The 72,089-nt window shown below is 36.2% G+C and overlaps 3 protein-coding genes across 9 annotated transcripts; 1 reads left to right on the top strand and 2 right to left on the bottom strand.

The window, feature by feature from the left end:
- Window positions 1–993: 993 nt before the first annotated feature.
- LOC18429026 (Glycine cleavage T-protein family) lies at window positions 994–11,332 on the bottom strand. Of its 3 annotated transcripts, none has more exons than XR_016054660.1 (12): window positions 10,623–11,332; window positions 9,946–10,047; window positions 8,124–8,157; window positions 7,056–7,129; window positions 6,882–6,947; window positions 6,651–6,715; window positions 5,957–6,044; window positions 5,762–5,827; window positions 3,275–3,440; window positions 2,407–2,486; window positions 1,601–1,728; window positions 994–1,445 (listed from the first exon to the last, which is right to left on the bottom strand). XR_016054660.1 is itself a non-coding variant. In XM_006838321.4 (12 exons), exons 1-12 carry the CDS (start codon window positions 10,848–10,850, stop codon window positions 1,266–1,268), a joined length of 1,281 nt encoding a protein of 426 aa, XP_006838384.1. In that variant the 5' UTR covers window positions 10,851–11,332; the 3' UTR covers window positions 994–1,265. The 3 variants fall into 3 exon arrangements, 2 of the variants coding, with proteins under 2 accessions (XP_006838384.1, XP_088721599.1); XM_006838321.4 differs by having other exon boundaries at window positions 2,407–2,490; XM_088865473.1 differs by having other exon boundaries at window positions 2,407–2,490; window positions 6,882–6,954; window positions 10,623–10,752.
- A 2,826-nt stretch (window positions 11,333–14,158) lies between these two features.
- LOC18429023 (nucleolar protein) lies at window positions 14,159–52,064 on the bottom strand. Of its 5 annotated transcripts, none has more exons than XR_016054657.1 (26): window positions 51,802–52,064; window positions 51,382–51,549; window positions 51,133–51,298; window positions 48,241–48,357; window positions 47,800–47,933; window positions 47,377–47,536; window positions 41,095–41,162; window positions 36,173–36,265; window positions 35,935–36,050; window positions 27,139–27,316; window positions 26,941–27,051; window positions 26,760–26,838; window positions 26,295–26,438; window positions 26,080–26,193; window positions 25,737–25,858; window positions 25,491–25,573; window positions 25,267–25,391; window positions 25,052–25,172; window positions 24,782–24,974; window positions 18,564–18,660; window positions 18,306–18,431; window positions 17,000–17,092; window positions 16,803–16,912; window positions 16,580–16,718; window positions 16,354–16,440; window positions 14,159–14,529 (listed from the first exon to the last, which is right to left on the bottom strand). XR_016054657.1 is itself a non-coding variant. In XM_088865469.1 (26 exons), the coding sequence occupies exons 1-26, from the start codon at window positions 51,931–51,933 to the stop codon at window positions 14,410–14,412; spliced, it is 3,141 nt and encodes a 1,046-aa protein (XP_088721595.1). In that variant the 5' UTR covers window positions 51,934–52,064; the 3' UTR covers window positions 14,159–14,409. The 5 variants fall into 5 exon arrangements, 2 of the variants coding, with proteins under 2 accessions (XP_088721595.1, XP_088721597.1); XR_016054658.1 differs by having other exon boundaries at window positions 24,837–24,974; window positions 25,267–25,384; XM_088865469.1 differs by having other exon boundaries at window positions 24,837–24,974.
- A 7,458-nt stretch (window positions 52,065–59,522) lies between these two features.
- Window positions 59,523–61,653, top strand: LOC18429022 (uncharacterized). Its single transcript, XM_006838317.4, has one exon. The coding sequence runs from the start codon at window positions 59,833–59,835 to the stop codon at window positions 61,159–61,161; it is 1,329 nt and encodes a 442-aa protein (XP_006838380.1). The 5' UTR covers window positions 59,523–59,832; the 3' UTR covers window positions 61,162–61,653.
- The last annotated feature ends 10,436 nt before the right edge of the window (window positions 61,654–72,089 follow it).

Here is a 72,089-nt window from a genome sequence, read left to right as displayed (position 1 = left end):
TATTCTTTTCATACATTTTTTAAGGGAACTTATTGGTAAAATTTTTAAAGAATTTTTTGTTGAATAAAGATTCTTAATTTTATCCCACTATTAATGTACTCTTTTTAAACTAAAATTCAATAATATTAAGTTAATGAAAAAATAAAATTATAAAGGAGTTTTTTTGAAAAGAAAAAAATACGGATTTACATCAGTTTTATTAAAAAAATATGATTTTTTGAAGATCTTTCGAAAAACTTGGACTTCTCAACTGATTTCAAAAAATCTAAGATTTTTTCAAAAAAATTGTGTTGTAAACGAAAACTTGCTAACTATGTTCATAAGTAATACACAAAAGCATAAAACTTTTCCGTTAAGCCCTAGTTACCAGTGCCATGACTCTGACCTTTACTAATTCAGACAGTAAAACTAGTTATACCTTTACCAGTGTGCATTATGGTGGACGCACTAATTCAAGATCGGACTGGAACCGATGGTTTGGCCAGTCTACCAACTGGCCAGTCTGATTAAAATAAATATCACATTTAGTAATAAATTAATCAATCAGTGTTTGACCGATTTTAACAGGTCCAACCTGTTAGTTTCAATCGGTTCAACAAAAGTATTACATAATTTTTAAACTATTGTTTATATTTTTTTTTATATTTTTAAAATCCGATCAAATTGTCAGCAGTTGCATCAATTTTAATTGGACCAGACCCATTACCATTTCGTTAAGTAATCTAATATTGAAAAAATAAAAATATTGACAAAAAACGTTGTTCTTACTATATGTCAACATTGCATACTCGTATGCTTACAGGGCACACATAAAACAATATAGAAAAGGCATAATATGCTTGTTCTTGTGAAAGTGCATATCACACAGACATTCTCATGCATGAGCCCCCACACACACTCGATAGATTGCTGCATTTACTACAACACATACACGCACTGCTGGATATTATAGATATTATTGGCTCACTTATCAACTTAATTGTTGGGCATCACTTAAGCAGCATAGTTAAGTCGTGCTATTTTTTATCTCGGGTAAACAAACATATGTTTTGTACATGGTAAACGCGAAAGTAATTGCAGTATATACAATTATGCCACTATAATCGGTTGAGAATAGCAGAGGATCTGTATGCTCTCATACCTAGTCAACACGTTTAAAATTGGTGCTCTTAAAAAATGATTGGGAGCTAGTTTTAAAAAAATTGTTACATCATTTTAAAGGTAAGGGAATCTATAAACATTATAAAACCATGGTTTATCAATGCTCAGGAAATATGCTGGTTCACATGGGAAGACTGACGCAAGAAAGGTGCATCGACTAGGACACCTCGAACATCCCCAACAAGCACTTCCCTCCCTTCTGAACCTGCATGCCTCTTCACGTAGCCAAGACCCACATGCTCCACATTTTGGTTTCCAACCACATAACTAGTAAGCTTTCCAACCTGTTCAATATCAGTAACATTTTGAAGCATTCAAGAGAAAATAAACTGAAAACTATACGCGAGAGCCATAGCGTAGAGGTCTGGATCTCTTGGGATTTAGTTAGAATTTTCAGCTTTCCCATCTAGAAATTAAGCAGAAAAGGTACAGAAGGTACCTTCTTGCCCTCTACAATAATGGCACTTCCTGGTTCAACTGGGCCATCCAGACGAATCCCCCACAACCTTTGTTTTACTCCATCATAGGTGACAAGCCTTGCGATGGTCTCCTGTCCTTTATAGCATCCTGACAAAATACAACCAAATTAGTTCAACCCAGAATTGAAACATTCTTGGCCAGTCCTTTGAATGCAGCCTAACCTCTCAGATAACAGTGAGGAACCCAGAATCTTACACCAACTCATCTCCCAACACGAGACAAATTGTCATTTTCCTCAAATTTGGTTGAACCTAGGGATAGTATTGGATTATGCAATCTTTTGCTGCCATTGAGTTTTCCTCATCAAAGATATCTTTTGTAGATTATTTTTCTTTCAGTTCTATCAAAAAAGGACAAAAGCATGAAACACAAGGTAACTGCAAAAACATGATGAAGACAGGCTGACAGGCTTCCACATGAAGACATGTTTCTCAAGTCATTATATGGTTTTGAGAGTGACTCTAATGACATTCTTTCAAGGTCATTAGATGGTGTTGGGGTAAGTTAGATGTTCCATGATGTCATCAGCAAGGAACAGTTGAGGGAATTAGGAGGCATAGCTCTGAATATATAAATATTACCAAGTTCATCCATTTACCTAGAAAGGCCAACCCCCCAACAGATAGTTTCATGATTACAGAATTAGGGGATTGTTTGTTTTTGTTGTTTTTTTTTGTCTTCTAGACTTTTGCTCTTTACTACCTTGTCAGTTTTTATATAATATTAACGAAGAATTTGTCATTCATCAGAAAGGAAAAATGGTACCTTTATTTAGAGATACAGCTTTCCTGAGGCAGGCTTCGAGGACATTAAATTCATTTGTGAGCTCTTTTCCAGGAGAAGGCCTTCCTGTATAATTAGCATTAGTACACTAAATATGCTGTACCAGAATGAATTCTTCGAAGATCAGTTCATAACTTTTTTCATTTGATGGTAAGATCGGTGTACATCTCGGAGAAACTAAACAAAAAATAACAAAAAAATTTAAGCAGTTTATTACATCATTGATTATTATCTCTTTGGGTGGTGGTCATATCACAATTTATTTGAGAAATTGGAACATATTGCAACTCCGACATAATTGCTCGAGCTTTCTACAAGAGAGATGTAAATGAAGAAAAATAAGATGGAAAATAAAGTCCATAAGATCTTCAAGGAAAGTGTCATATTCCGAAATTAAATGTAAAATAAATTGAAGAATCAAATTCAGAAGTGAGATAAAAAATAGCTGCACAAATCCAGATATATGGATGCCTACAGTCCCATGATATTGTCATTTCCCAATAAGTTGCATCTTAGACTCCCCACTTTGACTTCTAAAAGGTTATTAAACTTCCTGGCTTGGCACTCAATGGCACGATTCTTGTATCTTTTTCCCACTTTTTCTCTAAATTACAGTGGGTCAAATTTTCTCTAATTTTTAATTTAAATTTTAAATCATGTACAATTTTCAGAAACATATCAAAAGAATTTAGGGGGCAGGCAAAAAGTGTACTTCCACATCTGAACAGATCCATGGAAATTATAAATCCATGGATCATCAGTTCAATCTTACAAATCAAGCAGATATTCAAGCACTCAAAAGAATTATTGTAAAAATAAAACCAAGTTACACAATTAAAAGATAGCTGACCTTGTATGACTCTTAATCTCTCCCACACATTAGCCCCCATGGGAACTGCACCAAGACTCAAAAGAACCTTCCACACGGATCCAGCAGAGGCCGGTGACAGCATCAGGGAGAAACTATCTTCTGATAAAACATTGCCCACTCCAGCAGTTATTGGCATCCCATTAACCTGTAGACAATGAAGAAAATGAAAAGTTCTTCTATACGGAAGGAAAATATGCAAAAAAGAAAACATATAATCCTCTTTTTTATTTAATTTGATACACTCCAGAACAAAGTAGGTCTCAACCATTTATTCAATAAGACAAGTTTTTATTCAGGATGTGGAGGAAATCCAATTCAACCATCTTTTGACTGATGAGCAATGTTCATTTGTTTGATCATCCTAAGCTATAACAGGGATAGAGTTATGAGCCATAAGAGTTCCTAACAAAGGTGTAACTGGAATAAGGTTATGGAGATTAGTGGAGAAAGATGATGATATGGATGATTTTTTATGGTGTACAATAACTTCAGAGATGTGCAACATCACCGTGTTGTAGAAAAGTTCACCCATTGCTTCGTGGAGCCAATTCACGTCAAAAGGCACAATAGCGAGGATAGATATGAATTTGAAGTAATAAAGATGAAGTGGAGCAGATTAAATAGAACGATCATTGAAAAACGATGGTCCATAAAGAAAGTAAATATTTTATCATTTACTTACTTTTTTCTTGAAAGTTAATGTAGTATCCAATGTTCGAAAATTCGGCCGCTTGGCAGCCTAGGCGGCCAATCGCCTAGGCAGAACCTAGGTGGCTTGAGTCTGGGCACCACCTAGGCGGGCAAGGCGCTACAGTCAAGGTGGCTGCCTAGGTGCCGCCTCGATGCAGGTTGCAGAGGGTGGAAAAATGCCCTTTGCTATGATCAAAATAGACATTTCCCCCCCCCCCCCTAAAAAGGGGGGAAAACGGTTTTGGGGGACACTCTAAACCCCCAAATCCAAATCTGTGCAATCTAGTGAGCAAAACTCCCTGAAAACCTCTATTTTGTGATTTTCGGTCAAGTTTTGCCAAATCAGCCAGATTTTACTGTTTTCAGCGAGTTTTTGTTGATTATTTGTCTAGGGTTTGTGATTTCAGTGAACACATAGTAGCAATAAGGGCCCGTGGAAGGGGAGGTTTTGCAGATCCACTTCGAGATCCTAGAGATGAAAAAATTAAGGAACTTAAAAAGCAAATTCGGCAGCTGGCACAACAGTTTACGAGCATCACTCATTAGCAAGACGATGATCTTTCAGCCTAATAAGATGTCGAGTACCACCCTTTCATCTCCATACTCCACATGAAGAGTCAAGTGAAAAGAAAAGTAATAGAAAACCTAAGCATGGGGAACATCACTTGAGGGGTTTTTATTTGAAGGAGATTCTTATTTTTAACGCAGTTTGTATCAAAAATCAGCACAATGTAGATTGGGCTCTGTTAACAATCTTTAATATATATGTAGATAAAGAACAAGATCTTGTAGGAAATCTAATCTAGAATGATGATCAAGATTTTGTGGTTTAACCAATCTTTGACGAAGATAAAAATGTAGATCTCAAGGATATCAAAGAGGTGGAGCATTCAAGAGATTTAGGGCATTGGAATCAAAATAGCACAACAGAAGTGTAGTCGACTCATAAATAGCAAATTGTGGCCTTATTTCGAAAAGTAATGAAATAGATGTCAACATAACCTCTAAAGACCAAAAAATTGGGTTTAAAGTTTCCTATAGGATTTTTTTTAAAAAAAAAATTTCCTACACGATTTTCAATAGCAGTTTATACATATCAGGATCCATTTCTTAAGGAATTCCTTTTACCACCAATAATATTTGAGCCAGCAAAGAAAAAGAAGGTTGAAGAAGATGGTTTTGATGCCGAATTCCTCTTAGTACATTTCAACCAGGGGAGAATGATGGAGGGCAAAATTATTCTTATTTTTAATTTTTATTCAATTTCAAATGATGAATACTATAGGTTTAGATTTAGGATATATTTCTAGGGTTTTTTAGTTTTTTAGGGATTCTGGAGTTTTTTATAGTTTTTATTTACTAATACTGATTACTATATATAGGTACTTTTCACAGGTGATCTTCATGTTGTTGTTCATGAGTACTACTCACGTGCTTAGGGGTATTTTAGAGTATTAAATGTTTACTTGGGTCTCAAGTTAATTTTAGAGTTTCATAGGTTTATAAACTGCTGGATGTCAAATTTTGGAGGCTTATGTTATTTGGAATGAATTTTATTTTATGAAAGACGAAAGTTATCCTCTTGGCTTGATTTACAACCATGTTTTCCTCCATTATTGCTGATTTTACTTATTTAAGGTTCAGGAAAATGGTGGATTTAATTTCGCACATCTCCTTCCTGCATCACAATCAACATTTGACCTCACAGATACAATAATTTTACAACACCATCATCTAATAAAGTTAAATAATAGGTTCTTATCAATTAAAACTTACGTTATAGTGAAGATGTGTGCCGTATGGCTTTCCAACAAGGTCACCAAGATTCAGATCCTCCATTACCTTCATTCATGTACAATAGAAGAGCTCAGAAAGCTTGTTCAGTACAAAAACAAAGAAAAAAGAACACCCCAACCCAAATAATCAATTAACTAGATCCAACAGCTCGGATATGCAAATCAAAGAGCTTACTTGGATGCTTTTAGGTCCAATCAGAGTAAAAAAACATGTCTTTTTGGTGATGTCTTGAAGTTCCACCTTGTCAGTAAAAAAAATGTACCTAAACCAGAGGACATGGGAAAAAGCCATAAAAAATGTTACTTCTCATCAACTCCCTCCACTCTTTAGTTACTTAATAAGCATCTCAGCACAAAATAATCAAAATAAGAGAGAATTTAGCTACTCATGTCAAACTAGACCATGTAGAAACAAAAATCTCAAGGTCAGCTCATCTCTTAGATAATCAGGTTCAATTTAACAGTTGAAAATCTGAACATTCCAAAAAGAGAAACAGTTATTGTAGCGATGTACCTAACATTGTCTGAATGATGGATGCACCCAGTAGGAGAGAGAATGGGACCAACTGCTTTGGTCAGGTCATGTTCTGATAGGCCTTATTTTCTCTCCAATACCATTCATCCATCAATCAGACAGGGTTTGGATGGCGTTGGGCTGGTCCAAGTCAGTAGAAACAGTTCTACCTAATCATTCCTCATCCAGAGATCTCTTCTAATATAGTTAAGCATAACAGCCAGCATTTCATAAAGGCCACATATGGACAACCCATAAACATCTTCATAAAATAATTATGATGGATAAATGAAGAAAAAGGTATCTTAAGGATCATTTAATCTGAAATATGAAAAGCAAAGAAGATCGAACTTACTTTTCAAGCATTCCAAGAATGCTGCTGCAAGTTGTTGGTGAGACTAGCAATGTTATCGCATTTTTCTGCAACCAAATGGACTACAACATTTAACAAAGTACGAGCCAAGGAACAATATGGTAGTAAATTAAATGTTCAAGGTGAAAGAAGAGTTATAAGCTATAACTCATCAATATTCTATAAAGGAAGTGAAAAGGAAAAAGATGAACCAAAATCCCTGCACAAATTTACCATCACCCAAGCGTTAGCAATGTCAATTGTACGAGCTGTTGGTGTTACAAAAACCGTCTCACATCCCTGCATGCTAAATTTGAAATCTCTAATATCAGTAATAAATGCCAATCCACAGCAAAAGATATTACAATAATAGAGTGAAATGAGGGAAGTTGCATAGTTCCTTTTCACCTGTCCTTCAGTTAGAACCTGAAAATCTGCCGTGCTTTGGTTATGCAGAAACTGAATTCTATCTTCCCCAGTAACTATGTTAGATGCAACGTCATGCATGGCAGAAAAGCAGAAAAAATGCAAATAAGAATATTATAGCACATCTAAATTCTAATGCATTAGAGCTTCACTGCTTCAGAATGCCTTTGGGATCCAAAGAAGAAAGATCTCAGTCTGATGAAGCTTTCTTTTCTTTGCGATAAATAAATAAATAGCAAAGAGAAAATCCAGAGAAAAAAAATATACTAAGGATGAGAGAGTGTGTTTTGGATTAAAAAACATGTATTCACAGTTCTAAAATTGATGCACATTAAGCGTCTTATCCAGGCAAAAACGTACAAATGAAATGGATCAATGCAGTTCTCTTCCTAGGATGGACAAATGTAGCAATTTGATTACGCAACATATTAACACGAGTAGCATCCATATCAACAGAAAGATATTTTAGGTGAACATGTCCGTGAGTATTGAAGTGCATTATAGATCAAAGATGACTTGACATTTAAACAACTAGTGAGAAGGAGCCTCAATTTCTTTTCTTTTCTTTTCTTTCTTTTTTTTTCTGGGTGGGTAAGCAAAAGTTTTGAACTGCAAAACATAAAATTGGGATTAGGGCTGGCAAAGTGCCAAGTTGGGCCAGGCCAGCCCTGGACCTAGCACAAACCTGGTCCCCTGAGGGCCCCCGCCGAGACCGGACCCGCCGCAAAGGCCTTGGCTGAGGCCGGCACTGACGGGCTAAATAAAATTAAAGAAATCAAACCAAAAAAGCTAAAGAAATAAGGGATGGGCCAAACAGGGCCGGCCCTGTCTTGGACCTGGGCCCAGGGCAGGCCTGGCCGTCAAGCCACATTTTTTGGCCAATGCCCTAGTTTTTTGGGCCAGTAAAGCCGGGCAAGGCCACCTAGCCCATTGCCACTCCCAATTGGGACAAAATGCAAATATAACTACTCTACAAGCTACTCCACGAGCTAAAACCAATTTGCAGTTTCTCTACAATCTAATAACTAGTGAATAATAGGAACAACATACCTCTAATCCGACCAAAATGGGAAAGGTCCACAACCTACAAAAGAACAACACAAGAATAAAAAACAGAAGAAAACCCACTTGTCAAGGAAATACTTTTCTGTCTTTCATAACTTTATATAGCATGAAAAGGCCATGAAAAGGCCAAGGAATGAAAGGAGACATCTCATTTGTTGCAACAAACAAAGAGAATTTTTTTCAGAGAGCATGTAATCCACTTAAACATTGTCTATTTTGAAAGTAATATCACTTTCATGTAAACATCCTATCAGTATTCCCAATTATAAATGGAAGTAAGTCCATCAAATATTACTACGAGAATATTCCTCAAAGCAAAGACGAAGGTACATATAAGTTGAGCAAGTCACCCTATGTGCTCCATCGGATAACGTTTATCCCTCATGAAGGACAGCACTGGAATAACATCGTAGTCAACAATGTGGCAAAGGCCAAGGACGAGATCTTTCAACTGCAAGGTGTTCTATTCAAACTAGAGCCAAACACATAACTTAGGAGGGGTAGACCAGGACCTCAAGGAGATGGTAGGGAATCAATAGGGTTGAATGTATATTGCTACTCCTACATGAAAGAGAATTTCTTCAAGAAATAGTGCTCCAACTTTTATGGTGATAGTCTTTTGCTGTCCAAAAAATTATTTGTTTGCACACCTACCTTTCTGAATAATAAGCATATTTTCTTCAGCAACAAACGAGACAGTCACATAAAGCAAGACATGACTTGCAAATCATGTGTGGCAATTTTCCAAGTCACATAACCTGACAATATAGTGTTTGCAAATCACAACGAGCATATCCACATCACAGCTGCGGTGGTAAACTGTTCATGCAGAGGAATGGGTAGCATACACCATGAGGTTACAAATGGTGGCTTATCTGCTCTTTTAGTAGAAAGAGCCACAAATGCCAAATGAACAGATAGTGATGCCGCTTTTATGTGCAGGTAAACCAAGCACATGTGCAGGCCCAAAGCAATCATGTAGTGTGTGTATTTTATAGCAGGAAAATCACAAGCATTGCAAACTCATTTAATATTTTGAAAACATGTGTAGCTACCCCAAGGAAAGAAAAGCAAAAGATGTTTTGAACTTTCCATTAGTTTCTAGTAAACAACATTTGAAAGATGTAAACTTTTAACCCTTGATGGAAAACAGAAATTAACAGGAAACAATACTAAATTTATGAATGTTCCATAGTCGATCAAGGGAAAAAGAACAGATGGAATGCATTGTCAAAGTACTGAGCGGAAAACATTTAAACGTCAATGTATGTTTCTTTTTCTTTTTTCTTTTTTTCTTTTTTTTTTGTGGTAAGTATACAGTACACAGTACACACCAACACATCAAGAAGTTTCTGCACCCTATGGAACAATATTTAAGCACCATTAACTCAGGAATTAAAACATCAACTACCTGGGTCTACAAAGTTTCTGCCTCAGCAAAAAAGTAATTTGTAGTACCCATAGTAAGCATTGTGCTCAACCGAAAAATATTCCAAGGTTAGTGGGATTTGCCGACTCCCACCATTTATTGGAACATGAAAAAGAAGGGTTTGATCATCAGTGGCTACTAATAGGGCTAATTAACAGACTGTTACAAACAAAAAATTTGAAACGTTGTCAGATTGATATCAATCAATCTATAACTCAAATTCTCCAACATTGACCAATTATTCTTCTCCTTTGAACTAACAAAAACAACAATAGAACAATTCAACGTCAAGAAGATACACGAAAGCAATGCCCCACAAACTATGCATTGATAAGTCCACATAAGAGGAGGGGTTCCAAAACCATGAAAGAAACTTACCGCAACACCATCCTCAACCGCTTTCATCGCCACCTCGTCATTTCCAAAAGTTTCCACAATGCCATCCTCTAACAGTTTTGCGCCCTCAGCAACCATTACATCCTATAAAAAAACAGGATTGCATCGAATTAATTTTGGGAATACAGATCGCAAATCGTGATTCTGATGTTAAAAGAATGACTCCAATCGAACTTGTCAAAATTTTGCATTTGCATATTTCTTACTTAATCAAACACTAATTTCAAAAACAAAAAAAAGGAATAGAAATAACACAGATATCACAATAGTATTAAGAAGTTGCCAAATTTCAAGCTCATGTTGAACTCTCTTAAACTCAACCTCATTATCGTGATTGCAAAAATTCAGCCCCAGACAAGATTTAATTGAAGAATAACATTATCATCTTTACATGTAATAATAACCTGCAATCCATACTCGGATTGGAAGTGAGAAGCAGAAGTAATAAAAAAAATGAAACACACCAACTACTAAATTCACAGAATAATCTGGAAATTCAAGCTCATCATGATAACCAAGAGAGAGAAACTCAAGCTGAAAAGGATAAAAAAAAGATACCTAAGCCTTATAGAAATCGAAACAATGACAAATGTGAGATAACAAGCCTCCAAATCCAAACAAGGCCTGATGAATTACACAGACAAAGTGAGAGAGAGTACATGTAAGTCGTCGTCGATGGGCGGGGGAACAATGTCGAAAGATGACGAAGCCCGGAGAGAGACTGGCCTTGGACGATTATGGGCGTTGTAGAGAGAGAGTGAGCGAACATTTGGAGCAAAGCTTAATTGACAGTGGTGGAAGGAGTGGGTGAAGGAATAAAACCAGCCCTTAATCTTGGCGGCAGGAATATGGAACCCTCCAGCAATTGAACAAGAAATAACAGCCATGGATATCCGTTTCAAGGTTAGTGAGAGAAGAAAACGAGCTCTCTCTCTCTAGAATTGCAAGAGAAGCTAAAGCACAGTACCACTCACTCTCTCATCTCTCACCGGAGAACACAGGCGACTGAGGCTCTCCAAGTCTCCACCAGTACTAGACGAGCATGTACACTATGGTCCCGAGGGAGCATATTTATTCCTACTACCTCTTAAGTTTACATTTTCAATATGAAATCTTGGTAACCATATTGTAATCACCTTATAATCACTACATGATTATTCTAAAAATGAATAAAATTTGAGCTTTTTAGCACTTATATCTCACCCTCTAAACATTCAGATAGTTTTTATTCAATCTTGAAACTTTTTTTTTTTTTTTCAAATGCTTGAAGGATGCAATTAGAAAAAAAAAAAAAAAGTATTAAGGTTAATCTATGTATTAAAGATCTCATACCCCCAAAATTTGGGATCCTCAAACTAATTCTAAGTGAGTTTTTACCCAAGGGAATAAACGGATAATATACTCCCAAAGGTGCAGAATATCTTTTCGCTAGACCGAAATACTATTGAGGGACTTAATTTCCAACTCACATCGGGCTTTAGAGGTAAGAGCAGAGAAATGCGCAAAATTTTGGATGACCACGAATGTATTTCTCAATAAAACGATTAGTGCATGTCTGGATAGGATTTGTGAAATTGAATAAAAAAATTAGAAAGATTTTAGTTGTTTACAGAAATTATCAGAACTATCTTTATTTTTCAAAACCATACAAATATTTTTTAAACTACATGTTCCCAATATTTCAAATTATTTTATTAAAATATATGTTCATACTCAGCTTTTCAAATTCTTTTCTGTAATTTTTCCTTTGACTGCTTTGTTAACTCTTTTTTGTATTTTTTCCTTTTAACTTCTTTGGCCGTGGAGCCATATGTCCGCTTGGGACATCAAGGGAAGCACCTAAAGGACCAAGGAACCCCTTGAGCATCACAGCCCTATTGGAGCTACGATGAACCACCACGGCTCTAATAAGGCTTTGATGTCATTGGCTATTCAATGGGGGTGCCTTGGGCGCCTTTATTACCATTTTAATAGGCTTGTGCCTATGTCGGGCATTTCATGCTAGAAAAAAACTAAAAAAGACCCCAATAAACTAAACATGGACATAATTTTTTTTAAAAAAAATGGTACTGTGAATTTAAAAAAATAATAAAAATATTTTTTATAATTTCCCAATGGCCAACTGTTCAATTGGCTTTGCTTTGGTAGCGAGGCAAAACTACCTAATGGGACCTGTGTTGATTGCCCATTTTAATTTACGATATCTATTGCAATCTTTTATATTTTTTTCGGTGTTCAAAACAACGGATCGGACCAACTAGTCGGTCCTGGCCCGATCCAAATAGTCCAACCGATTTCGACTAGATTGGCCAATTAAAGCTCTGATTTTTTCTAAAAAATGTAATTTTGGTAAAAAAATCTCAAAAAACTCAAAAAAAAAACCAAAAAATTAGGCTTAAAATTTGCATTATTATTTTTTTATAGTCACATAATAAAAGCAAAAAAATAAATATTATAAGCATAATTAGGTTTCGAAAAAAATAATCAGGCACTTGAAACAACACTTTTTCAGTGATCAATATATAATAAATATATATATTAATATTATATACTATACAATATAAATTACATTAATAAAATAAATATAAATATATAATATATAATATGATATGATATAATATTATAAAATATTATAATATTTCAACTTAAGACCATGTTTGTTTTTTTTTTTAATATTTTGAAATTCAATTAAAAATATAGGTAAAATATAAAATTGTTAGTCTCTTTTGTGACAACTTTGATAAAATTTCATCTCTCTCATATCTATGTTTATGTGCCCCTCTGGGGGTTGGTAGTGTAGGTATTAGATTGAATATCAAATCAGATGAATAAGGAATAAATTTTACATCCCCTGTGAGGGACTTACAAGCTTGGCACCCTGCTGCGCCCAACCAACTCTAGTGCGTCTGTGTCTACTTGCCCAAGGCGACAAACCCTACAATTTACAAATAAAAAATTTATAATAATATATAAAATCTTAAATAAAAAAATTAAAAGATAAGGACAAGAAAAATAAAGAGAAATATATAAAAAAATGTTATAAAGACAACTTTGTAAACAATGCAATGTAACCGTGTACTTAGCGGCCGATTTTTAGAACAAATCGCGGATTAGTGCCAATTAATGCCGATTAGTCGGATTAGTGTACTGAAAAAAATATATATACATGATCGTTGGAATCGGGCCAGATCGAGATCGGCCAATGATCGATCCCGAGTTAGTCGGCCGATTTTTTAAAAATCGGCCGCTTTTAAACAACGATAATTCTCAAAAAATTATTTTGCTTTATTTTAATCTAATTCATGATATGTAAATCACACGATTTTTCAACTATTCTTACAAATGCTCTTATTATATGACAATTTTTACAACCATTCCTTTAAATATAGTTAATGCCCATTTCGAATAAGATAATCTGAAATAAAATAGGGGAAAATTATGTAAACCCCTTCACTAAATTTGCACACAACCCCCGACTTTCCACCACAAAAATGTATATTTTATCGTTCGCATCGGAAACCTGCAACTACTTTGTTTTACAATGACCCAAGTGAATTTTTTAAAGTCATTTTGGACGAAATACTCCCCTCAATCAAATACAGAAAACTTATCTTATACCCCGTGCAACGCCTGGGGTGCTGGACCGACCTTAGTTCCAAGAACTTCACAAGGTCAAACCGACATTAAACTTAAATTTTTTTTCTCTATCGAAAATGACCTAAAAATTTCATCATGGATGGTCAATGTAAAAAACAATAAAAATTAAAAAAATAAGAACAAAACAACATAAAACATTCTTCAACATTCTTTAATTACGCTTTTTTCCATTTTTATTAAAAAAAATCCTACCATAATAAAATAACTGGATTTTCAGTTTTTTCTTAAAAATACCTATTTATTAATTAGGGACAACTACTTACAATAAAAATACTTAAGATCTTAAATTACCAATATTTCTACTTTTAAAATAATTAATGCCAAACTAAAATAAGAGATTGGAAATTTCACGAGAAACACAATATGGATGTACACTTTTACAAATGAATGTCTAGGAATTAATTGGAGTAAGAAATAGAGATACATTTATTGGAAGTGTTCAAAGATATTGATTGAAATACAAGGAGAAATGACCTAGAGGTTTTTCGCTCATTGCACTGTACTGAGATTTTGGAAAATTGGGAGGAAAAAAAAAATGTGAAGGAAAACTCAAATTCTATCCGTTCCCATAGGTAACGTAGGTAAAAATATTACACATCTCTGGGATCCCTTAAAGGATGGGAATCAAAACTTCTATGAGACATGGATCCCTGATAACATAAATTAGGCCAAATTTTAAGAATCCATCACCAAAACTTCCATGATACGTGGATCCCTGATAACATAAATTAGGCCAAATTTTAAGAATGCATCAATGACTCGTATGAATGCATATTGTCCCATTACTGGTTAGGACCTTGGGATTTTAAGAACATGAACGCTCTTAACAAACCCCTTCCCAACCTCACCTATGCACCTTAGCTTGTCAACCATCCTACCCTCTTCATCACCACCTTCTCGCTTCCTTTTCTGCAAAAGAAGAAAAGGAAACCAACTCAACATTCTACCAAACATGATGTATTCGCTTCTAAAAGAAAGGGAAGAAAAGAATCCACAACAGCGTTTCAAAACTCGGCCAAGCCCCAAGTTACTAGGACTCGCCCCATGGGCGAGGCCGAGTTCCCCCAAGTCGGGGTACATCATAAATATTTTAAAAATCTAAAAAATTTATGAAAAACACATAAATGGTATATAAATTGCCCCCTTCCAGGAAGAGCCTCCTCCCCAGCACCAGCAGGGATATCTAGATCAATGTCCCACCAAGGGACAGGTCAGAAGCTCGATGAGCTCGCATAAAATCCTCCTCCATCTGCCCCCAGAACATGGTCTTTAGGGGGGAAATTGAGATTGATCGACTCACCAGTGAGGACATAATCAAAGTGGACAAAGAAAGAATCCCCTTCAGATCCTGCTGTTAGAAGGAGTAGCAGGCAGAAACAAAGCACTCGAAAGGAAAAAAAAAAACAAAACAATTGCAGAGCTTTTGTTGTATATGATTTTGACTTTTGTTGTATATGATTTTGATGTTTTTGGCAAAGTTTGGCGAGTGTTTTTTCCCACAATCCCTATTTTTACTTCTTTTTCTTCTTTTTTTAGATTTTTAAAATATCCTTAACAATCAGTGTTTCTTACATGCATTTTTTTGGTACTTCTTAAAGCTTATTTCGACTATTTAATGTTTTCTTTTGACTTTATTTTACTTTTCTTACCTTTATTTTAATTTCCATTTTTATTTTTTTTATCTTTCCTAGGGCTTTTTGGCCCTGTGCATGACTCGGGTGACTCGCCTCAGCCGAGTTTCTAAACACTGATTCACACATTTTACATCCTAAAAGAATTGCATTACCAAAACTCTCTCTCTCTCTCTCTCTCTCTCTCTCTCTCTCTCTCTCTCTCACACACACACTCACTCACTCACTCACTCACTCACACACAAAACGGGTACCATTTACTCCATAACAGAAAGTTAAGATTGATAAATTAAAAAGAGGGGAATAATCTTGTGTCATCATGTCATTATAATATAATGAAACAGTACTTCTAGATAATCATGTTAATGGCATTTATATAACCCTACATTTTGCCCACACATTCTCTTCATCCCAATAATCAATTTCAAAAAAGATAAAACTCAATTTGCACCCTATATAGGATCAAAATGAGTTCCCTCTAATATTGAATCTAGACCATCCATTTGGTGAAACAATTTTTTCTTTTTAAACATTGTTAATCTAACGATAATAAAGCTATCAAAAAAATTTAGAAAGGAAAAATATCCTTCTAAAACCTAGATGTACACATCCCACTAAGATGGACGGCCTATATTAATTAGGCTAAAAAAGACTTTCTAAAGTGTGTTTCAAATTTTGTTTTCTTATGATTGTTTATTAGAATGAAAAGAATGTATACTTAAAATTTGGAATCAAACAAATAACCCTAACATGGTTTTTCAAGATTGTTTCATTATATTATTATAGAATTGTTGTATGAAATCACTCCCACTAGAAAAAATAAAACCCAGACAAAATAGCAAACATATACGATAGTATTTGTTTATATCCTGCATGGATTTAAACAAGTCCGTAACCATCCAATGTCATTACAGAGGTTGGGTAGCTTCAAGATGGACTTCGAGCAGATAAAGATGCTCGACAGCCATCCATTATTGACATTTGGACGGCCTGGGAAGCTGTTTATATTGTGCAGGATAGGAACAGGTAATATTGTATACCTTCCTGACAAAATATATCCATGAAACTTGAAGGAGAGGAGCAATTCCCCCGGTTAATTTACCTTTGGGCCTAGCTTCTCCAATGTCAAACCAATAAGATTTCCCCCAAGAGAATCATACCACACCTTAAAGTCATCTGGGAATTCTCTCTGCCAATCAAATAACACCTCTTATTCAAAACTCAAACACATATTCACCCAAAAAAAACTCAAACACGTGAATTCACTCACACGCAAAGGCACCTTGATTTAGAGCTGTTTCAATCCCCAAGTAAATTTGTGTACTTACTTTTATGTCCTCTAGAAAACACCAGGTCGGGTCAAAATTGACCATTAATTTTCTCCGAGCTTCTTGAAAACTCCCTTTCAGGTCTTCTTGTGAAATGTAGGGTTGGAAATTCTTGCTAGGCCTCCCACGAATAACAAGCCTCCCTAATAAAGTCCCACTATCAGATCATTGTAAAGGTAAAATAGAAAAAGCACTGCCACAGTATTCTCGTACTGCTCAATACTTGCCTTCTTTCAACTCTGCCAGGAAAAGAACGCGTTGAGGGTAAGGCAATCGATCTCCATGAAGCAAAATTACAGCATCATAGTTTTTCAAAGGAGTTCGAAATAAGGACTGCAACATAACAAAGCACAAGATAGGTAATTGAGCAGTTATGTGATACTAATAAAATGATAAAACATGGTTTTGTGAGGGCTCGACCTCCCATGTGCGAGCACCAGTACCACCCTGTTCAATGAGGCCTGACAATAAGTTCACACTGCTCCTTGCATAAGATGCAATTCTTCGTAAGTCCTGATTGATAGAAAACACAGCTTAATAACAAAGTTATTTCACACTTCATTCAGGCCCATTCCATCTACATTCTCAAAAAAGAAATATGCAAAGCCAATTTGGAAGAGATTTAGCATGCAGCTCACATCTTTCCAAAACAAGCCATGAACAACAAAACAGGTCCACTACCACAAGTCAAATAAATTCTCCAGCTCTATCAACAAAACATTATTGGAGAAAAATAAAATAGATGGAAAGAAACAGTATGACACAGGTAGAGAAGTCTCTTGTGGTGTTCCCATAAAGCATACACTTCAGTGATTGCATTTTTAATGCAAAATACAATCGTAACTCCAGTGTTATGTGTACCTTATTTTGATATTTACAATGAACTAATGAACACAGCCTAAAACAACTTGGATATCATTTTTGTAGAAGAAGATATCACGACATAGGCAGAAGAACCTTACTCCCCAGATTTGCAAGAGTGCCTAGCAGCAAACATTTCCTTATAATTACCCTTGGATGGGCATTGTTATGTTTTGTTCCAGAGCAATGGTTTTGTTTATCTTCATGAATCACTTGTAAACTGCAAATTACACTTGGATGGGCATTCAAGGTTAATTCATCTGATCATTGAGGAGCATCACCTATATATTTAAGTATTCTACAAGATTCAATGAGAAGAACTATGCATTTTCAAGGTGTTATGTTCAAAAGTTACAAAACAACTATGTGAACTGCTGCATAAAATGAAGCAAGGGTGCACATAAACTAGCTATTATTGTATTCATGTCAGGAAAATTATTTGAGCCAATTCTGAGTATTTTAGGGGGAAGTAGCAATATTTAAATCGTTATGATCCCAACACAAACTTGATCGTAGGTTGCTAACAAGGCATCCAGTCTCAAGCCAAGAAATGATTAAATTCACACCTGTAACTCATGAAAAATTAGTGCTTATAGGCACAAAATAAAGCTCTATGAAATAGAAATATCAGATATTAATGTTTTAGATCATCATATCAAAAAATTAGTCCTTGATCCACTACTTTGTCATTTAAAACATGTTCTTCAACATATTACTCCAGTTCTTCAAGAGCTATCAAACATCACAAAATTTTGGACTGTTACACAAAAGGACATCAATAAAATTGCAAGAGCGATTATGTGAGAAGTTCCAGCTTATTGTGGTGCTAGAATTAAAGGGCAAATGACAGAATATTTTGACTCACCTGTGTGGTTGGGGAAAGCTTGGTCCAACTTTCCGATGCTCTATCATAGGACGTAGCCAAGAACATGGCTTGATCCCGAGTTTGCCCATTTTCTTCACAGGGCTTTCTACTTTGGATGAAGTTATTCTATTCCATAGCAAACCCGTTTAGATACCAACTTACCAGCATATAAAAATCCAATCAAACAAATTCAATAAAGTGGGAATTATATTTTTTTTTTCACACTTTGGGATGAAGGATTGCAGCTTAAATGCTTACATTGATCTCTCTAATATCCTTCAAAATTAGTTCACCATTTATGTCAACAATCAAAGGAGAAAGATCCCAATCATACTCAGATAATAACCGCAAAAACCTGCAAGTCATGTGCGAAGAAACAAACAGTGAAACACTAGAATACAACGCAAAAAGGCAAATCAACTATTGGATCCTAGTACAATATGAGAAAACTATTCAAAGACAACTATTTAGAGAGAAAATAAAAAAACATCAAAAGAGAAACAACACAAAAATTATTATCTGAGCAAAAACTGAAAATATTAGGAGAATACTACTGAACATATCTTTTGCTTATTGGTGAGGAACTAAGACTAAAGATAAGAGGGAATCCAAATACAAATATGGAAAGGCTACGTCCATTACAAGCAATAAATTTCAATAAAAGCATGTTTTTTTCGACAGAATCCTCACTCCAGGAGAGTACTTCCCATGAAACTAACCGCCTTCTCATGTTTGTTTTTCATGGGAAAGAACTCTTCTGGAAGATGGCCCAAACAGCGTCACTATGCATCTTTGTGCCATTTCATGGGACAGCGCCTTCATACTTATTTAGGTATGCAAGCACTATCCTATTTGATAGCAAGCTCTCTCCTGGAACAAACTCTTCAGAGAGAGCTTTTTGTCATAAAAAACCTGCTCTAAATGAACATCAACTACAAAGAAAGACACAGCCATAACATCCCAATAGTACATCGAACGACCTAGTAAAACACACCTCCTCAAGAGAAGAGAGAGAGAAATAAAATAAAATAAGCTTTCAGAGTAATTCCAACTTAGTCCCCACCTATGACACCACAGTCCTCGCCTATGACACCACACAAATCACCAGAACATTGATACATAGATGATGCACCCACTAAAGGGATCTACACAAGCAATAATGTTTTCTTACTCCTTGGTGAAGTTTCCTACTATTTCGGACAACTGACACCCACAACTCCAATCTTAGCAACACCCACCAGCATCCAAGCCACGAAAAGAACAAAGCACGGAAATTATAGCCTGCAGGCTCACCAACAACTCAAGCTCCCAATCATTTTTATTTTTTTTTAACTTTGTATCAATTCAATGACACTCTTACAAAACACCTGTAGGTGAATTGCTACGGGAGCCGTGGCGATCCCCGTATATTTTTTACATCAATTTTGCAAGAAAAAATCCAAATGATGGGGACAACAATAATTGTGACCTCCATGTATAAAAGATAAATGATCTCTTTGTAAAAAATCCTTACATATATATATATAGAAAAGTTCTTAAAAACACCTATAGGTGAATTGCTACGGAAGCCGTGGCGATCCCCGTATATTTTTTGCATCAATTTTGCGAGAAAAAATTCACATGATGGACATGATATATCCATGACGGACTGCCACATAATGCTACGTCCGTGACGATCTTTAATTCACGCCGTCCAAAAAAATCGGACGGTGCCGAGCCTATAGGTAAAAATACTGTTCATTTTGGCCCATAGGCATTTTGTAGTCTCTTCCTATATATATATATATATATATATATATACAGCCGATCCTTATCCCAACTATTTGGTTTCAGCTACATGAATCATGTTCCGCCCTTCTGTTCTATCAAAGGCCATCCCATGAGTAAGACCATATGTCACAATATCTTTTCTCACAACTTCCATCTATGTCCTTTTGGGCCTTCCCTTTGCCCATCCGATCCTTATCCCAACTATTTGGTTTCAGCTACATGAATCATGTTCTGCCATTCTTTTCTATCAAAGGCCATACCCTAAGTAAGACCATGTGTCACAATATCTTTTCTCACAACTTTCATCCATGTCTTTTTTGGCTTTCCCCTTGCCCTTTTAGAGCCTTACACTTGAACCAAATCGCATCTACTAATCAGGAATGTATTAGGTCAACGTTGCACATTGCCAGCTCACCTAAGTCGACATCCTTCATCTTATAACCTATTGAATCCACATCCAAATTCCCTCGAATGTATTCACTTGCAAATTCTATCCTTTCTCGTCATGCCACTCATCTATCTCAATATCCTCATCTCAGCTAGACTCAGCCTATTGATATAATGTTTCTTCACTACCCAGTCTCATAAAGCATCGCTGGCCTTATAACTGTCCTATTAAATTTCCACTTTAATTTCATTGGCATACAGCAATCAGATAAAACTACAAATGCACATCTCCATTTTGCCCACCTAGCTCTATTTCTATGCACGTCTTCCTCAATCTCTCCATTCTCCTAGATTATTGGCCCAAGATATCGACAACAATATATTTTAGGTATTTCTGGGCCATCAATCTTAACTACTTCCTCAATTCTACTCCTATATACATATATACATACATACATACATATATATATATATATATATATATATATATATATATATGAAAAAAGCTAACAAACACGTGGCAGCTATAACGTGCAGTAATATAGGTGGAATCCCAGCCATCAGATTTTCATTAAGTGGCTCAAAATCCATATCACTATCTGAATTTTAATTTTTTTCTATAAATCAAATCGTGATGAAATTTTTGGTGTGTGTGTGTGTGTATGTGTATGCATACGTGCGTGCATGCGTGTGTGTGTGTGTATAGGCAGTGATCTAACGCAATGGTTGTATCATAGTACAATGCAACCATACTTCTAAAAAACCATGTTTGTGGTATTTGTATGACCCAAAATTTTGTACACACTCTCTTCATCTCAATAATCAATCCCAAACAAAAAAAGTTCAATTTGAACCCTAGATATGGTCAAAATGAGTCCCCTTCAACAACGAATGTAAGTCATTCATCTGGTGAATTTCAAGATCTTAGCCTTTACAAACTCAAAATCATTTTTTCCTTTTTTAACAATGTTCATGTAATGATAATCTGAAAAAATTGGAAAAGAAAAAATCCCTCTAAGGCCTATATCTAAGCATCTTATCAAAATGGACGGCCTATGTTAATTGGGCTAAAAAAATACTTTCTAGTGGTGTTTTCAAATTTTTCTTTTTGGTGATTGTTCATTAGAATGAAAAGAGTGTATATTCTAATATTTGAATCAAACAAATGGCTCTAACTTTTGAAGATTGTTGCATTACATTACTATATAACTGTTGCATGAAAACAAAAAAAACATAAAAAACGAAAAAAATAAATAAATTAATTAATTAATTAAAAAAAATAAAATAAAAAATATATATATATATATATAGAAAAAGCAGGCATAGGCCGACTAGCCTACAGCTACAAAGGAGCCCAACAGCCCAAATTCAATCTGGGATGATCTGACATTCACAACCTCAATTCGTATTTTAATTTTAATTTTTTTCGATAAATATAAATCTAAATGTCTATTCTTCTCATCAAAGCACATCTAATAAAACTATTAAAAAATATAGCTCGCAAAATATAAATTGATCAAAATACCCCTGAAATGTTTTGGGGGTATTTTGGTCAATATAGTTTTTGCACATTAGTTTTTTGATATTTTTATTAGATTATCCTATTTTTAAAGAACACATGCTCAAAATTTCAAGTGATTTAGATTTATAGAAAAAAATAAAATTCAAATACCAAATGCAATCATGATCATTGAATCGGCCCAGACACATATGTAGCTGTAGGCTAGTGGGCCTATGCCAGTTTTTGCCTATATATATATATGATCCAATGCAACGGTTGTATCATAATATAATGCAACGACATTTCTAGAAAACCATGTTTGTGGCATTTGTATGACCTCAAAATTTGCGCACACTCTCTCATCTCAATAATCAAATCTCCCTAAAAATAAAGTTCAATTTGAACCTTAGATATAGTCAAAATGAGTCCCCCTCCAAAAACGAATCTAGAACATTCATTTTGTGAATTTCAAGATCTTAGCATTTATAAACTCAAAACATTTTTTTCTTTTTTAATATTGTTCATCTAATGATAATAAAGCCATTCCAATGAAAAAATCCTTCTAAGGCCTAATCTAAGCATCTCACCAAAATGAACGGTCTATGTTAATTGGGCTAAAAAAATACTTTTTAGGTTGTGTTTTCAATTTTTTTTTTTTTTTGTGATTGTTCAATAGAATGAAAAGAGTATATATTTCAAATTTTGGATCAAACAAATGGCCATAAGATGGTTTTTTAAGGTTGTTGCATCATATTACTATACAACGGATGCATGAAATCATTGCTCATATATATGTAGATATATATATGTAAAACACTACGTAACGCCTATAGACGAAAATGAACAGTGATTTCGCCTACCCCCATCACCATCCAAAGTTTATAGCGCGGTCACGATTGTTCGGTAGTGTTTCATTTTTTATTTTTTTTCTACAAATCGGAATGACCTGAAATTTGGTCCGTGTATTCATAAAAAATAGGGGAATCTTCCAAAAATATAAAAATATATATTGTACATGAAACAATTTGACCAAAATACCCCCGAAACTTTTTGGGGGTATTTTGATCAAATTCTTTTTCACGGATAATTTTTTTATATTTTTATTAGATGCGCCTCAGTAAGATGTACATACCCTCAAAATTTCAAGTCATTCCGATTTATAAAAAAAATAAAAAATAAAACACTACCGGACAATCGTGAACGTGTGATGAAACTTGGACGGTGATGAGGGTAGGCCAAATCACTATTCATTTTCGCCTATAGGCGTTAGGAAAACTTTTCATATATATATATATATATATATATATATATATATATATATATATATATATATATATATATATATATATATATATATATATATATATATATATATATATATATATATATATATATATATATATATATATATATATATATCATCCGAGCCTTATCCAAACTATTTGGGGGTGGCTACACGAATCCTATTCCGCTATTATGCTCTATCAAGGGCCATACTCTCAGTCAAACCATAAGTCACTATGTCTCTTCTCATTACTTCCATCCATGCCTTTTGGGCCTTCCCATGCCCTTTTAGAGCCTTCCACTTGAACCAAATTGTCTCTCCTAACTAATGCTGTATTAGGTCTACACTGCACATAGCCAGCCCACCTAAGTCTACTTTCCATCATCTTATCACCTATTCATTCTGAATTCATCCATCTCAACATCCTCATCTCAGCTACACTCATTGTATGGACATGTTGTTTCTTGACCGCCCAATAGTCACATACAGCAGACAGCCATCCTATAAAACTTCCTTTTTAGTTTTCATTGATATGCGGTGATCACATAAAACACCAGATTAACATCTCCGCTTCGCCTACCTAGCTCTGATTCTATGCGTGACATCTTCTGCAATCTCTCCATTCTTGTAGATTATCCACCCAAGATATCGAAAATAATCTCTTTTAGGTATTTCTTGGTATTTCTTGGTCAACAAAATTAACTAGTTCCTCGTTTTTACTCCTATTATTACTAAACTTCCATTCTATACATTTTGTCTTATTCAGGCTAATTTTAAAATCTTTAGATTCCAGAGCATTTCTCCAAAGTTCTAACTTCATATATATATACATATGGATATAGGATTTCACCCTCCCAAGAATGGTAGACCAACCTACATCCAACCCTAAAGAAATCATCTTAAAGAGATATGTTTGAGACCAAATAATTTAGAAAGCATACAAATAATCCACAATTAAAAAAAAAATGATTTTGAGTTCTTAAAGGTCAATATATATTTTTCCATCAAATGGATCGCGTATGTTCATTATGTTTTCTCTCTTAAATAGAAACAACTTTTCTGCACGCCTTTTCTTTAAAACGAAAAATAAATAACTAAATAGTTCGATGGTTCACTGAGATGAGGAGAGGATATGTGTAAAATTGGGGGTCAAAGAAATGCCCCCCTTACGTGTTTTTCTAGGCTGGGGGGAACATTGCAGGAGAACAGCATTGGGTCGAACACAATCACTACCCAGATGCAACTACATTTGTAACAAGAGATCATGTAAGTTAATGCCAAATCCCGAATATTGTGCATTGAAGAAAGCAATGCTTAAATATCATATTGACAGTCAAGGAGCACTTCCCATTGGACTCATCCAAAATAGGTAAATACCTATATACCAACAACTGTAACTGGATACTAGACAAACAGATAGGTGTTAAATTATTAATGTAGCAAGCACTCAAAGGTATTCAACAATACCTGCATGTATAAAGAGAAACCTAATTGAACACATTTTCAAAAAAAATAAAGTGGCATTCAACCTACATATGTATAGGAGCTGAAATTACACCATTGCAAAGAAGAGGCACTGCAAGCATACCGCAGAAACCCAGTGACCCGAGAGCATGGAGCGTGAAATGGGAAAGGCTTCAAAAATAAGTATGCTACCAATAACTCGATTGCCTCATCCACTAAATTTGCAGAAAATAGATGTGAAGAAACCCATCGTTTTGCGAGCCTTCACAAAATAAAGCATAGGATTAGTAACAAAACAATAAAACATGGAAGTCAAATAATAGGAAAATGGATCCTCACCGTACAACTGGCCCAAACATAGGATAAAGACCCTGAAAACCGTTAAGCATGCTAGAATGTCGACTGCATAGGAGAAGGTCCTTCTTAACTGGTGAAATGTCTTTCGTTTGAACATTTCCAACTACAGCAAGTAAAATAACCCCAACATTAGTGCAGTACTAAAAAAAAAAAAGCAAATTTCACGCATAAATAGTCATCCAAAAGATCATCCTCACTAGGTTTTTTTAGCAAACTTGGATCCCTCTCATGCAAGATTCTAAGGGAAAATGCATATCCTGCCATGAGTACATTCACTTCATCCTTGCTTGCCACACACATCATACCCCATCGTTTCTGCAAGCTGCCAAAACAACATCACTAATGTTGAAAACACAAGCAGCAACAGCATATCATGAACAAAAGACAAAAAACAGAATTAAAAGCATGCCCTGAGGTTGACCTTTCTGCAATCTTAAGAAGGAAAGCACATTTTGTCTTCTCCACAGCCATGTATGCCATTGGCCAATTTCCTGATCCTTCCAACTACGTCATCATGCAGTAAACATCAGGATACAACAGAAAGGCTTTTCTTTTGCTTTTTTTTTTGTTTTTTTAATCATTACATTAATTACAAATTTATCCCAAAATGCATATACTAACTCACAATGGTAAAAGCATACACATATTGGGAGGCAATATTACTTACTTGGATCATTACTTCCAATGGTTGGATACAACTAGGAACAAACTTATGTGATTTTCCACTGGAGTTTTTCTCTTTAGCTAGGTAATGAGGTTCAGGTGGGAAGACGGATGTTTGCCTAAATGCTGAGCAAAAGTAAACAATCATTAAATCCATAATATTTCCTAATGCAATATCATATCATAGAAAAAGTTATGTGCTAGCACCCAAAAAAAAACTATTTCCAGTAATGGTACACATTAACTTTCAACACATAATAATTTGTACCATATTGAGGAATTGCAAACAATGAAAAAAAAAATCTATTCACCTCGATACTTAGATAAACGATACTTAGATAAACAACCTGAATCTAAGGGCTGCACACTAGACACATGCAGAGGAAGATCCTCCAAACTGCGTAAGCGCTTCGATAGAGAATCAAATGCAGATATCATATCTCCAGTAAATGAAACGGGATCTGGACATAAACACAAAATACAACATTGCATTCAGACACAAATCAGGCTTGAAACTATAGCATTACAGCTAATAATACATGGAAGCTGTACACGTTATTACCTCTTCCACTATGCAAAAGGGAGAAATCAAGTTGATCTGCAGCAATGATCATATCATCCTTGGATAGGGAAAGATGCAGTGAAAATACATACTCACATATCCTCTTTATGATAAGATGTTTCTCCCATTGTCGGCATTCCCATACTGTTTGAAAGGTGAAAGCAATCTTTCAGCATCATAAAAAGCAAAATTTCTTTTCATCATGTGCTAAGAGAAGCAAATGAGGTTGCCAATACACAAGTAAATGAAGTTGAGAAGTTCTAACTAGAAATGCTCTTGTTACTTTGCGAGATTTTTTTGATCACCAAGATGCCCCCATGGCATCTCCACAAGACCAAATTATCTTGTAATTTTCTAGAACTCCAATAAAATTTAGTTAAAGATCAAAGGAAAAACAAAGATACATCTCCAAAAACTCCACAGCAGAAAAGCATTGGTCTTCTATCACTGGAAAGATGACCTTACCGGTGCTTTCCGAAATACGCCCATCTTTAAAACGTCGGAGCTCTGCTTTTTGTCCCCAAAACTTCCGGAATTTGACAGCCTGTTGTATTATATAAATTACTTCCCATCAAGTTCATCAAAAAGCACAAACATGGCTAACAACAGAAAATAATAAGAAAAAAGGGATGCATGAACAAATGACCTCTTCCTTGTTGTCTGCACTTGGACCCACATCAACCATTCGAAACGCTTTCTCCAATGAACTAACCCGAATACCAACTAGAAGGGGATTGTCACCAAACTTTGAAAATCCCTGTAAACCCCAATGGAAGGAATATAACTTTCGTAACATGTACTAAAAACATAACAAAATTATAATTTAATAACATGTTACACAGACATCTTCGATCAACCAATCAGAAGGTGTATTCCCCCATGTTACACGAACTACATTTGCCCTATCAGTCAGTCCTTCAGCAAGAAGAGATTGAACCTTCTCTTCATACACTCTCCAGCATTCCTTATCCAGAAAAAGGCCAGATGTACATACTCTGCCACAGTTCCTTTTACAAGTTATCCTGCAGAAAAATTCAAAGCCCCACGTAAACATCAACCAATCTAATCTGTGTTCTACATATCCAACCCATAAATAATAGGTTAAAATGAAGATTATCAGGCAAATGATACACTTTCAATGCAACGCTTAATATAGGCTCACATCGTTGCAAAATATCTCAAGGGTGTCACAGTGAATATCTATAACAAGGACAAGCATACTGCTGGAATATTTTTCTTTTCTTTTTTTTTCTTTTTTTTTTTTTGAATCTGCTACAGAGCTCCATCCTACTGCTGGATTACTGGAATGTCTTTATTGACAAAAAAGCATCATCACTCCTTATTCTATTCAAAGTACATTCCTTCAGCCACCAGAGATGGAGCCTTCTCTGAATGTACTCTCAAATACTCTTAAGTCATGATCCACGCTAAGGACAAATGTATATTAGCTAAAAATCTCTTTCAAATTCATAATGTGGAAGAGCAGAAGTATCACATCACCCAGAAATTTTACATTATTTGCTCCAAGAATTCGCAGTTAACAAGGCTTCTTTAGACAATAGCAACAAAAATATGATAGATTTTTATGTCAAAAAGGTAATAAACAACAGTAATGAACTGAAAGGAATCAAACATTGACATCGAAGCTCTAATCCCCAACACCCCATGCCAGCAACTCATGAAGCAATGTTTAATAAGTGCAATATGCTTAACTGGCCCCAGTGCCTTAGGAAGGGGACTACATGCACTACAGTGATAGTTTAGAGAAAGGATATATCGTTTGTAGAACAACTAGAGCAGCAGATGTCTCTCAAGTAAAAACAGTATCTTGCCGGATTTGAACAAGTTGCATTGTGTTTTTTCTAAGGTTCACAGAAAAAAATAATTTTGCCCTTTAGCGGATCGAATTTGAGTACCTAATCTACATCGTCACGTATAAGGATATTTGCAGTGTTACATAGATACTGACATGCATGTCGGTGTCCATGTGTATCTAAAGTGTCTAGTACAACGGTTTAAAAAGTGAGTAGGTTCCAAAATGTCCATACATATATTACACATTTAGGATAAACTTATAGTATCTGTTTATGCTAGGGCATTCTCCGAAAGCAACGTGCTGTATCGGAACCCGTGTATAGTGAGAAATGAGCAAGGGGTAGGTAGGGCATTCCCCAAAAGCGACATGCCGCAGCACCGCCCCGTTGCAGTGAAAAATAGGCAAGGGTTCCCGCGACACCCTAGACGAGCGCAGGTAAAGAAGTTAGTCCAAGAGAATAGGATTCGTTTAGTTACATGGAACGTAGGAACGCTTACAGGTAAGAGTATGGAATTAGTGGATACAATGAGACGAAGGAGAGTAAACATAGCTTGTCTACAAGAAACTAAATGGAAAGGAGAAAAAGCTAAAGAAATAGATGGGTATAAACTATGGTATATAGGAAAGGACAATAATAGAAATGACGTACGTATAATAGTAGATAAAGATTTAAAAGATAAAATAGTTAATGTCAAAAGAATAGGTGATAGGCTCTTATTAATTAAACTTGTATAAGGAGAATAGATAATTGATGTAATTATCACTTATGCACCACAAGTAGGATTAGATGATATAATGATAGAATGAACAGATAATTTTGGGAGGACACAGATGGAATAGTCCAAGACATACCAAATGGAGAGAGAACCTTTTAAGTGGGGACCCAAATGGTAATGTAGGGAAGGATAGTAGAGGATGTGAAGGGGTACATGGGGGATATGGGTTTGGGGAAAGAAATGAGATGGGTGAGACTATTCTAGATTTTGCTATGGCCTATGACCTAGCAAAGCAAACACTTACTTTAAAAAGCGAGACGAACATTTAGTAACCTACAAAAGTGGAACATATAAAAGCCAGATAGACATCTTCCTAGTTAAGAAGGTAGATCGACCATCACGTAAAGACTGCAAGGTTATCCAAGGAGAAAGTTTGACTACCCAACATAGGCTTATGGTCATGGAGATCAGCATAAAGACATGGAGAAGGGGTGAAAGTAATGGGCGTCCAAGAACTAGGAGGTAGAATTTAAAAAATGAGAAAATCGACTTATTTAGGGATAAATTAGTTGACAAAGAAAAGTGGAACTTTGAACATGATGTCAATGTAATATGGAATGATGGCTAAATGTATCAAGAAAATGGCCCTTCGACGGATCACTTCGAGCCATACTATCGCTGCATCCTCTGTCTCCAAGAAGAGGAGACAATCCCCCACCTTTTCCTCCACTGCGCAGAGTCTCAATGCCTATGGGCCTCTCTTCTTAAGCTGTTTGGCCTACAATGGGTCATCCCAGCTAACCTAACCCAATTTTTCCAAATTTACTTTGCACAACCTTTTTCCTAAAAGGGTAGGAAGTTATGGCATCTTACTGTAGCCAGCCTCTTTTGGAGTCTATAGTTAGAAAGACCCTCCAGTTCCTTCAGAACCATACAAAAAACTATAGCAGCTGTCTTTGAATCCATAACTGCACTTATAGCCTTCTGGGCCAAGTCCATTCCCATTTTTGCTGCCCTTCCTATTTCTCACTTCCTAAACAACTGGGATAGCCTTTTACATCTTGTGCCGCAAATAAACACATCGAGACCTCACTAGTCTCCTCCTCCCCCTGGCTTTCTCAAACTCAATGCAAATGGTTCCTCTTTAAGCAACCCTGGCCCTTCAGGTATTGGAGGAATTTTGTCTAACCATTCTACTACCATCTGGACCTTCTCAAAATTCATAGGACACCAAGACTCGACCTATGCGGAGGAAGGCCCTCCTAGAGGGCCTCAACAAGGTGCTTTGCTTAGCACCTGCTGTACAAGGCATCCAGGTGGAATCAGACCCTCTCAACATTATCAGTTGGACCACACAGTTGCGACTACCTCCTTGGAGGCTTTCTTCCAATTTTTTATCATATTTTTTACTTATGTAACTCCCTTCCTAAAGTGCCCTTTACCTATTAATACAGAGAGGCTAACTTGGAGGCAGACAGACTAGCCAGGGAGGGAGCAATCCTTGGCCCGTAAGCATACTATATGGATCCATAGGGGGAGGGAAGAGAAATGGGGAAAAAAAAAAAAAGAGAGAGAAAAGAAGGGGGAGGGGATGGTTCTTTTGGTAAGCCTAAAACCGTGGACCCCATTTTAGTGGTTTTCATCGGTGCCCTTTCTATTATACTTTACCCTCACCCTCTTAACCCATCTCTACCATCTCACACTCTAGCACTTCCTTGGAGCAGCCAATACAGAAACAAAGAATTCGAATTCTTCAGGATCATTCCAAATGGACCATTTTATCAGGGTTAACCCATCACCAGTATCTCTCTCTCTCACTTACATCTTCTCCATTTTTCTACTCATATCTCCCCCCCCCCCCCCCATATATTGTTTTCTCTCAATCCTCCTCCCCTCTACACCTTTCCGGCAGATGTCATCGCCCATTACTGTAGTTGTGGCTAGTGAATCATCGAGAAGGAACCTAAACTTCGTTACAGAGTTCCAATTCTGCTCCAACAAACGATGAAGAGCTTAGCTCCACCGCAACAACAAAGGTACGCCATTTTGTGACTCAACTCCCCCATCTATCTCTCCCCCTTCCTCTCCCTCTCTCTCTTCTGCATTCACATCCTCCTTTCCTCTCTCCTGCCCCCCCATCTCACCCAACCTCACTTCTCTCTCTATCTCTCTATCCTGCATTCACATTCCTTTTTCCTCTCTTTCCCCCCATCTTATCTATCTTCACAAACATACATATCTTTTTTCCCCTATTCCTCCCCCCCACCCCCCCATCTTAACTTTGTTCCAGCTTCTCTCTTTTCTCACCTTGATATCTTTCCCCCACCTACTCTATCTCTTTATCTCTTCCCCCTTTACTCTCATAACTTCTATCGTCTACCTGCTCCCCAAAACACAAAAAAAAAGAGAAAAAATAGAGGAAGTTTTCCTCCCCATCATCTCTACTACATCCCTCCTCTCTATGCCCACCCCTACCTCAGCCTGGGTATCTTTTAGCTCAGCTGACCCACTGGTCCATCCACCGAAGACCCGCTGCCCAGTAGCATTCCAATCTTGGCTGACGATCTTCACTGAAGGCCTGGCTTCTCAGGGGAGCCTATTCTAGCCTTTTCATAGTCAGCTAGCCTTTTAAAGTTGCAGTATTCATAAAAGACAGTACTGCCGAAGCCTTTCTTTGTTGAAGGTTGGGCTTGTAGTTGATAGCCCTCCCTGATGGGCCACTTTAAGCTCAGCCGACCCACTCGCCCCTCCACTGAAGACCCTATGCTCAGTTGCAGATCTTTCTTGGCTGCTAACTCCTTCACGGTAGCCCTGGCTCCCCTGGGAAGTCTACTATAGTATCTTCCATATTCAGCCAGCCTTTTGAAGTAGCAATGCTTAGAGAAGATAGTCCTGCCCAAGCATTTCTCTGCTGAAGTTGGGCTTGTAATATATAGTCCTCCCTAGTGCGTCACTTTAAGCTCAGCAGACCCAATGGCCTTTCCACAATAGACCCTATGCCTAGTAAAACATACCGCTGCTGGCTGCCAACCTGCATTCAAGACATGCCTCCTCAAGGGAGCCTACTCTTGTCATTTCCAAAGTCAGCCAGCCTTTTGAAGAAGCAGTGCTCATAGAAGAAAGTGCAACAGGCCAACAGTGGATATCCGCTCGCTCATTGACCATAACCCCACTGAGGATGTCCGCTAGCCTATCGACAGAGTTTTGTTTTATTTCTTGCCCTTCACTGTATTTTATTTGTCTTCCTCTTCTCCCTCCTCTTTTCTTTTTACTTATCTTCTTCTTCCTCCCTCTAGATTGTTCTCTGAGCACCTAACCTATAGGCTGCTGTCTTCTTCTGCTCTATATATATGTAATTTTCTCCTATTTAATACAAGTTAACCTTTATTCAAAAAAAACCGACTAAGGGATGAAACAAATGTATCTGAAAACCAATTTAGTTTTATGCTAGGAGGTCAACAACTGAGGCTATTTTCCTACTTAGACAACTGATTGAGAAGTTTAAGGTGAAGGGAAAAGAGCTCCACATGGTCTTTATTGATTTAGAGAAAGCTTATGATAGAGTATCTCAAGATTTGATTTGGCGAGTGTTGGAAAAGAAAGACGTCTCTAGGCACTACATCGACTTGGTGAGAGATATGTACGATGGAGCGATTACCAGTGTACAAACAACTAGTGTAGAGACGAGTGAGCTTTCAGTGACAATAGGTCTACATCAAGTTCAGTATTGAGTCGTACCTCTTTATCTTAGTTATGGACGATTTAATTAAGGACCTACCACGGTGCATGTTGTTCGCAGATGATATAGTTTGATTGATGAGACCCAAAACAGCATCAACACAAAGCTAGAACTTTGGAGAGATGCCCTAGAATCCAAAGGTTTAAAAATTAGTCAGACTAAGATAAAGCATATGGAGCAAATTTAGTAATAATAAGAATAGAGATGAGGAATAGTTAAGATTGACGACCAAGAAGTACAAAAAAGGCCGCTCTTTCGATATCTTGGATCGATAATCCAAAAAAATGGAAAGATCGAAGAAGATGTCGCACACAGAATTAAAGATGGGTGGGCAAAGTGGAGATGCGCAACTGGAATTTTATGTGATTGCCGCATACCAATGAGGCTGAAGGGAAAGTTATATAGGTCAGCGGTGAGACCAACTTTGCTCTATGGGGCAGAATGTTGGGCGGACAAAAAACAATATACTTATAGAATGAGTGTAGCTGGGATGAGGATGTTGAGATAGATGAGTAGCAAGACAAGAAGGGATAGAATTCGCAATGAATCTATTCGAGAGAATTTAGGCGTGGCACCAATAGGCGATAAAATGAGATGATAGACTTAGGTGAGCTGCCCATGTGTGGTGCCGACCAAGTACGGCACCTATTAGGAGGCGCGAATTAGTTCAAGTGGAATAACTGAAAAGGGCAAGGGATAGGCCCAAAAGGACATAGTTGGAAGTAATCCGAAAAAGATATAAGGACTTATGGCCTCACTAAGGATATGACATTTAATAGAGCAGAATAAAGAACCAGGATTCTTGCAGCCAACCCCAATTAATTGGGTAAAGGCTAAAATGACGATGATGATGATGCAAATTTCTAAAATTTGACATAACACAGTAAGTGGCTTGATCGGTAGCAAATCTTTTATAAGACTCAGAGTGAGAAGTCCAGGATTCAAATACTAGCGCGTTATTGCAGTTGTTTAATATATTTTCTTGCCATCAAAGAATATATATAATAAATTACTTGTAATGTTCACAAAGAGACGCATGGTTCAAGTGGTAGAGGCAATGTACCTTTAAAAATAGGTGCTTTAATCAAATCCACCTTGGGGCTTAAAGTTTTGTTGATTAAATAACTTTAAAAATTAAAATAATTGAATATTCCATACACTACATTTGAAACGGGTGGGGTTAAAACCTCTAATGTCACCACCACATGCATGTCAGCTCCACCACTTAATGGAATGGAAAATAAGACACTTTAACTATGGTGTCCACACGGTACTACGTTTAATGACAGCACTTGACACGTACAGTCATGCATCGGGGCGGTGTCTACCTATGTCGACATGTTTCTACTTGTTGACACATATCGATGTGGCACCAACTCCCATGTGAAGCGTCGGGGTAACACTGGGTAACTGGCTAAATATCTCATCTTACTAATTCGAATCCTATGGCTGAACTACCCAAAAAAAGGATATATTGCTCATTAAAACAAACGAGATTGGTGTACCATCCGTTGCACATGGAAATATTGGGAGAAACTAAATTTGGTCATATCTTTTAAAGGTGAAGAACTTGACTAGGAGTACGAGATAGATTTTGAAGAGACATTTCTGACCAAGTAGATACGCAATCATTATCCAGACTTAGTTGCCACTGTCTTCTCGAAGCAGGGGTTGCTCTCTCATATAAGAAATAAATAAATGTGAATACTTGCCATTAATAACAAAGTCAATGAGGTCTCACCCAAGTGGTTCTCCACGGAGAAGTTCATCTGTGTGATCTAAAGAGCCATGGCCAGTTTATGACAACTCCAGCCCACATGCAACACAAATTCTGATACAGTACTTTGCACTGGGTGTCTGCTTGGTGGATTTCAGGGCATATTTCATAGGTGTACTCAATATCTACAATGTCTACATACTTTGTCAGATTCCATCCCTTAGGCCCCACATGTCAACCCAAACTTTCACATTAGACTCATGAAGAATTTGAATGTGTTAGTCTCCTATGTTTTTAGATATTTGCTAGTCATTAAGATATTTTAGGGTCTAGGTTCATTTGTTAGAGTAATTATTGGTCCTCTTAACTTTGAATATAATTTAGGGGCACTGTAATCGTCAGTTTAGATGGATGGCCAGGATTAGGTTGAATTCAAGGTTATAATTTATGTGTAATTAGGGTTTAGGTTAACTTTTTTAATCGTGAGCTTCTAAGGTGTTTCTTATATAAATGGTTGTGATGGGCGAAGTGTAGAGAAGGCATTTAATTTTACGAGTGCTTGAGCTATTCGACTCCTTTGGTGGCTGTTGTATCCTTGCTGTAAATTTTTCCATCCTATAAAATCCTCACTGAATCACATTTTCAGTAAATTAAGACTTTGATCATCATCTTAAACTTTGTGAAATTGCAGCTCTACAAAATACAGGCTGAGGTTGCAACCCATGATATTTTTAATAGAACCACTAGAAGAACTACCCTAAGATAATTTCTGATTAATGAAGCCACAATTACAAGCAAACACTGTTCTATAGCAAGAATCATTTCATTGGCAATGCAGCAGGCAGCCATTGCAGTCCATTTGCAACCTCACGCACAGCTAAATGCAAATACCCATGAGCAAGGGAATCCTAGGAGGACAAGGCCAAATGGTAAATGATGGCCAGTCTATAATGATGCTGCATATCATATGTCATAATAACCTTCAGTGCTGGATAAGAAAGGAGCCCAATCAAGAGAGCTCTTCTACATTAATAGAAACTCGATGTCCCAAGGATCCCACAAAATTTTTCAGTGCCAAACCTTTGCCCATCTGAGGGACCATGATTGTTGTTGTTGAGCAAGCTTCTATCAAGGTTTAATTCGTATCCTCATTGGCAAATTGCATTGCCGAATTTGTAATCTAGTTGATGTTACTCCATTTGCAAACAGATTCAAACACACTAATGCTACTAGTTCCCTTCTCGATAGGCTCCAAAGAGATGATGATACCCAAATTGTCTCTTTATGAACACCACAATGTTGGGAGACATACTTCATGTGAACCAATGTTGTTCATATTGCAAACTTCACAATATCAAGTGAGACACTCAACATCAAATCACCCACTTATACATGGCACCAATCTGCTAAGGTAATAGTAAACAAAAAAATAGCAAAAATTGATAAATAAGAGATAGTAACATATAAAGCCACTATACATGTCACTTAGATCAATAAACATTTAAGTTGGTGTTGATAAGCTCTGCTCAATCCTTCATTGTTCTTTTAAAGGTTAAATGAACAATAAACAACTATACCCCACGCTTCCTTTTAAGATAACAAAAAAGCAATGAAATAAAAACATTTACTTATTAGGAAGTGCAATAGAGAACCTCATGCAATAGTCAAACTTAGTAGTGAAGTCAATTTTAGTTAGGAAAACGTCCTCGAATCCAGAATCCCTGTACTTATCCATGTAACCAAGTGTCCATGCTGCCTCATCTCTAAGCTGCAAAATTAAGTGCGGTCAGTTTATCTACATCAGTATCAAACAAATCAGAAACCAATATGATTTCTTCTTGAGAAAATATCAATGAGGAAGAAGGCTTAACCATAGAAATGTAGCACAACCTCTAAGAAAGCACTCCTAGTAAACTGAAATGCCAAGTTGTGGTAACCAGATGAATCCCCAAAGAAAACTGCAAAGGGCAGATGTTTCCGTTCCTAAAAAAAATTTAAAATAACAGGAAGACAAATCGACAAAAAAATCATGTTCTGTAGGAGCAAATCCAATAATTACTCAAATAAAGAAGCCGAATAATTATTCAGATAACTAAACAAAACATGAACCAATGAAATCGGACATGAAAGAATCACTACATTCAAAATTCAACAGGTAAAAAGCAAAATACAACCACCATAAAGGAAGAAAGCAAAACATACAAATTTCAAATGCATCAGCAATAGTGCATTCGCAATAACTCCAAAAAAGCATCATGACACATACATATCTGACGAACACTTCAAGTTACCATTAATATCACTGTTGTCCTTTCTGGCCGTTTATAGTGTGAACATTGTGTCTCTCATTGAGTGACACTAAGATAAACACCAGAAGAGTCTTCTTGCATCGTCTGCTAAATTGATTTAATTGTGGTCCCTAATTTCTCGATCTTGTTTATAAAATGTCAACAAGACCAGGATAAATAGATTCATGTGTGCATATCCATTGTGTGCTTTACTGCTCCAATAGCCATCACTAGCAAAAAGAAAAAAAAATAGAACTAGCACCAAGATTTCTAATTACTCAACAGAAGCATGACAGTCCAGGTTTCCATTTGGCAGCACCAGCATAATTTATTTGCAAAAAATTCTACGAGGTGGAACCCACTCCTTAACTATTTATGATATGATCTTATATTATGTCTGTTCACTTTCCGTGATGCTTTGAGGTCTTCAATACTATCACCCTGCACTCCTGCTTTTAGATGAGCCCAAAGATAATGCCCCTCTTCAAGTTCATCAGAGTCTCTTAATATGGATCTCTTTTCAATTTCCACTTTCCAAATCTGTGGTATGTATGCCAAGAAGGAGAACAGCTGACCACCATAGGATGCATAAGCGGCTGACAGGGATGTGTTCTATTATTTGTTGTTAGCGAACAATTTGGGGATCAAAAAGAGTTTGACATGTAATTTGTAGGGTGGTTTACTTCTTATTTTCTTGGATTAGCATAGAGATTTTCTATGAAATAATTGGGTAGTTGTTGTGGGGAGTAAGCAACGTCCTAGGAAGGTGAGTTGATAGGATTCATGTAGAGATTAAGGGAAAATAGTAGGGAATAAAGAGGGAATAGGTAGGTTTGAGAGAGATATGAACTATTCTAATGGATGAAGAGAGAGAATATTTAGGATTAGTCTTCTTTCTAGATGGATTTTAAGTGAGAGGCGTAAAATTAAGGTGATTGGGAGGGGGTACATGAATGAAAGAGAGAAAACGATTTATTTTTTATTTGTTCTTTATAAAGGCTTCTATAAATAGGACTTATTGGAGAGGGTGTTCTTTGGAGTCGAATATTATTTGTTTTGAGAGTCCTGGTTAAACTAGAGAGCTAAGAAGGTTGGCTTGTTTGCTTCCACCATTATTTTCAAATTAAATATTCAGCTCTTAAATTTCCTATAACGGATTATCCACCACATTACATAGCACTTTCCATTGTTGTTCCAATTTGTCCCTTTCCAGCATTGCAAACACGTGGAGTGTCAAGGTTAACCCCATCACATTAAAGAGTTTTAAAACAGTTAACAAAATCTCTCAGCTAAAAGGGCAATGATACAACAAGCAATCAACTACACTACTTCTTCCTCATGTAAAAGAAGTGTTTTGAAATATCATCCCCCAATTTTGCTATTGTAAGAATTAAAAAAGAAGCCACAAGGAAGGTGCAGTTCAAATTGTGTCCTGCTTTCTCCAAATCCACTTTGATAGAAAGAGTTCAGCAAACTCCCTACCAAATATATGCAGACTTGATGGAGGAAGAAACTCCTAGATCCTACACCACCCTCCATCATGTCTCTCACCTCTTACATTAATTGACTGGATTGGGGAAAACAAAAAAACCATTTGTTCCACCTCAGTGTCAAAAGATCCAATCTCCAACTAGTTCCCTAAGGCCTCATATAAAAATGATCCTCTACAGCACTGCTTTTGTTGTGAATAACAGCCCTAATCCTGGGATAACATAAAATTAAAACCTCTGTAGGCCAGAATTGTCACCTCATTAATGAGATCTCTCCCCACTGCCAACAACTATTCACAAGTTGCCCTTCACAATCTCAACTAAGTTGCCAATCGCTCTTTAACCGCAAAAAATGTTAGTTGATTGCTTACATTTACCATACCAAATTTATGTACCCTTATTTAGGTTTTTCCACATCATTCCTCTCTATACTCAATCCTTGCTGAAGTTGACCTCCAAATCCACTTCAATAAAACAGTTTTGCTCATTATATCAATACCCCAAGTATCCAAAGCCCACATATTTTATAGATTTAGCAAACCTCCTCTATTGAACCAGGTGAAATCTCTTCATTGGAGTTCCATCATACCAAATGAATTCTACTTGCAATCTTCATAATTGACTACTCAATACTCCTATCAGTATTTGAAGCAAAGACGAAAATAATTTGGATATTGGTCAAGATTGCCTCAATGAAAAGGACGGTCCCACTAAAAGAGATTTATGTTTTTCATGTGGGTTAATCTTTTGGTGATCTCCAACCACACAATGCTGCATTGGATTTCTTGGTACCCATAATTCTAAGACCATCTCAATGATATGGAGTTCACAATTTACTCATGCTAATCCTCAGTTGTCTCCTCATAACAAAATATTTCCATTTCACACATCATGTACACTCGGCGTAAAACTTTGCCAAATCTTGTCATAAATCCTGAACCTATGAGCAGAATGGCAGAACAATCCGTGAAGTCAAACCTAAATAGTTGGGATAAGACTTAGATGATGATGATAATCGCGACATGATGTACACCCCATGACGAATCACAGTTATGACTTATAAGCATAGCAAGTCCATTCATAAAGCTAGACCACCTTAAGCTTACTACATTGCTTTGTAAAACCTATTTGGAAACCAATTATCCAATTTCTTAGGTTCAATATTGTCCAATTAGTTTGTAAAAGTTAGGTTAACATGAATGTCACTAGTTACTCGTGATAATAAAAGATAATTAGATTTAGTTTTTAGAAACCTCATACATGGTTTTCCCTCTCGCCAGTCTAACATTGTCTCTTTGACCGCTACTGCACCAGAAAGTAGCATTTACAGTACCTGTAAGTCTATAACTTTGATCAAGTTTTCAGCTCAAATTGAAGTACACCTTAATATAAACATTAGTAGAACACAGAGCCAGTACAGTATCCAGTTGAGCAAAAAAGCAAGCCAGTTCAAAAAATACACTAGAGAAAACTGATGAGATTAGCATCAAAGAATAAAAATTCAGTTATTCCTCATAGGGAAGGAAAAGAAGTTCAATCAAGAGTATCCAGAGGATAACCTCAAGTTAGATATCTTTAAACTAAAATTCCTGAAGAGTCGCACAAACACTGATTCCATCTGAAAGCTCAAATACATTGAACCACTTCAATCCAGAACATATGTTATCTGAACCTAGAGCCAAACTTCTGACTTATTCAGAAATTTAGAAAGACATGCTAGAACTGTCCAGGACAAATGATAAATATTCTGGGACAAACTCTACAGACACAAGTTTACTAGTTCCTTAGGTCAATTCCCTACAGAACAGCACACAGTAGGTAGTTAACGAACCATAATCTACAGTAAACAAGAATACATAAATGCCATTCTTGAAACCCCAAAATAGACTAGGGAATAACTTGGCTCTCGTGCCTATAGAAAAGTAGCTTCTAGCTAATGATTGAAAGACCTATATTGAATAATAAGCTCTCTGTTTGGTCAGGTGAGTAGGAATTTGAACACTTTGTTACTGTTGTTCCCCATTATGATCTAATTATGATCTAATATTTAAACCAAGATTTCAAACCCCTTTATCAACAATCATGCATATTGCCAGTTCAATCCAGTCCATACCACATTGCAATGAATGTGACAGAATTTACAATAAGTAAAAAGAAAACAGTTGTACCACAAGCCCAAAGGTAAAAAAGTAAGTGTCTATCTTTAATCATCTATGTAGTTTCAATGTGGTGCTTTTTTCTTCTTTTTTTTGGGGATAAGCACACAGTGTAATTGTGATTTATTATGATGGTGAAAAAATGATATCGAGCTCGAGAAAGTGAAAGCCCATAACTTCTAAACCAACAAGACTTGAATGCAGTGCTTCAGGACTTAGCCCAGTAACTAGGCCTCGGCACCCTGCCAGGGTGTTTTTCTAAGACAAGGCCAGAAAAAAGGATCTTATTCACTTCCTCTTCCATATGGCCACAATCTTTCGGCATCAATCAGTCCGGCACATGATCGGCGACCCTGGTGCCTCAAGTTTTTTAAATTCACTTAAGAAATAAAAACATTCTCAATAAATCACTAAGAAATTATTTTAAAACATGTTTGTACATAATTTTTGTGTTTTTTATAACGATTTGTGAATTTTCTTATTAAATGCTTTGATTTTCTATTTTTCCCTTCTTTTTTTTTTTCTGAAGTGTTTCAAGTTATAAATCAATTTTTATCATGATCATCTTCTATATACTTTTTCTACTTTTTATAGAATCTTAATGATATTTATGACTTATTTTGCTTTTTACTCATTTTGAACTCTTTTTAGGAATTGTATGAGTTTATTTGTAATTTTGAGTCCTGTTTGGGCTTTGTGCAAGACTCAGGAAAATTCACTCGGACTAGCCTGAGCTGCTCGGCTCGGACAGGGGCTGGGTCCCAAGTGAAGCCAAGTTTCTTGCATGGAGTATGAAAATCATGAAAACCACACATGCCCTGGTACATGGCCCAATTTAATGTACAAACACTTATAGCTTAAATAACACAGCAACAAACCTCTTCTGACATATTCTTCCATGACGAAGGGTGAAGGTGAAGGCCCTTGTCCCATACTTTAGAACTAGCTGCAAATTTCAGGATACAGTTCATTAGTTCTTGATCATAAGGATAAGTTGATACCACTATAGAAAGGAAGCGGTGAAAATAAACAGTACATGAAGCAAAATTGAACTCATCCAAATGACCTTCCATGCAAGCAAACATTGAATGTAAGAAGAAAATTGTACAGAAGAGAAGAATGATAGAAATGTCAACTAGGTGCAGGATGGAACAAAGCTTGAACTCTTGCAGAAAAAAGATTAAAAGCTTCTATCGAATGCGTCACTAGCAAATGCTAACTCAAAAACAATTTGAAACAAAAATGTCTTACTATCAAAAGAATTTAGAATCGTAACTCTCATTGTCAGACAGAAGCATCCACATGCATCTCAACCTTAGAACAAAAACACATCAATTGTGCAATGATCATCTTGTGTGAAAATCAAATTCACAACTCTAAAACAATTTTGACAAATAATTATCAAACCAAATTTCATAAGCAGCAATTCCATTCAAAGGCATTGCAAGAAGCAGCACATTCAACTTCCGTAGTGGGATAAAGGTGTCTGCTATTTCCATGAGACAACACCACAATGCACTCTTAGACACATCCCAAGGTGGACTACTGGACACCTACAATCCACACTCGACAACTCCATCTAGGTATGAAGCCCTACTATATACCACGCAATAGATGTCACCTAAGAAGTATTGGATGATATATTTCCCTGCTAGAAACCATTTGGTACACTCTCCTGTGAGGTGGGAGTATAAACGAAGGATATGGGTAAGACTAGGAAGTCTTAGTAAGTCAGATTTGGAAGGTCTAAAGAATCTTAGCCCTTTAGGTTCCTACAGAGATTAGGATAGCAGTTTTTGGGGCTCATAGAGGTTTCCCGATTGTGGTAGAACAGGATAATGTGAGGTCGAAATAGTGTAGAACAAGAGATAGGGTTCTAGGAAAGGGTTTCGTTAGGTCAGGGCAAAGTTTAGGACAGGTTTTTAAGATTTCCAAAGAAGTTAAAGCTTGCTAGAGTTTAGCAGGTCCAGTAAAATAGAAGAATAATGAGATGAAGTCTACGATAGAACTAGGACAAAAGGGTTTAAGCTTATGTTTTAAGGCTATAGAGGCTCACTATATTGTAAAAGTAGCTCTTGAGCTAGTTTTCCTTGGGTTTGGAAAGAATTGTAAGAGATTGAATGTGACACACAAGAAGGCAATCAAAAAGGGGCCCAAGCTTACATGGGGAAAAAATAAACTCCACAAGCTGAGTTCTGGGAAATATCTCCTCCAAAAGAAGAAGAGGCGCTCTAACCTTTGGAAAAACTCTCCCAAACCACAGTTCAAGTTGTAGACACCTTTTCAATAATAAGAGCTAAGGAATTTCTCCTCTGAAGGCGGCGTCTCGCCACAAATGAAATACGAATTTTATTTCTCAACTTGATTATGAATTAGCATATGCCTACAAGGGTCTGTATAGAGAATTCTAAGTTATATTTGTACTGTTCCGAAACTTCTTCAAAGCATAAAAGACAAACTCCTGAAGCCTCCAAGAAACCACGCAAAGGCTTCAAATTCAACTAGCATTGAAAACATACATCCTAGAATCTCAAATTCTTGAGTAAACTAAAACTAAACCCAATTACAATGACTCAATAACGAAAAGAAAGAAATCTATCACACTGGGAAAATAAAATCCGTCGCTAATTTATCCAGTTGGTTCAACCATGATTTAAGGCCAAAAATGTTTGAATTATAAAAAATCCATAGAGATATGAATGGTAGATCTCAAAAGAAAGCTTTGATTACTGAAAAAAAAAAAAAAAACCAAGAGATGGATGGTTTCCCTTCCTTCGTTCTGAGTGGCATTCCCATCCATCAATACTAGATTCTCGTCTGATGAGCTAACTAAGCGTATATAGCTGGGGCGGCTTAGCCAATTCAACCAGTGATAGCCCAAAAATCAATGTAGTAGTCAATAAGGATTGGTGCTCCAAAGAAAAGAGGGCAGCCCCCTACGTTTACGACAACGCGTTCAGTCGTGTTGCAAGATGAGGCCTTCTTAAAGGTTTAGTAAACTCCTCTCGTTGCTTTGAAAGTGAGTCTATAGCTTCCAAATAGACATCCAAGTCAAAAGTTATGCTTTTGAAAAGCGGTCTACATCATTCTCTCCCTGTTGGAGAAATGAGTCCTAGAGTTTTGAAGTGAGCTTTAATGGAGACCAATTTAAATCCATTCTCTATTTCTAGTGCTCCTAAAGTTTGGATGATACTTCATTTATTAAGCAATATCAATACATTTGAGAACTCCTCAAGAAAAAGATCATCACATACGTTCATGGAGGATTGAGACATTCACATGCAATTTACTTGGCTCTTAAATCTTATTTCTCATTCTCTTGTTCAACTTTATCTTCACGAAAGGGAATCATGACCTCAACTTATTTATGGGCCAAAGTATTAATTAAGTCTATTATATCAAAAACGACTTCTATCACAATTTTGCCGTCAGGTACATCATCATAGATGGAACACCTATTACATCAATAATATGTGATTCAAACTCGTGCTCTGAAAATACACCCATAGATGAATCTCTACTCGTATCTTCACAAACTTGATCAAGAGCTTGTTGAAAGTGGTCAATGGCTTTAAAGCTCCTTCTTGACCAAGAACTTCTTTAGGAGGAGTATCATAGCAGTTCCCTTTTAGAAACTCATTATCGCGCTTCCTTTCTTGTCTACTACGACTATGTGAAGGCTGATTAGCTCTTTCTTCAACAAATACATAGACAATTTCTAGCATGGTGTTCATTCGATTCAGTAGGTGCAATAAAAGCTCATCAATTTGGTTCCAAGTGAGATGAGAGTCATAGGTACCCATCCATGTTGACATGGCCAAACTCAAAGGAAACTGCAAATGAAAAACTTGCTTTGACATCAAAACTGATGTAAGACAAAAGGGCTTGGCTCCTACACGAGTAACACGCAAGGAGGGTATAGAGATAAATGATTTGGGCATGGCTAGGATTTCTGCTCAAGTAAGATTTGGGAGTTAGGTTTTTAGGTTCCTACAAAGATTAGGATAACAGAATTTTAGGCCTCACAAAGGTTTCTTGATCGAACAGACTATACAAGGTCTAAATGAAGTACAAATTAGGGTTGGTATTATGGGAAGGGTTTGGTTCGGTTAGGGCCAAGTTTAGAACAGGTTTTAAGGTTTCTAAAAGGGTTAGAGCTTGGTGAAATTTAGCAGGTCCAGCAAGATAGAAAGATGATGAGAGAGAATCTTGGGTGGAATTTGGGTAGATCTAGGGTCTAAACTTATGTTGAAGGCAATGAGGATATGTATATACCTACAGTAGCTTTTGAGCTGTTTACCTAGAGTTTGGAGAGATTTGCCTACAGTTTACGGAAGGGGAATGATTAATGAATTCAGTTGTGGGGAAATCTTGGATGGCATGTGCCACAACATTATCTTTTGAGTTCTAATCCTACCATGGGCATGGGATCCTTTCCCTTGTCCAAACAATAAGTAGTTCAGGAATCTCTCCTCTAAAGGTGCCTCTCACCAAAATCGAAACCCAATTTTTATGTCTTTAAGTCTTAACTTGATTATGAATTGGTCATAAGCCTATATGCGCATTTATAGAAAGCTCCATTTATTAAAATATCATAGGAAACTATGCAACATTGCGACTTAGATTTCTAATCCAACTTAATCGGGATGTTACTTTCTAGAAACTCAATAGCTTAGGCCCAATTTGGATGTCAACTTAATCGTTTTATTTTATTATGTTGGTAGACTGTTTGGATGTCTATTAAAATTTGAGAAAAAAATTTTATTTGTCAGATATGTCTGTTTGGATGCGTTGCAATAAATTCTAAATTCATATTTTTTCTTTATTTTTCTCATTACATAAAAAAGTTTTGACCTATCGTAAATAGCATGCATTTTGTATGCCTTTGACTCTAGACATGGAATCACATGCCTTTAAGCATTAAAGAGCAGTGAAATAATATGCTTGAGATCGCATGGTTTCAACATGTAAGACTTCGAAATTACATGTTTTAATTGTGATCAACCTTTTCTTTTATTGTGCTATAAAAACCTTCCAAATATATTTTCAAATAACTTCGAATAAATATCAAATTTGAAAACCAATTTCAAAAACGGAAAAAAAGTTGGTAGAAGCCCTTGAAAAAAAATATTAGGCTATTGGAGGAGATTGTGTAAATTGGGTTTGGGATTTCTTATCAATTTCTTTAAATTTTCATATTTCGAGTTATTTTTTTGCCATTTTCGAATGCTCTATGGAGATCAAGAATATACAACATATAAAAATAAAAATTTTAAAAAATCAAAATAATATTTTTTAGAAGAAAATTATAGACGATTGATTTTTATACTTTTCCAAATTTCAGAATTGAACTTTACAAAATTCATTTTTGTCTGTTGGTATTTACAAAATTTATTTCTAAATAACAACATACCTCAAAAATCAAATTGAACAACCCTTATATCTCCCCTAAAAGAGATATTTTTCAAATTGTCTATTAGTACTTTCGTCCATAGACTTGCCATGATAGTTTAAACTATTTAAGCTCGAAGCATTTGTTACTATCACAAAAAATGCAGTATAAAATCCAAAAAATAATTATTTTTAAACAATAAAAATTACACAACGTAACCACCATAACCGCAATAGTAGACTAATAAAAATAATGCTTGAATTAATATACCTCTTCAATCTCCTCCAAGAGCCGAATATTTTTCTTTCAAGGGCTTCTCCCAACTTTTTTTCAGTTTTTGAAATTGGTTTCCAAATTTGATATGTATTTGAAGTTATGTGAAAATATATTTGGAAGGTTTTTATAGCACAATAAAAGAATAAAAATAATGCTTGAATTAATATACCTCTTCAATCTCCTCCAAGAGCCGAATATTTTTCTTTCAAGGGCTTCTCCCAACTTTTTTTCAGTTTTTGAAATTGGTTTCCAAATTTGATATGTATTTGAAGTTATGTGAAAAATATATTTGGAAGGTTGATCACAATTAAAACATGTACTTCCAAAGTCTTACATGTTGAAACCATGCAATCTCAAGCATATTATTTCACTGTTTTTAATGCTTAAAGGCATGTGTTTCCATGTCCAAAGTCAAAGGCATACAAAATGCATGATATTTAAGGTTGGCCTAAACTTTTTTATGTAATGAGAAAAATAAAGAAAAAATTCGAATTTAGAATATATTGCAACGCATCCAAACAGACATATCTGGCAAATAAAAATTTCTTCTCACATTTTAATAGACATCCAAACAGTCTACCAACATACTAAAATAAAACGATAATGTTTCTCAATTGAGGAGGAAAAAAATTGCATTTTTTTTCAATGTGAATATTTTTTTCTTTGACATCCAAACTGGGCCTTAATTTCAAGTTCGATTCCTACCATTGAACTACACCCCCCACCCCAAAAATAGTAAAAAACAAAGTCCAACACTCCAACTTATCTATATAACACCAGTTATCTAAAGGATCATGGGCAAACAGTATCAAATTTGTCACTAGTGAGAGTCTTGACATTTGTTGCATAAGACAAGTCTGAAGACTCAATAGATTGTACATTCTACTTGCCCTGTATTTACAAACTTTATTCTTCATGCAGCACATTTAAAATAGGGCGACTTTTTGCTTCCTACATGCCTAAATCAATAAAGAGCCTTCCTAAGCATATGGAAGTTCCACAAGCTGAATTAATGAGGTGCAAAAAGCAAATATGTGGGTGGATGCCACATTATATACCTACTAAAGACAAGATGATTCATCTATAGGGAGTCAAGCATTTTATATCAAATCCATAGTCTTGTGCAGCCAGTTGCAATGATCGGTGGCAACATATTCATAAAAAATAAAAAGATCAAGAGCAATAGACGAGGGAGACGACAAACTTGCACCTAACCAGTATGGACAAGAAGGAGAAATGCTCCCAATGATGCAGGAAACTAGAAGTAATAATGACTACAAACTATGATACCATTTCTACTCTATCCAAGAGACTGTCATATATGCAACGCATTATTTTGAGGAGTTTCGTAGAATCCAAAATTCCAAATATGGGATAATTAATACCAAAAACGTAATAAGACATAAAAAATAAGAGACTGATAAGTAGCAATGCAAAACAATAACTAAGCAGAGCATAAGTTATAAACAATCGAAATGAGATGATAATCTACCAATGAAATCCAAAGTTACACGAAAAATCTGGATTGGTGTCATTGAATGATTGATGCGCTTCCCTCCAGACTCCGTTGTAAGATATGACAGTATAGCAGAGATAATAAATCCATTCAAGCAATCATGGATATATATAGAACTTCTATTCCTTGCCCAAACCTGCAACCAATAATAGGTTACCATCTCTAAATAATGATGATGTATGCCACACCCCAATTACAAGGATTAAAGACCCATTTGACTATTGAACTTAAGAAAGTCAAAAAGACTTTAAAAGAAGCCATTAGAAGCATTTAACAGCCAAAGTGATACCAATCATTCAAGCTTAGACGAAACAAAAAAAGAAGAGGAGGGGGGAGGGCAGGTCTGATACAAGAGAAACACAAAAGCAAAGAACAATGTGTTGACATGCAAAAACTCACTTTTAACAGAAGTAATCCTTCCCTTAAATCTTTCCATTCCATGAATATCTGCTTGATAAATGACATATCCTCTTCCAAGAACATATCTTCCAAGATGCTGCAATTATAATTTGGAGTAGCTTGAGGAAGGCCATCTACCAACAGTTCAACCAAAAGACATAAAATAAAGATCATTAAAAATAAATGCAGTGGACAGAAACATCGCACAAATATCCTAGTTGATGTCAACAAAGAATGCACAACAAGATAGATCAAGGTACTTGTGAAAGAGATTGCGTAAAAACCATCAAGATATAAAGAATCCACAAGAGAATGTGCTCTAGACAGAAGTGCTCAGGGTGGGAGTTTGCTGCAATGTGACGTCTAGAGCTCCATTTTCACTAGGTCCATGGTTAACATTCAAAACCAGAAAAAATAAAAATAAAAATAAAAACAAATCACCTGTGGTAAATGCACGAACATTGTTCCGATTGAAGGATAGGTGTGAAGTATCAAACAAGGAGGGAGCAGTGGGGATGATTCTTATGCCAAACTCGGATACCACACCACACTCCACATCTAAAACATAAAAATAGTCATAATTTTGCATCCACTAATATAAAAGGTTAAGAAAAGACATATTTCCAGCATCTAAAATGATAACTAAATATACATACCTATGCAATAACTTGAAAATTTTAATAAGAAAGAATAGAGTACCACAGCATCAACATGTAAATATACAAAACGTTGTACAATTCCACCGTCAACAATGAAACTAAATTTGACAATCTGAACATAACGTGCAACCAACCTCAGGATAGTGCTACTTGAGGTGGAGTTAAATGCCCTTAAACTCTTCTCCCTGGTTTGGTGATTAACAATCCAAGCATTGTTCCAAAAGGCGGACCGCCCAGCGCCTAGGCTATCAAGAAGGCATGGACGAGTCCAAGCTTGTTGAGGGAATTTTTGGTTTTCTTTTTGGAAAAAAAAAAATTTTAAAAAAGGTTTAAAAGTGGGTTTTAGGTTAATTTGAAACCTAACCCCCATTAGAGCCCATTGGAGAGAGAGAAAACCTCAAAAAACTAGATTTTTGTAATTTTCATAAGATCGAAGGGTTTCTCAAAATTACGAGAAATCGATCCAAACATCACCTATTGATATTAGATTTAGTTTTTTAAAATCTATCAAAGGGTGTTTAGAAGATTTTGCCAATAAAAAAAATCTCAGAGGTGGAAGTTTGGAGATCGGAAATCAAAGTAAGTGCAAAAGATTATTTTTTAGATTGCTTGTATTATTTTGATGTCTTTTGCAGGATCTAATCAAAGTAGTGATTTGGGTTGAAAATATGGCTATAACCAGAATCCTTTGGATAAAAAATGCATAAACAACAATTATTGTGAAAAAAATACAAAAGAAAGGCATAAACCGGTTTAAGAAACATCTCGCCGGTATTAGAAGGAATGTTACCCCTTATAAAAATATTCCTGAAGCTATCAGAGAGAAAGATTAAGCTATATATAAGTTCAGTAAAATACAAATATGAACAAAATCTTTATCATTTGAATAGGTCTATTTCTAGTTCTGCTAGAAGAGGTGATCCAGATTGAAAGTATGGATATATCCCAAAACCAAACGATAAAAATTGTACAAGGTGTAGTTTTTGCAAAAAAGATACTAATGGGGGTATTAACCGGTTCAAGAAACACCTAGCCGGTATTAAAGAGAAAAGAGAATGTCGCTTCCTATAAAAAGGTTCTTGAAGCTATTAGGGAGCCGATTAGACAATATTTGAATTTAGGAAAACCAAAAAAGGAAGAAAATGAAACTTGTTATATGGAAATATCTTCCTCAAGTTCTTTTAAACGTGGTGATAGTATGGTCATTATCCAAATCCGAATGACAAAAATTGTATAAGATGTAATTATTATGGAAAGGATACTAATGAAGGTCTTTATCGATTCAAGAAACACCTTGTCAGTATTAAGGGGGATGTTGCCCCGTTTAAAAATGTTCTTGAGAATACCAAGGAGGAGATAAAACAAAATTTGAGTTCAGTGAATCAAAAAGCAAGAAAAAATAGAAGACGCACCTGGTAGAGCAGCCAAGACTCCCGGGCCTCATCTGCATAGAGTAAGAGGGGGGTAGAAGAAGAGAAGGAAGGGGCGGATTCAGAAGAAACTGAGGAAGACGAGCGTTATGTTGAAGAAGGAGGTGACTTTGATGATGATGGCCTCGAATCCATTGCATATCATGAGGCTTACCCTACTCCTAATGATGATGACGATGATTGAAGGCACTTGACTCTTAGTGTTTAGTCTTAGACTGTATATTTGCTTTTTCTTATTTTCTAGTTTCTACTATCTACTTTTGTGCGTATAATTGTATCATTGTTTGGAAACATGGATTATGAACTATCTACTATCTACTCTTTTTCTTATCTGCTCTTATTTTCTTATTTTTCTTATGGTTCTAGGCCGTCGCCTAGCCGTTGGGCGGCTAGGCCCCCGGCCGCCTAGGTGCAGCCCAGCATTTTTTGGAACACTTAATCCAAGAAAGCACAAACTTCAAGTTGGCCTTGGTATCTCCATAGACAAACAACTTTTATTATGTTTGCCACAAATAATCATATTTGAGAGGAGACTTGAAGAAATGACAGAAAACAATTTACCCCAAATGCCACCATCATCTCAAGTTGACCGTGGCGAAAAAAAAATGTTGGGGGTAGGTCAGTGGTAAGAATCAAATTTCTGATGGAGCATTGCTAAAGTCAATTGCTAACCACCTAAACCCAAGCCCAATTTCTAAACAGAAAAAAAATTGTAAAGGTTGAAGTGTACCAAAGCATGGTAAATCTCATATTTCCTTGTAAAATGTTTCCCTGTGATAGATTTTCAGGTACCCAATCGGCCCCTAAATCACCCCAAATATACTAAAAAAGAAGAAGAAGAAAAGGGATGTGTAGTTTAATACAACTCACTCTCACGTCTCAACTGTAGCCACTAATACCTAATACACCAAATGCCCATGAATATATCAATCAAAACAGTTAGGAGATCCCAAGTATTTTGTAATAAGCCATGATGGTTACAAGCAATAATGCTTGAATACATACAAACTAGTAAATGTTACTTAAGTTGTGGATGAAATTATACAGAATCGTAGACACTGTAACAAATCCAAAACATATTCAAGCAAACTAGTAAATGTTACTTAAATTGTGGATGAAATTATACAGAATCGTAGACACTGTAACAAATCCAAAACACCTTCGACTGTAAGATTCTCATGACAACCAATGCAAATTCGTTATGGATCCATAAAATGCAGATTGGGAAGCAATAAGAAATCAACCTGGGTGAACAATCAAGATAGGTTTCCGAGCCTCATTTCGAAAGGCTGACCATTCGATCTTCCGAACAGTGGGACACAATTCAAGATGCTTCTTTATTATGCAGAGGTAAAGGCATCTTTTGGCATGGTAACGATGGTTCAAGTAATCCTTCTCATGAAAGCACGTCTGTAAAAAAAATTTGATCCACAGTATCCTCAATTAAATATCAAAACCAATTAAAAAGGAACCAACTTGAAAAAGGTACCAACCTTGGGCATGCGGATTAGGATATCAACATTCAAATATGGCCTCGCGACTGCTTTGAATGAATAGCTGCCTCCTATGACGATAAACTCTGGCTTCCGGAATGTGAACTTGACTTTATTGGCCTGGACTCCAAGGTCTTCAATGAATTTTGGAGCTGTTTCAAAGCCAACCTAGAGAATGGAGAGATATGTAGAGAGAGAGCGCTCATTCAACAAAGGCCAGATGAAAGAGCCCATTCTACAAAGGAGCCTGAGAGAGATACCATTCAACAGAGAAGACAGACTGTGTGCTCATTAAACAAATGAGACATAAAGAGAGATATCAAAGAAAGAGAGAGAGTGTGTGCTCACTCAGCAAAGGAGACATGGCAAGAGAGAGATAAAAAATTGGACAAACAACATGAATAAATGGATACAGTTTACCTTCTCTTCGGAGGAGATAGAGCGGAGAGATTGCGTAATTGCCGCTATTGCATCTTCGAGAGGGCCAGTGGTCGAGTAGTCGACTGCAACCTCTTCAAGGAGTTGTTTCACTTTCAACTCCAACTCTGTCATCCTCTCTCTCTCTCTCTCTCTCTCTCTCTCTCTCTCTCTCTCTCTCTCTCTCTCTCTCTCTCTCTCTCTCTCTCTCTCTCTCTCTCTCTCTCTCTCTCGAATTGTGAGATAACGAAGAGAAAGTCTTCTCTCTAATCTCTATGAATCACAGTGAGAGGGGGAAGAAGAAGGCTCTTTCTCTCTATCTCAAGCCTCAAGAAGCGTCAGAGGAGGTAGGCCCGCGCGTTTTTGAAAGCGGCGGAGGAGGAAAGGGGATTGAGTGTCATGTGCTAGGGTTTTAATTGGAGCCACCCTTGGGGAAAATTTGACAACTGGAGGTTGGAAGTTTCAGCTCCTAAAGTTGAAAGTTCTAGTTTTCTGTAGCACTTCTATATTGATAACAGCTTTAGAAATTTAGCTCCACGAAGTTTGGGGATTTTAAAAAATTGAAATTCGCAGCTTTTATCCCCCACAGAAGTTCACATATCTTGTTTTTTTAGAAAGTTGGCCAATAACCTTGATTTTTTGTTTCTCTCTCTAAATTATCTCTCTAATCATGCCTTTCATGTCTCTAACTCCTATCTCTCTAATTGTGTTATTTCTCTCTCTAACTCAATTATCTATTCAAATGTGTTCTTTCTCTATATAACTCCTCCCTCTATGCCACTCTCCCCCAACTCTCTCTGACCTCTTATTTTTCTCTTTAATCATACTCTCTCTCCCTAAATCATTCTCACTAATCGTGCCTCTTATCTCTCTAACTCATTTATTTCTCTAATCATGCCCATTTTCTTTCTAACCCATCTATCCGTTTCTCTATTTAACTTCTCTCTCTTTTTAACCATGTCTTCTATCTCTATAATCGTGTCGTTTCTCTCGCTAACTTTTTCCTTGACGACATTTTTCTCTAACTAACTTTTTTATCTCTCTAACCATATATTTTCTCTCTATAATCATGTCCTTTTTCGTCCTAACTCCATCTCTCTCTATATGTGGTCTTTCTCACTCTAAGCTCCTTTCTCTATCAAATTGTGTCATTTGTCCTCTCATATCATGCCATGCTCTCTCTAACTCTACTCTCTCTCTCTCTAGATGTGATTTTCGTCTCTCTATTTGTGCCCTTCTCTCTCTCTCTCTCTGAGTCCTCTCTTTAACCATGCTCTTTGTTTCTCTAAATCCTTGTCTATGTAATATGCACTCTCTCTAATTACTCTCTCTAGCCATGCCTTTGTTGCACTCCCTTTCACTTCTCTTTATGTGAAGTCATGAAGCCTTATCTCTATGAAGTTTGTTTTAGATCACCGTGAAGTCTGATCTCTCTATTAACAACTTCCAAATATGTTCTCAAACAAGTATTCTAAATTTTGTACATATCAGCAGCTTCAGCTTCCAATAATCTATGACTTCTTAGTTCCAATGAATCCATAGCTTTCCGTTACCGAATGTGCCCTTCAATTGTCGCCTCAGAGATTAGGGAATTTTTCAAAACGCAGAATAGATTAATTATTTAATAGTGGGAAAATTATATGTCGGCCTAACTTTCTAAACTTTCAAACAGTTCTAACTCAAAACTAGTGGATGAGTGGTTTGATCTGCCGATCCAGTTTTCAAAACATTGGTTTGAGTTGTTGATATATTTTTTGAAATTGAACGTGGATGGACTTTTTTGAGATTTAAAAAATCTAGCTTATTTTTATTCTTAGAAAAACTATCCATGGTTAGTGTTTTTAAAAATTTAGTACGTCTACAAGGCATTTCATCATCCAAAGGGTGCACCGCTACAGTGTCCACTTTTCCCCATTTTTGGGCCCTGGGGGCATTCCTTTCATCTGAATTTGGTTTTACAATTTTCAAACTCAATGAAGAACATACCAAAAAAGGGCCAGATACAAGTGCTCAAAGGAACTTGTTCGATTGAAATTTTGTTTCTTGAACAAACCTAAAAAAACAAAACTCCATTTTGAGTTCTTTTAAGGCTTTTTGAGTTCTAAAAACACAAGCCTAAAAAAACCTAAAAGAACACTCATTGAGTTCAACTTTTTGTTTATCAAAAAAAAAAGATAGAACTAACTTTTTCATCAATAGAATGTATTTAGATTTGGCCAGTCTTGGCTGCAGTAGCGTACGCCTTGGCTCGATTTAGTTTTGGGCCTAGCTTAAATGCATGATGATGAGACCCGAGCCCATCCCAAAATAAAAAATATCAGTCGGGTTGGGTCCATTTAGATATGGGCCAACAAAAAAAAACTTAATACATGTGATGATACTAGAAAAACGGCTCTCACAATTAGGGCTAGCAACGGGTCCATCTTGGGGTGAGCCACCCTTGGCCCTAGTCTTCATAGGGCCAGCCCAGGCAAGCCCTGGAGAGGACCGGGCCAACCAGGCTCTGGCCCTGATAGGGCCAAGATGGGTCAAGTAGAATAAAAGAAAAATCCCTATCTAGCCCTACCCTCAAGCAACTCTTGGTTGCCTAGGCCCTAATTTTTAAGAGTTGGTCAGAGCCCAGATACTCAACTCATTGCTGCCCCTAAGTTCGCCCACTGAAAACTTGGTCCAGCCCAACCTAAGGGCACTGACAACTTGTGGCATCACCCGAACATCTTAAAAGCCATGGGGTAGCCAGTAGCCCGACAATAGCCCTAACAATTAAGAAATGCACTCGTTTCCCATGAACCCGTTTTTTATAATATCTTGTATTTTTTCTATTTTCATAATGCCGAAAACATGTGGTGAAGACTTTGGAAAACATTATGAGAACTTTTTATAGGGCAATATGGGAATGAAAAAAAAAAATGAAACTTGTGAATTGGGAAAATGTATGTACTTCCAAAAAAGATGGGGGTCTATGAGTTAAAAAACTTAAATTGATGAACATTAGCCTATCGAGTAAATGGTAGTCGCGTTTTCAAAATCAATAGGATTGTTTATATGGACAGGTGTTAAAAGATAAATATGGATTAGATGTGTTGACTGGCCTCATTAAAAGTCCAAGATGTAAGGCTGGTTTTTCGAGTATTTGGAAATGAATTGATACATGCAAATCATTATATCTTAGTCATTGTCATAAAGTAGCTAGAAAAAGAGATAAAACCTTATTCTATTTTGATAAGTGGTTGGGAGACCTTGCTCTTCGATATTCTTTCATCGAGGTATTCTCAAAAGTCGACAATCATTTGGCCTCATTGAAAGATCTAAGAGGGGCTGATTTTACTAACTCTTATTGGAACATTATTTGCAAGTACAGTTGGGTCTCAGACTCTTTCTTTTATGAGTTCCAATTGCTTATGAATCTGTTGCATAATTTGTTTTTATGTTCCCAATAAAGATGATCAATTGATGTAGGAACTCACAGCTTCATAGATTTTTCAATTAAGTATGTCTATCGACTACTGTATGAGGAGATTCACAGAGCGGCTGATGAGAGTTTAGTAAGAATATGGAATTTGTAGGTACTGCTAAAGGTTCAGTAACCTTTATAGGTAGCTTTTACTCTAAGCTTGTGGGATTGGTGCAGAAGTTGTTGAATCTAAATATTCTGCACCCACAAAGCCCATAATTGATCCTCTCCCAATAAAGATGATCGATTGATGTAGGAACTCACAGCTTTAAAGATTTTTTAATTATGTCTATCGACTGCTATATGAGGAGATTCACATAACGATTGATCATAGGTTAGTAAGTATATGGAATTTGTAGGTGTTGCTAAAGGTTCAGTTACCTTTGTAAGTAGCTTTTACTCTAAGCTTGTAGGATTGGTGTAGAAGTTGTTGAATCTAAATATTCTGGTCCCACAAAGCCCATAGTTGATCCTCTCTCAATAGATGTACCTAATTTGCCGAAAATTGACATGGTGTTATGGAGAGCTTTATGGGTGAGCATTATTTGGAATATTTGGAGAGAGAGAGAGAGAGAGAGAAAGGGAAAACCTTTGAATGACACAATGTGAGATTGAAATTTTGAAGTACAATACCTTAACTGCAATAGTTGAATGGTTTTCAACAAACAAAAATTGTAAGTTCATCCCGAAGTCACAAAATTTTTAGAATGCATGTGAAGGTGCTAAGCTTAAGAATAACAGATAGGTTTGAAATGCTATTAATGATCGAAAAGTTTGAAATGCTATTTGGATAGGTTTGAAATGCTATTAATGACTGACAAGTTTAAAATGCCATTCGGATAGGTTTAAAATGCTGACTGACAAGTTTAAAATACTATTTGGATGCCTCTTCAAAAAAAATTACTTAAAACCATGCAGTCTTTACCAAATATTTTGCTCACCCTACCCTTTTGCTTAGGGTGATCCAATTGTCAGCAACAGGTCAAATGGCCATGCGGTCTTACTTCTCCATCACATGACGGCCGCGGTCGGCAGGTTCGGATTCCTTTTATGCTTTAGACTCCCACATTTTTTTGATGTCGGATAACATCGTTTGTCTCGTCTATTGAAGTTGAATAAGACGATCTTCTAGGGCAAATGAATAAGACGCTCTATTGTCTCTTATATTATAAGCTATTGGATAAGACACTTTGTCTATAGGCATTTTTTGAATTTTGATATCTTTATTTTTCATTTTTTAGAATAAATAACTTTTTTTTAATTTTTTAATGTCATAACACTAAAATTTATAAAGAGTTTTATTTTTGTTTTTAGTCATATGATATGGAAGTATTTTTTAACACTTTTTAAATCATGTTTATTATAATATTATAATTGATAACTATACATCGATAACCAAATCTTGTATTTTATTTATTAATTTATTTAAATTATGAATTATATAATGTATTATTTTTTCTTATAGTTGTAAATAAGATTTTTTAAATTAGATTATATTATAAGATATTTTAGATTTTATTATTATATGTATAATAAAATAGTTATAAAATATAAACTAATAATTTCAATTTTAGTATATAATAATGTAGTTAGTTAAGTTATGATAATTTTTAATGAGAAAGCAAATTAATAAATGTTTGATATCTTGATGTGATACTAATTTTCACCAATATTTACAAAGTAATGAAAGTACATAATGAACTACTCATAATTTATTTTATAAACTAAAAGAACACTATTTTTCCTTGCTGCTAACTTTCTTAGATTCTAGGAAACAGATGAAAATTGGTAGCCTCAAAGTTGGGAACCTGTTTTAGAATTTGTGGGGCTAGTATGTTTACCTGATTGAGAATCTGTGGTGCTAGTGTTTTTACCTGTTTAACATTGGGAAAACTAGTGGATTGTTTACAAAGAGATCATTTTTCTTTGAACATGGAGGCCACTGTCATTCTCATTCACTTGATGTCAAACTGAATGGCTTGGGGTGAGTCACGAAGTTCCAAAATCTTTTTTTAGAACTTTGTTTATGTTCAACGACACTCTTGCAACTACCCATTTTGAAATTTAAAAGATAATAATGATTGTGACCATATAGAAAGATAAATGATCTCTTTGCAGATAATCCTATATGTATCTATATAGTAACCATGTAGAAAGATAAATGATCGTTTTGTAGAAAATCCTATATATATCTATATAGGGTAGTGATTTCATGCAACAGTTGTATCATAGTATAATGCAACCATCCTTCTAAAAAACCATGTTTATGGTAATTGTTTGACCCAAAATTTTACACGCACATTCTCTTCATCTTAATAATCAACATCTTAATAATCAAATCTAAAATATATATATATATATATATATGGTCAAAATGAGTCCCATCCAATAATGAATGTAGACCGTCCATTTGATGAATTTTAAGATCTAGACCTTTATGAAATCAAAAATTATTTTATTTAATATTATTAATCGAATGATAATAAAATTATCTAAAAAATTTGTAAAAGAAAAAAATAATTTTAAGGTCTAGATCTAAACATCTCACCAAAATGAATGACCTACGTTAATTGGGCTAAAAAAATGCTTTATAGGTTGCATTCTCAAATTTTTATTTTTTTTTATCGTTCATTAGAATGGAAATAGTGTATATTTTAAAGTTTGAATCAAACAAATGGCATTAATATCGTTTTTAAAGGTTGTTGCATCACTATCATTTGTGTAGGACCCCAAATGATCACCATTAAATTTGACACAAATCTCTATAAAAGTTATTACATGGGTGTGAGACTTTGACTTTTCTAGAGATCTATGTCAAATTTAATAGCGATCCTTTGGGGTCCTATACACATGGGTGTGGAGGGTCTCATAAGGTCATTTCCCTATATATATATATATATGAAGACACTATGCAATGCCCATGAGCGAAAATACATAGTGTTTTGGCCTATAGGCTCATCATCATCCAAAAAAATCGGGAAGCCTGCTCTTTTCGACCACCACGAATCTAGCATGTCCGTGGCGGTACCTCACAGACATATTTGGTTCATGACGATAAAAAATCATACGGAACCGCAACGAACCCCGTGCCGTCAGTTGCAAGTCAAATCGCCACGGATATAGCAAGTACGTGGCAATGGCGAAACAAGGTCCTACACACATTGGTGGAGGATGGTCCTATAGGATCATTTCTCATAGATTATATAAGAATATTACTATAATATATATATATATATATATATATATATATATATATATATATATATATATATATATATATATATATATATATACACGTACTATTGATATAATATTAATAGATTATTATAATATGTTTATATATATATAATATAAATTAATATTAATATGTAAAATATAATAATAATATATATAATAATATATATATAATAATAATATGATGTTATATAAATTATTCTTACATCATTAAATTATTTAAAATAGATTATATAAGAATATTCCTATAATATATATTATTATATATAATATTAATATTACTATTATAATATGTTATATTATAACAATCCATTAGTATACAAGGAAATTATAAAAAATATACTTTAATTTTTTTATTATTGTAAATAAACCCCAAACTTTTCAAAACCTCATCCATACCCTTTATTTAGGTGAGTAGATGAAAATAGCTTTCACGGTAGCCCTAGAATCATGAAAGCATCACTCTCTATTGAAAATTGTAAGTGTCATTATGGGTTGTAAGTCAAATGTAGTTTTGAGGCATCACGACACTTAAAGAACCATGATGGTTTATTGGACTATCACGATTTTAATTTAAACGTTATACTTTCATCACGGGGCATAAGAAATCTTAACGACCATCACGGCTTTTTAAGTGACAAGGTGCTTCTTGACGACCATCACGGTTGTTTAAGTGCTGTGATACCTCAAAATATTAAACCACCCATGATCATCATGGCAATGAGTCTGCCGTAATATCTTCATTGTCCTAAGGCTACCATGAATGCTATTTTGTTTAAAAAAATACAAAAAGTGAAAAAAATTGGTATGGATTGGAGTTTTGAAAAGTTTGAAGTCTATTTCTAATAATCGAAAAATTAAAGTATATATTTGATAATTTATCTAAAATATATTATCATATTATATCACATTAATATATAATAATATATATATATATTAATACAAATATAATATTATTATATTTGTTTATGGTTTGTAACTTTCTCCGAAAATTGCTTATAATACGCCACTTACCTCAAGGGAACAGTGATATAGGAAAAACAAGTTCCGACTTTCCCAATTCTACTTTTCTCAAGCAGGTTAAAACTACAAGAAAGTGTGAGACTTTTCCCTGTTTTCTTCGTTATCAAACGCCGCCAAGCTTGGAAAGTGCCCAAATAAAAGTGCCAAAAGAGGTATGGATATAAGAGAGAGATTTGCAAAATTAGCGAAAAGGCAAAAATCAGTGGTGTACCCTCACCCTCACCCTCACCCCCAAGAGGAGAGAGAGGCAAACGACGAGGAAAGCACCTACAAACCCTTGAAAAAACCGAACGAAACGAATCAAGGTGAGCACGCACCCAGCAATGGAGATCCAAATGGCCGCCGCTGCAGCAGGCGGCGCCGCTGATACCTCGGCCGCGCTGCCCACGGGCCAAGCCTGGTGGGAGGGTATCGCTCGCGCCCGTGCCCGCATCGTTGCCCTCGTCCCCATCCTCGGCCCCCATCACCCCTCCCTTTCCTCCCTCTCTCACTCCGACCGCCCTGCCCAAGCCCTCCTCGAAGACTCCTCTCTCTCCTCGTCTCTCTCATCCGCTCTTTCTCTCTCATCCTCAGGCTCAGGCTCCGACCCCCTTTGTCACTGGCTTTACGATACCTTCCTCACCTCCGACCTCGACCTGATTCTCGTCGTATTAAGCTTTGTGCCTCTAATCTCGGGCTTGTATCTTTCTCGCTCTTCATCTCTGAGCTCTTCGTCATCTCCTCGTCCAAATCTGGCCGGCTTTGAAGCCGTTTTGCTGGCATTGTATTCATCAGAGGTAAAAATTCGTCAGGGAAAACCCATTAAAGTTAATATTCCTGATTTAGGGCTTCCCAGTTTGTACCATGCTCCTCGTCAGGCACCGGCTGGGTCTCCGAGGGTGCCTGAGCAAGGGGTGGTGTCACCGCCGCTCGAGCCGCAGACGGCAGTGAAGTCAACAAAGCGCGCTTCAATTGTGGGTGTCGCCCTCGACCTCTTCTACCGCAAGATTGCAGTGATGCCGATGCGTTCCAAGCTTGATCTGTGTAATTTTGCTGCCTCTTGGGCTGGACAAAACTGCCCATGTTGCCACCAGCTCGACGATTTAAATGTTGGGTCATTACAGATTGCAATGGAAAATCTAGATTTGCAGAACCATAATAACTCTGAGCCCTCCCCTTCTTCTCCACGTTCTAGTTCATCTTCTTTGTCTTCCCGCTCAGTTGTTCAAGAAGAGGAAGATGGCCCCTCGGCTAAAATTAGGGTTTCTTTAGAAGAGAATGACCATGGCCAATACCCAGAAATTAGGGCTCCTCCTTCAAGAGAGGAAGGTGAGGAAATTAGGATTCGGGAAGAAGCCAGGGTTTCCAGTGAGGGGAGGATCCCACTTCCTTGGGAGCTGTTGCAACCGGTGCTCCGAATCTTAGGACACTGTTTATTGGCTCCTTTGAACCCACAAGAGGTGAGGGATGCGGCTTCGGTGGCTGTAAGGAGTTTGTATGCGAGGGCATCACATGATCTGGTTCCTCAGGCTATCCTAGCAACGAGGAGTTTGATTCAGCTTGATAAGGGGGCTCGGATGGCTGCTCAGTCGGCTGCTATGGCAAATGCTAGTGTCAATGTAGGCACGCCCACTAAGCCCAAGAAACCGGAGATCTTTTTGGTTTCAAAGTGAGAAGGGAATCCTTCTTTATATGGTTTCAAAGTGTGAAGGGAAGCGTTCTTTTCTGCGGAGATTGACTGTTTGATTAATAGTTAGAGGGTTGATGGCTGTTGATGTGGGGACTCTCTGTGGTTAGGCTTTCTCTTGGGGCTTTGTGGTTCTCGGAACATGGGGTAAGAAATGGTGACTTTTAGAGTTATGTATGGATTGTTAGGTGGCCGTGTCTGTTGCAATTATGGTTAACTTCGGTATTTGAAGGAGATTTTGGTCCCTCTCTGTTGCTATCCAGCTGACTGTATACTATTGTGTTCATAGTTAATTTCTTTATTTATTCTCCTTTTTGTTGTTGTGTATGGGTTTATGATTTTACGATTTGTTTGAAATTGTAATGGCGCATGGGCATCATTTATTTTCTATATTTTCTGTGGGAGAGGTATATAAGAGTGATTGTGTTCTTCTCTATATATCAAAGGATTTGGGTTTACCCCTTTTTCAGGATGAAAAGCTGTGATGGTTGATATCAATTGCAATTCTTGTGGTTTTCTTGAAGTTTTGTTCGTCTATGCCCTTTTCCCGAACCTAAAATATGTTGAGTTTGGGAGATATGACTGATTTAAACATCTTGCCCTCATACATTGAGGATGCAAAATGTATATCTTTCTATACATTTTAAGCTTTTTCAGAAAATGTTTGCATCCGTTTTTATTTATTACTTATGTATATGTATCTTGTGTAGATGATACGCATTCTTGATTATTATGTCAAATTTAGATTCCCTTTCAATCACACCTATTAATTCTGTATATGTTCCTATGCAGGCATTGACAAATCTAGTCTTTATGTTAGCATTATAACCAGTAGAAAAATGCTTCCATTGTATTTTTATTTGCTCTTTTTTTTGAAGCATGTATAAGATTCAATGCTTGTTAGGCCATTTGTCTCTTACTTGAACAAAAATTGCATCTAACCATTAGTTACAAAACCTTCGGTTGTTTGTTTTGTTGGCTATGGTGCTTTATTCCTTTTTGCTTCCTACAGGCGGTTGTTAGTTAGGATTTCTACATGAGGTCATTGTGGTGTCCAGCATAGTTGCGGATAATGTTGTGGTCCCACCTTAGGAAATCGATCCCACAGTTCCTCTAAGGGATCTTAGAGGGAGGTGGGTTTAGAGAAATAGGAATCTCACTCCCTAAAAAGTGGGATCTCTATATACATGCTTGTAGGATCTCTCAAAGGAGAGGAGCTATACTATTAATTGAATTACTGCTTCTCTCTTTAGTATTTAAGATTTATTTATTTAGAATATATTAAATTGTGGTGCATATCACATAGTGGTATACTAGAATTATGGTATTAAAACTACGGTTTAATATCATAGTAATCAATCTTATGATATTGTTAAACTGTATTATTGTAGTAAACTGTAGTACTATAACTATGGTATTAGTAATAAGCTAAGGTGTATGATAATGGATTGAGCGGGCATTAACTCAATCCTAATTTTATCATATACTATTTCAAACAAATTGTAAAATCCCGGTGACATGGAATCTTGCTCCTAGGTATCCTAGGATCTAGCTCCTTAACTTATTGAATGTAACCCCAGGGACCTTCTACCTTATGGCGGATCGGTGTTCCCTAAATAAATCCCTCTCTGGGACCCACTTCCGCCTCCAATAACTATGGTATTAACTTTTTAATACTGCCTCAAGCAGGGTCTTGCATGTTATAGGGTCTTGGCAATCTTTTCTCCTTTTTCCTTGCTTTTGGGACAGGTCTAACTGGGATTCAGGTCTTGGAGGACATTAATGCCAGCTTAGAGCCTAGAGGCTTATTCAGTTAGCATTGGACTTCTCCTGTTTTCTTTTTTTGCCTTTCCCTTTTTCTTGTGCTTGATTCTTCCACATCTAAGATTCCTTTTATAAGATTATATTACTTGGCAAGTTGGGGAGGCCCCTAAGAGGGAGAGTCTCTTGGAAAAGGGGTTAAGGCTTCTTCTTCATCATTATTATCCAAGCCTTTTGCCCAACTATTTGGGTTGATTACATGAATATTGGTTTGCCATTTTAATCTGTCAAGAGCCATATCTTCAGTGTGGCCATAAGTCCCCATATCTTTTATCACTGTTTCCAACCATTTCCTTTTGGGCCTACCCTTTGTCTTTTTTGAGCCTTCCACTTGCCCCTAGCAGGTGTTGTACTAGGTTTGTGTTGCACATGGTCTGTCTACCTAAGTCTACTTTTTCTCATCTTATCGCCTATTGGAACCACACCTAAGTTATTCTGAATGTATTTATTTCTAATTCTATCTCATCTTGTCTTGGCACTCATCCATCATAACATCCTCAACTCAGCTACACTCATCCTATGAGTATGTTGTTTCTTGACTGCCTAACATTCCACCCCATAAAGCAAAGCTGGTATGTTTTTTTTTTGATAATGAAAGCAAAGCTGGTCTTAAAGCTGTCCTATATAACTTCCCCTCCAAGTTTATTGGTATGCAACAATTACATAGAATTCTGGTTGCACATCTCTACTTCGCCCACCCAGCTCTAATTCTATATGCGACATTTTCCTCAATCTCTCCATTTTCCCAAATTATCGATCCCAAGATATCGAAAGTGGTTTAAGGCTTGGTTCTTGAAGAATGGTTTTGAGGTTTGGTTACAACTTTGCTCTATATGGGTGTTGCAAATAATGGCCATTGTCATAGAATAACATGTGGATTTTCTGAGAATTGAGCTGTGGACTGCTTAGCATAATTTGACTGCATTCATGTAAAAATAAGAGATTTGGTTACAGCTTTGCTGTAAAAATTTGGTTACAGCTTTGCTGTGTATGGGTGTTGTGGTGGATGGCCATTGTTGTAGAGTAGCATGTGGATTTTCCGAGATTGAAGCTTGAGACTGGTTAACATATTTGCTTGAAATGGCGTCAAATTCAGCAGCAGTCATGTTCAAAATAAGAGATTTCTGTGCATTTCATTCTCATGCTGAGGTTTATATTTTAACTGAATTGTTTGTGGTAGGGAACTTTTTTTTTGTTCTTTTTTCTTTTGGGGAATGTGAACAATATAGCATTAGATATAAGTTAGGAATACAAAGTTTTGTGGTCTTCACAAGCTATGATTGCTGCTCTCAGTTATTGCAACTTACCATTTACATCATTTTGATCCAAATGTGAGAGGAAGGGGCGTGTTTTTTTTGTTTTTTATTTTTTTGGGGTTTTCTTTCCGGATGGCCGGGGAGAGGGGGGGGGGGATTGGGGGTGGTTGGAGGAGTGACGGGGAAGAAAAGGGGGAAGGAGTGAAAAGAGGAATATAGATTGCACCCTTGGACTCCTTAGAAATCCAGTTAAAAGGGTTAAGGGGCTGTTTCCTATTTCTTGAATGCATCCATGCTCTTTCTAGAGTGATACCTGAAAGGTGACCAGCTAAGTATCAGCCTCTTGCGATGTGTGTCAAAATGCCATGTGCAGTGCTTTACTAAGTTGCGTAATCTCTCAAAAAACACGCTCAAGCGCCCACTGGCAAGGGGAAGTCACCGTAGCCTAATCGATAACATTCTTGGAGTCACCCTCCACTACAACGGTTGAGTCCCACAAAGGATTGAATAACTTTAGGTCCTCTTGGAGAGCCCTGCCTTCTGCAACTGTAGCTGTGGTATTGCTGATGGGCATGAACAAAATAAGAGGATAGGGGCTGTACTATTGCCAAATACACCCCCTAAACCAGCCCTCTCTGGTTACAGAAAGAGCACCATCAAAATTGAGTTTGATGGTGCCTGTCTCCGGAGGGAGCCAATGTGACCTTGGGATCCTAAAGGAGATATACCTAGATATTGACAACCAGTTTTGTAAGAATTCTGAGGTGGAAATAGCACTAAACCCCTTTCGAAGTTTAGCCAACCCTATCACTGTGCCAATGAGTCTTTCCCTTACTGCTTGAAAAGTTGAATCCTGACCTTTGAAAATTCTTCTATTTCGTTCTATCCAATGATCCTCATTAGGGCCATGGTGGAAGCTTTCAATAAAGTGATACCCGAAGTTGGGAGGGAGGCAGAGAACTATGGTGAAAAGTTGCTTGATTTATTCAGGAAAGACCCACCTCTTGATTCGAAATAGTCTTAGGAGCATGGCCCGACCTGGGAAGGCCCAGCTGAATTGTAAGACGTGGTGTGCGCTAGAGTCTTCACACTTTCTGTACATGGTGCACCATTTGGCTAATTGGAACCCTCTTCTTTGAGGATGGTCCATAGTTAAGGTCCTCTTGTGGATATTCAGCCAGTAGAATGCCTGGTTTTTGGGTGGAACAGGGATGAACCAAGCTTTGCTCTCTATGTTAGGATGTTGTGAGCTCAGCTTGAGATGGTTATAGGAGGACAGTGAGAATAGTCGAAATATTACTGGTTACTGCACCAATCGATCCCGACCCTACCCTGCCTAGGAATGAAGTGGGAGCTGAGTAGAGACACGAGTTGTTTGAATTCGATAGTTTCTACATCAGAGGTCCCTGTGGAATTCTGATACCCAAACTGTGTGCCCCCCAAACTTTGTAACAATCTGAGATTCGAGACCAAAATACAGGATAGAGTGAAGTAATACATTTCCAGGTTCTGGGGCCCTGGAGCTGGATCCAACTTTGAGGTCGCCAACCAAGGGATCACACCCATAATTTGTTGGATTGCCATCTTTCAATGATGGTCCTCCTGAGTGAAAAATCTCCACCGCCACTTTCCTAGAAGGACAGTGTTAATGTCCTTGAGAAGCAAAATGGTTAGATCTACTGCTAAAGCCAGCATTGAACAGGTCTCAAAAGATAAAATTATTTGTGAACAAATATATTATTTTTCTTTTAAAAAGTTGCTTTACGGACATGTCGCGCCTTTCAATTTTTAGCTGAAAAACTAGGCACCTTTAGAATGTGTTAGACACTCTGTTAAACTGCTTCCCAATGCTTTTTTTTGTGTTTTTTTGGGAGGTGGTTGGCCATTCTGGTAGCTTTTAGGAAGGTTTTTGTAGTTGTTCTATGATTGATAACTTTTCGTGAGATAAATGAAGTTAAACTCTGCCAGTGCCATGTTGAAATAAATGGTATTCTAAGGTCAAAGTTGTTGCAGCTTTATTAATTAGCTTTGATGATGTGATCTTCATTAATCAGTTGTTCCAAAAGATTATTCAATTCCCAAGAGGTTTGCATTATGGGCGACTGTCAAAGAAATGCAAACTTCCAAAATTTGTGTTTATGAAATTCTTGGAATCCTTAAAATTTTGATATTGACCCTGGAATCTCTCAACGTGTTGTTCCTTTTGTGTCTTCATAGGAAACCAGATGATACCTGTAAGTTTTCCTGTGTGTTGGTTGTTTACGTAGGTTTCCACATATGGCTTTTAAGCTGTAACCTAAGGAAATGATAATTTTGTTCATTTTTTTCGGTTGACGTGGCCAAAATGTGCTACTAATACACCCAGAAGAGATGAACTATTTAAGATGTCCATTTAAAACTATTCCAACTTTTATGGGCATTTTGAAATTAAATAAAAAAATATGAGTAAAGTGCTAAATTATTCAACTCTTATAGGTAATCAGATTGGGATTATAAATATTCGCACCTCTCATATTCCTCCCTAGGCAAAACCTAACCGTAATGGAGGTTGGGCATTGCTCAAATTTTGAACATAGTTAGGTAATGTGTAAAAGAGCACATATACTATGTTCCTGTAGGAGCATACTGTACATCTACTCCCTCGAGTTGAAGACCTATTTGATATTTTTTTTTTTTTGATATAAAATTTGGAAACCACAATGTAAGAATTATCATATGAGTATTTTTCTAAGATCTCACCCTCCAAAAACTAGACAATCTCCGTTCAATGTTGAGACGTTATTTTTTGGACATGGTTTTTATGCGGCCTGCCTGCATATTGTAGAAATGCGGGTTTGGCAATAAATAAATTTTCAAAATATAATTTGATCCTAATTTTAGGAGAATATATAATCTTTGACATGGAGATCATGAATATGCAAAAAAACATAAAAAAAAATTTGAAAACTAAAAATAATAATTATATTAAAGAATAAATATTTCGATCGTTGGTTAAACTTGTTTTTAGTTACACTTGTTTTTAGATGGACCACCTATTTGCATCCATCTTTAAGATGGATGTTTTATACAATCCAACTGAGTCTCCACGGATCAGATGCCGTACGTGAGTGCTCGCCCTTCAACAGTCTTTTCCACTACTGAAAAAGCCTCTGTCCTTGGGGCCCTTCAGCCACGTTCTCTGATTCTGTCATGGAATCGAAGACTTCGAATCTCATTCCTCAATTGGCAATTGATCCATTGAAGATAGGGAGGGCAAATGGTCGACTGAAGCAAGCAGGGGATTCATCTTATTATTACTTACCCCCCATTGCAGCTGTCCTGACAGTGTGTATCGGGAAGGGACGAGATCCGCCTTTCTCTTATAACATAGCAACGTTCGTCTATTTTCTCTTACTTGACTCAGCTTGACCTACTTAACTCAGCGGTTAGAACCTATTGCTACTAAATCACCACCTCCCCAAATCAAACTGGTGCTCACTGTTGCACTGGGAGCTGTTGCACCAGGTGCTAAAGCATGAGTGTTGGCCCAATCACCTGGGCACTGGGTGCGATGTGAGTAGGATCGCTCAACCATGCTTGTATTGTAAGTGATAATTCTGAGATGGCTTCTTGTGGCCCAGCCTGCCTCCGGAGGGATAGCTTCGCTCCTGGGTTCCCTCCATCTCGAGCACTCTCAAACTTGTGTTTCGCAAGAGCAAAAATCCCAGCCAATAGTTTGACCTTGCTACCAATGGCTGTGCTCCTTGCTTGCCTTGCCACTGGCTTTGGTCGTTGCTACCACTGCTGGAGTGGAGTCAACGTAAAGCAAAGAAGGATCGCTCCAACTCGGGCTTCCTACTTTTACACTCCGAAAGGCACGACTTTGCATGCTCAACTTGCAAGCCATACCCTCCTAACTATGAAACTTCCATAGTTCAGGAGCACCAACTTAACTATAGAGTCTTCTAGGGCTGTTGACAAGCGAGCTAATACGGGAATGACCCCTTTTACGACAGTTTTAAGGGAGATGGATCCCTCCTAGCTATGCTATCCCACTTGGGGGGAGTACTACAGCCAGTCCGCGTGAAACAATTTTTTTTACGTGCATATAGAGTGCAATTTGGAAATTCTTTTTATTAAAATTAGTCTATGACTTAAAGAGGTAACATCCGCAAAATTTCGGGTCCTCAGATTACTGCTAGATTGGGTTTTACCAAAGGGAGTACATCGACAATACTCTCCCCTGGGAGTGTGAGAAATCTTTTGGCTGAAAACTTTGAATGTAATGGCTCAATTCTCTTTGTGATTGACTCCAGTGTGTATGTCCGTAGCTAAAAAACTAAGGGCTACCCAATTTTTATCATGATTCAATTGAAGATGGTTGTGGAAAACGTTTCATATTTTGAGAAGCAACTATAAAAGGAGATAAGTTTTAAGGAAAACAATTTGAACATGTCGTTTGGGATTACAAACTTGAACATGTGTAATTTGATAAATTTGTAACAAATTTTTGATAAACCTATTATATAATTAGTTGTAAAAGTAAAATAGTCACTATATGTTTCATTCATTTAGTTGGATGATATTGTTATGATATCTTTTTTAAAACAATATAAAAAAGTGGCGCATCTTTTAAGACAATATCAAATCTATATCCATCCAATCCAAACAAAATGGATTGTATAGATTAATGTAACCTTATTTCTATAAGATTTTTGCCTTGTACAATATACGAAATGACACTTACTCCTAGTGATGTGATATTTGGTCACAATATCATGCCTAAACATTATTTTATTTCTATTTTTTTTCTGTAAATTAATTTTACAAAAATAATAACAATAAAAAACTGATTAAAAGAGTACTCAAAATACGCCTGCAAGTTTCATGAGCGTTTTGACTATTTTTCATCACAAGTACTTTTTTCTTAGTTTTATCAAATGCAAACTCATTAGAGATGTGGATGTCCCAAATTCCACAGCAAAATAATTTTTATATAAAAAAAAGGGTTTTCTGATCAATATAAAATACTTAGTTTACTTGTGACATGCAGTGAGTTATCCCAAACTGACCATTCAAATTAAACACTTGACAATAAGGGTCACGTATATTTTATATGTGGTTGGCGCTACATGCAAAATTCCCATATATATATATATATATATATATATATATATATATATATAGTAGTAAATGACTGATAGTTGTGAGAAGCAGGAAACAAATGAAATGTAAAATGAATGGGGTTGGGATTAAGGTGGTTAGGAGGCCAGGAAACTCAATTTAATGTCTCACCCTCCATTCATTAAGGTGGTTAGAAGGTCAGGAAACTCAAAATAAATAAATAAATAAATAAAAAGAAAGGAGAAAATAATGTTTTGTCTTAAAGCCCTCTTTGCCCGATAGAAACTGTAACAATTTCTCAAATATTTGATTTTAGGAAAATTAAATTTATATAGTGACTACCACATGGTCTTTTTTTTTTCTTTGTTAATTTTACATTGTAGTCCTATTTTCTCGCATTTTGTAATTGCAATTTTGTCCCAGATTCGATGAACTTATTATTTCTTTTTTTTTTCTAAATAACTTTTGTTCTCTCTGGGGTGGTATTAAACCACTAAATTCCAAGATCCAATTACCACATTTGTGAGGACTGTTCCATATTAGCTCTACACTTTTGAAATCTTTTAAAATATGGAACTATTCTATATCGAGCAATTATTGAACTGCTCCATACTTTGAAAATGTTTTAAAATAGGAAAAAATTTATATAAAATTGCAAGCTTATATTATAGAAGTAAGACGCACCTCAAAATTCCATTGGAGAGCCTTCCAATTGATCATCTCGGATTCAAAATATATAAATATAAAAATAATAATTTCTAATCCAAGGAACAACTCATCTTGTAACCTTTTATTTTTAAAATTGTTAAGTATTTATGGATTTGTTCGATTTGCATTGCTTTTGAAATTTTAGATTATATAATTAGGGTGGTTTAACAGGAATTCACGGGTTATAATTTAAGGTGGCACCGCCTTATACTATATGGGTGTGAGCCTAGGCTCTAAACAATCATATTAGAGCCTACCTTCAAATAGTTTTAAGAAAAGCAATTTGAATATTGAAAATCTTTGTGATAGACTTAAAATATAGTTTCATTTTTATTTATAAAGTTTAAAGTTTCAAAAATAGTGTAGATGGACCGATCTTGAAAATCTTGAAAATTAACTGTCGAAAAATGCATTACAAGACACTATTTTCAAAACTTGAAATCTATTTTTTTTTCATGTTCACGCATTTTGATGTCGAGATGATCAATTTGAGGATATTTGAACATCAAAACAACATTAAAGGTTTGAGATAAGCTCAAATTTGATTGTTTAGAGTCTCGGCTCTATATAAACTTTTCCCTATACTAAAACATGAAGCAGTTCTATATTTGCAATATTAAACAGCTTTTAAATTTGGACACGGTTTTTATGAATCCTGGGACATCTATTTTGAGATAGATTTTGAACCTAATTATTTTTGTTATATAAATAAAAAACCAAAAATGTATATAAAAAAAAGTAAATTTTAAAAACCAAAAATGATAATTTTTTGATAACAGTTTAAAACTGCTTTTTTTTTTTAAGAGATAAATAAATAACCATTTCAATTTTTGAAGGCAGTAAACCGTCTTGATCCTTCCGCTAAATGCCTCAGCCGTGGCTGCAATTTAATTCCCGCTCAGAAAGAAAAAGTTTATGGGTTCCGGTTCAGGGTAGATATCTTCATACATTTACCTCAAAAGAGAGGTAAGAAAGAAGCCCAGCAAATGTAAAATTATGAGAAATAAAAGCAATTCAAACACATTTAGAAGGAAAGTGAAGTGAAGAAAAACCAGAGAATTGATAAAATGGGTATAAAAAATATGCCCAAGATGAAACCCTAAAACTTCAAACAAATTTGAACAGAAGTGAAGGGAAAAGAAAAGCACACAAACACCAGAAAAATTAGGGCAAGGAAATGTACCAACCTATGTAACAGAAAAGCCAAACTTGCAATTCACAGCATAAGAAATGCGAGAATTAAAATCCTGTTTTTGATGTTGGAAAGATGAAAAACAGGCATATGAGTATCGATCTCAAAAATGCCAATGGAAATTCAGCTTTCCTGCTTTGTGTAATGAGATGCTGAACCAGTACATATATATATATATATATATATATATATCTATGCCAAGAGTTTGGCTATTAGGGTTTATCATAAACCAGAAAGGACGACCCCGATGTCCGAAACCCTAAGATTCGCCACTTGTTATATGTACCTGGATTGCCCATTGGAAATGAAGAAAGTACCCGAAAGCATTCACTACATGTGGTTGGTTAATGTGGACCTCGAGAGGTCCATTCTAAGCCTGTTTGCAGGTAGCGCGTTCAAAAGAAGACCGGTCCAACTCGGAACCGCCCGAGTCCAATTGGGATTGAGGACAGGCTCAAGTCTCACACTCCCATTGGGATGATGAATAACCTTTTTTTTGTCTTTAATCTCTTTTTAAAGACATAATTTAGAAAGGGAAACGTTTCCGTACTTTCCCTACCTACCATCCAGCCATACAATTTTGATCAAGATAGCCACTCACCGTTTGAATTTAGATATGATGTCTTAAAGTATTTTATTTATAGTTTTTTTATACAAATTTTATGAATATGAAATTTGGTACGTACCATTTTTTCATTGGGACGCACCAATAAAAAATATTTAAAATAATTTTTTGATAAAATATAATGACCAAAATACCTTTTGAAACTTTTAGAAGTATTTTGGCCATGTTATTTTATTGAAAATTTTTTTTTTTTGAATATTTTTCGCTAG

Source organism: Amborella trichopoda, chromosome 4 (genome assembly GCF_054954075.1).
Source record: "Amborella trichopoda isolate Santa Cruz 75 chromosome 4, AtrichopodaSantaCruz75HAP2 v2.0, whole genome shotgun sequence".
NCBI classification, from domain to species: Eukaryota; Viridiplantae; Streptophyta; class Magnoliopsida; order Amborellales; family Amborellaceae; genus Amborella; species Amborella trichopoda.
The sequence above is the reverse complement of the archived record's forward strand: the minus strand, read 5'-3'. Positions and strand labels throughout refer to the sequence as shown.

Excerpts from the sequence above, each read along its gene's own strand:
- LOC18429026 (XM_006838321.4), bottom strand. The coding sequence starts at position 10,850 with ATGGCTGTTATTTCTTGTTCAATTGCTGGAGGGTTCCATATTCCTGCC. Across the intron at positions 10,048-10,622 it reads CCATCGACGACGACTTACAT|GATGTAATGGTTGCTGAGGG; the intron begins GTACTCTCTCTC and ends GTTTTTTTATAG. Across the intron at positions 2,491-3,274 it reads GAGATTAAGAGTCATACAAG|GAAGGCCTTCTCCTGGAAAA; the intron begins GTCAGCTATCTT and ends CTAATTATACAG.
- LOC18429023 (XM_088865469.1), bottom strand. The coding sequence starts at position 51,933 with ATGACAGAGTTGGAGTTGAAAGTGAAACAACTCCTTGAAGAGGTTGCA. Across the intron at positions 27,317-35,934 it reads AAGTTTGACTATTGCATGAG|GATAACTTGTAAAAGGAACT; the intron begins GTTCTCTATTGC and ends ATTTTTCTGCAG. Across the intron at positions 18,661-24,836 it reads CGGGTCACTGGGTTTCTGCG|GTTTTTGCGGTTATTATCTG; the intron begins GTATGCTTGCAG and ends CATGACTTGCAG.
- LOC18429022 (XM_006838317.4), top strand. The coding sequence starts at position 59,833 with ATGGAGATCCAAATGGCCGCCGCTGCAGCAGGCGGCGCCGCTGATACC.